Source organism: Hibiscus syriacus, unplaced genomic scaffold (genome assembly GCF_006381635.1).
Source record: "Hibiscus syriacus cultivar Baekdansim isolate YM2019G1 unplaced genomic scaffold, ASM638163v2 tig00110865_pilon, whole genome shotgun sequence".
In the NCBI taxonomy this organism is placed as follows: Eukaryota; Viridiplantae; Streptophyta; class Magnoliopsida; order Malvales; family Malvaceae; genus Hibiscus; species Hibiscus syriacus.
This window is the reverse complement of record NW_024062894.1, coordinates 1-72,089: the sequence shown is the minus strand read 5'-3', so window position 1 is coordinate 72,089 and position 72,089 is coordinate 1. Positions and strand designations below refer to the sequence as shown.

Genomic DNA, 72,089 nt, shown 5'->3' with positions numbered 1-72,089 from the left:
AATTTGGATTAATTAGGATTAATGTAATTTTAACTTGAATCCATAGATTTCATTCAAGACTTCATTAAACATGAAAAAGGAAAAAAGAAATTTCTTGAAAACTTAAAAATAGAATTGAATTCATAGAATGTAGATTAATAGTAGACTTTGGACAACGAAAACATTTATCTAAAGATCTTGTTTGATAAAAAACTGAGTTTCAACGAATCCAATCTAATGAAGATCTAGAGGTTCCTGAAGATCATTTCTGGAAATATAATAAGGTTAGTCATCTATAATTGCTTGTGCTTTAACATTTATGATGTGTACTCTTGACGTTCTATAAATAGAAAATAGCTTAACATGGAAATCTTTTAAAAACCATTAGATGGAGTTGAGTTCTGCTGAAATCATTTTTCTGGTTTAACATAAGAATGGCAGATAATGGAATGTTAGGAGAGACGGGTATAAGATTTTATATTAAGAGAATAAATTTGAATTTTTAAAATTTCAGGAGGTCAAATTTGATTTTATAAAATTTTAAAGAGCAAAAATAAATTTTTAATAAAAATATATAAAATAATTTAAAATATAAAATCATTTTAAATTTTCAAAAAAAGTCACCGGCCACTTACCCTGTATCCCTGCATCTTAGCACTTAGCAGCTCTCTTTGTGTGAATGTTCTCACTTCTCATCCCCTTACCTGAGCGTTCTTATATTTGGCTGATTTTGAATTTATTGACTAACAATTATTAATTTTGTTTTCCACTATTTTTCTTCTTCCCCAAATAATCTCCTTTGTTATTACATCTTCTAATTGTAACTCACTAACTCTATCACTTACAGTTGCATGGAACAGTTAACAAATTATGTCTCGTTGTGAATGATGACATATTTTTAAACATTTGTGTTTGATTATAATATAGATTTAGATTTTTAATATCTTTATTTTTTAAATATTAATAATTAGTTTATTATTATAATTTAATTTTAATGTGAGTCAAAGGGTTTTATTTTAGATTTGTAACGTCTCAAATTCCGAATTAATAGGTTTGGGTTAAATAGAGAGTGTTTTGGTTAACCATTAGTGTGATAGGAAAACTTGGTCCAACTGGGAATTGGATTGGTCTTGGATTGAATCCAATTAGAATTAAAAATGGCATTTTTAATGGTAACCAATGTTAGAAGGACCAAGGAGGTAATTAACCCATTAACTCTTTTAAAGGTTTAATTCCTTTAAAGAGCGATGATGTCAACAGAGAAAAGCTTCATAGTTTTTTCATCACCTTTGTCTTCTTCTCCCATTCAAACTCCCATTTGTTTCCCTTATACCTTGAGAAAGGTGGCAACTTTATGGTCTAGCAAGCTTTGTCTGGGATTCTAGGGGTAAGAATCTTAATCTTCTTACCTCAAGCTTTATTTCAAGTTCCCAAACTCAAGCTTTGGTCATGGTGGCCATAGGTGGAAGTTTAGTGGGGTTTAGAAACACTTGCTAAACCAGGTCATTTTTAATAAATTTAAGCCTTAAAAGTGTTCTTAACCTCTTTTTAAGCTCCTAAATAAGTTAGTGACTCATCTACCTTTGTTGTGATTAGTGAAAGAAATTGGAGAAAGCTCTAATACCAAAGTCAAGGAGAAGTTGGTTCTTAGTTGAGTTGAGGATATTTTCTAGCAATCTATAATTCGAGATAACATATTTCTAACTCATCTCCACCACTTGTAGATCACTAGATGTGTTTTGTTGGTTTGCATGAATTCATGAAGTATATGAGTGTATTCATGGTAGGTTTCAGTTTATGATGTTATTCAATATATAAATTGACCTACAATAATCCTTCTTAACTTACATAAAACTTAAGTAACAATTGAGTGCTTTAGTAGGACTTTTGGGAAAGTTGGATATCATTTCCGTGCTCAAAACATAACATTTATAGGCTTGGGTATCGATACTGGATAAATAGTATTGGTACTCAAGGGAGTAATGATACCATGTGAAGGTTACCGATACCCTAAGTGAGGGTATTTATATTGAGCTAATTTCTAAAACATTGAACCTAATTTTGGTGTCAATACTTAAGATGATATCGATGCCCCAATATACAAGTACTAATACTCCCAGCAGAAGCATCGATACTGTCAAGCCTTCCTAGATTCCAATAGCCAATTTTGGTATCGGCACTGTAGAACAAATATTTTGATATAACAAATAAGGGCAAAATATTTTTGGACTTAATTGAATTTGTTCAAACATTGTAATTCAAGATTTTTAATATTTTAAAAGGTGAAATTAGGTAATTTTGGGCTGATATCGAAACCTCTTTAGGTGGTTTCGTAACCCCTAAGAAAGTAGCCAAAATTGGCCTAAAGGTTTCAAAACCCCCTATAGGTTTCGAACCCCCATATTCCAACGGTTGAATTTTTAAAGGTAGTTTCAAAACCCCTTTGGTGGTTTTGAAACCTTGTGCAAAATAACATATTTTTTTAGCTTCCAATAGCCAAAATTTATCCCCAACAGCTAGTAGCTCATTCCAATTTATAAAAACAACCCAATGACACTTGAAGAAGGTTACTACACCCTATCCAAGCAATCCACATCTAGAGAAAATCTCTTTCAATCTTATTTTTCCTTTTCTCTTGTACATAGATTGTTTTCAGTGAGCTAAATAGTGTAAACATCTTCATTTGAGAGGTTTTTTGTTTACACTCTTTTATCCTTGTTGAAAAGGGGTTTTGGTTCTATCTTAGCCATTGTAAAAAATAGAGAATTTGTAAATGTTAGTCTTGAGCATAGAAAAAAAACAAATTAGTGAATTCGTTAGAAATCCATAGAGATGAGCTAAGGTAGTGGATGTAGACTTCAATAAGAAAGTTGAATCACTATAAATCATTGAGCCAATTTTTTCTATCATTTCTCTTTAGTTCCCAAAATTTTAAAAAGGCCATTTCACCTATTCTTGGCTATTTCGATTGATCGATCGAGCCTAACAATTAGTATCAGAGTAGGTCTCAATCAACAGTTTAACAACCTTGTGAAGATCCTAAAAGAGCTCTATCTATTTTCGACTCAACTGAGAAGATAAGTTTTTCCTCCGGTGCTTACTATATTGAAGATTCTCAACCGATCAACAAGTCACCCTATTTCAATTGAGCAAATTATGCATATCGGAAGAATAAGATGATGTTATTCATTCAAGCCACCAATCTAGATGCTTGAAACTCTATCTTAATGGGTCACTCAACTCTAACCAATATGATGGAAGATTGGATTGAAGAAGAAAAGAAGAAGTTCCAACAAAATGCCAAGGTCATGCACATTATATTTTGTGCATTAGGCCCGAATGAATATGGAAGAGTCTCCTCTTGTTCAAATGCTAAGGAAATTTGAGACAAGCTCTAAGTCACTCATGAAGGAACATATGAAGTAAGGGAAACTAAAATCGGTCTTTTCAACCATAGCTATGAGAACTTCAAGATAAAACCAGGTAAAGACATTAAAGCTATGACGGATAGATTTTCCATGATTGTCAATGGTCTTAAGGGATATGGAGAGATTATCCCTAACGAGAAGCTTGTTAGGAAGATGATATATTCTCTTTCAAAGTCTTCACAATCGAAGAAGACGACAATCATCGAAGTAAAAAACTTAAAGTATCTCTCGCTTGATGAGCTTATTAGCTCCCTTCTCACTCATGAGATGATGGAAAACGAGGAAGAACAAGAACAAGAGAAGAAGAAAAAATGAAATAAAAAATGTTACCTTGAAATCCTCTACCCAAATTGAAAGCACCTCAAGTGAAGAGGAGGATGAAGAAAAAGAGGGGGCCAAGTTATTCAAAAGATTCAACTGATTCATGACATTCAAAGTAAAAGATGTGAAACATGAATTGAGCATGAAGAAGAGTCTCCCGGTGTGCTTTGAATGTTAAATAACAAGACACGTCTATTGAGTTAATCGATCGACAAAATAGCCAGGAGGGGGTGAATTGGCAATTAAAAATTTGGTGGAAGCTTTTGTAGAAAATTAAAAATATTTGCACAGCGATTTAGAGTGGTTCGACTTTCTCAACCAAAGTCTACGTCCACTATCTTAGCTATCCACACTAAGGATTTTCCAACAAATTCACTAATTTGTTCGTTCTTTTGAGGACAAAGAGTAACCTTACAACTCCCTCAGGAATTATACCCCAAATTCTTGAGCACACTCTCTCCCAAAGAGAAATACACAAATTTTGCAAACTTACAAGAAAAACCCCACAAGGTAAATTGTTTGCACAATTCTAGAACAAAGAAAGAACACTCAAGAATGAATATAATTGAGTACAAATGGTGTTCTTGAAAGCAAAATGATTATTGAATGAAAAATAGACTTAAATAGCTCAACCTTGATGTTTTAAAGCTTTCTCTTTGATTCTCTCTCAATTGTCGTTTCTTATTATTGATCAATGGCTTCTAAGCTTGTTTAAATACACCTTGGATCACTTCTGAACGATGGGGATCATTGGTGAAGTCAATATAGTCATTATAGTATAATTATCAATTAATAAAATAGTTGGGAGCTTGTGTGCATCGATGCATACACAAGGTGCATCGGTACACTATGTGTAAAATTCAAATATTTCGACCGTTGGAAGACTTAGTGCATCGATATACTAGGTGTGCATCGATTCATAAAATACATTCGATCTTTTAAATGAGCCTGGAGTGCATCGATGCATGGTCTGTGCATCGGTACACAAAATGCATTCGATGTTCAAAATATTCAGGAGTGCATCGATGCATGCCTTGTGCATCGGTACACAATGCATTCAAAATTCAATTTATTCAAGGGTGCATCGATGCATTAGATAGTGCATTGGTACACTACTTTGAAAAATTAATATTTGGCTCGTTTTTTGTTCGAAATACTTTGTGAAAATTGTTTCAAAAATATTTTAAGTTTAAAACAAAATTTTAAACTTTAGTAAGGATTGAAATCAAACTTTAAAAGGCTTGGAGTAATATTTTGATATTCGAATAATTAAATCGAATATACTTAGAAAATGATTTGTAAAATCTTAAAATTCATTTATACTTAATTTGTTATATTGAAACATCAAAATGTTTTCAACAATCTCCCCCTTTTTGATATAACAAAACACTTGAGTGATTTTAAGATTTTTTTTTGAAAAATAATTTTTGAAATCAATTTTGAATAATTACCCCCTTACTATAACACATTTTTTAACACATCTTTCTCCTCCTTTTTGTTAAATCAAAAAGACTCTATAAAACGTTTAATTCAAAGCAAGACTTTGAAAAACATTTAGCCAATTGATTTTAAATAAATATAGTTTAAGCTGCTAAGATCACAATCAAGAGAAAAGTTAGTCATTAGTTTCATAAATCAATATTCATAAACAATGTGATATGGTAAATTGGTCATATTGCAACTAATATATAAATGATGCAAAAAGAAATAAACATTAAGATTAAAAATTTAAACAATCCAAATATATATATTAAGTTCAAACATCCAATATCCATAATATCCAAACATTCAAACATCCAATCCAAAAATATCAAAAGTTTTAACAATCCAAAATATTAATATGAAGTTCTATTCAAGCAAACTAAAGCAGAGAAATGCAAGATCTAATCCATAGGAGGATCAGGAGGAGGAGGGTATCGAGCTCGCATCTCAAGTGTGAGCGAATCTAAACGATCATTCATCTCCTGTTGTCTAGCCTCTATAGCAGTGAGATGAGACTCCACGGATGCAAATCTCATATCAAATGACTCTAAGAATGATCGAAAATATGGAGGCATTTGATCCTCTTGTTGTACCGGTACATCCTCGGGTGCTTCATCATCGATATCGTCAATATCTTGCATTAGTTACTGAAGCTCCGGATCATCGTCTGCTGCCCATGCCGGTGGAGGTAGAGCTCGTGAAGATCTAGCTCCCAGAGTTTGCTCAGTAGGTCGATGAACCCATTGACCCATTTCCTTATCCTTCTTTCATCCTGATTTCTTTAAGGAAGTGAGATTAATTTGGTTCTGAAGAGGGATGTGAATATCAACCGAGACCTTAAGCCCTTGTTTGATAAATAGATTAGAAAGAAGACAACCGTAAACTAAAGTTTCAACATTTTTAGAAGGAATGACGTTTACGGTATCGACAAGCTCACCAAAAATAATTTATGGCAAATTAATTTTCTTATTATGTTGGATACAATGTATCCACCATAAATCTATGACCCTAAGGGAGGAGTACCTACCTCCGGATGGTCTAAACCACCAAGAGATCATTAAATGAAGGAATCGCTCGTGGTGAGTTCGTAAAGTACTAACACTACCCTTAGATTTATATGGAGTTGCCACAATATCTCTCTCATTATCTATTCTGTTATTGTCTAAACCAAAGACATTAGCGATTGTGTCTGAGTCAATATAAATGGTTTGTCCTAAAAGGTAGGATCTAATGGCTATAGTTTCGGATTTACGTGCATTTTGGACACAGATCGCATTGGAGTAGAAAATGCGGACTAATTGTTGATAGACAATGGGCTTAATTTGGCACAATTTATCAAACTTCCAAGATCGAAGGATAGGGAGATACTCGAAGTTAATATCCTTCATTGCTTGAATGGAAGGGATACGTTTTTCTCGGATTTTGTACGATGGGAAATGACTAACGAACCTATCATATAGTTCATCTTGACGACGATCGGGTTAGTTGAAGCAAGAATTAAGGATGGTTAATTCAGGTTCGTTTGGGTTTGGATTTTGTGGTGGAGGAGGAATGAGAGGTCGGTTTTGACTAGAGCGACTCGAAGACGATGTCTTAGGTTGTTTAGGATTAGATATGGTTTAAGAATCAGAATTGGATAGGTAACCTGCAAATTTAAAAACATGTATGCAATATAATCAATCCCAAAACTCAATTGAGTCCGCAATAGTCAAGGTTCTCTAAACCGAATCCTAATGGGCAATGTTTTGAAAAATAATGTTTGAAGATCATAATATGTATAGTTTTCATGAAAACAACATAACTGAATCAAAAACTTTAATTAAAACAATAAATTTCAATTTTTTTATTTTGAAATTCAAAGAAAAGTTTGAAAAATTATGTGTTTTTGACAAAATTGGTTGTAAAATCTAGTTTAGAATCATCATATAATCAGAGTCCGATAATTTGTTCAACCTAGATCTAATTAAAACTAATCCTAAGTTCAAAAATCAATAAAACAGGGGTTTTAGAAAATATTACCTTGAAATTTGGATTTGAGTGAGAATGTGATGATGTTTTGCACGATTTAATGATAGAAGCAGGATTAGGAGTTGAAGATTAGTTTAATTCCAACCTTAAAACGTTGATTTTGAAGGAAGTTTGAGATTAGGGTGTAAGAGAGACGAATGGCGTACGATTAAGAGTGTTTGGGGTTTTGAAGGAATGAAGAAAATAAGCATTATAAACCCAAAACCCGACTGGTGCATCGATACACAACAGAGTGCATTGATGCACATTCAAGGAGTGCATCAGTGCACCTTCATGGTGAATCGATGCACATTCAAGGGATGTATCGATGCACTAACTAGTATATCGATGCATTATGCACAAAAATGTCAAAAAAAAATCGTTTTAAACACTCAAAATGCTAAATTATTTAGCTCTAGTGGTATTGGAAACTCATATATTGAAAATTAACTATGTTCAATCAATCAAATCAAAATCTTAAACTTCATTTGAACATATAATTAATTTTCACTAAGAATCGTAAACCCCCCCTAACTAATAGCAAAGAATGCAATCAAAAGAGTTATTTTTATAAGCATTTTTCAATCAAAATTAAAAGTGCTAAACACTAAGTCAAGATAGGTTGGTTAAACCTAATTCTCTCCTAAATGTCCAAAATCTTTCTTTATCTAAAGGTTTTGTAAAAATGTCCACTAATTGATGCAAAGTATCAACATATTCTAGAACTATATCTTCTTAGCGACATAATCTCTAATGAAATGATGTCTAATTTCAATATGCTTAGTTCTAGAGTGTTGGATGGGATTTTTAGTGAGACAAATAACACTAGTATTGTCACACTTGATAGGTATGGAACCTACTTCAATTCCATAATAAAAAAGTTGTTGTTTCATCCATAAAACTTGTGCACAAAAACTACCGACTGAAATGTATTCCGCTTCAGTGGCAGATAATGCAACACAATTTTGTTTCTTTGAAAACCAAGAAATCAACATATTTCCTAGGAATTGACAAGTACCGGAGGTGCTTTTCCTATCTATTTTGCATCCTCCATAATCCGCATCAGAGAAGACATGTAGGCTAAAGCTAGAGTCCCTAGGATACCAAAGTCCTAAACTAGGAGTGTCCTTAAGGTATCTAAAGATTCTTTTAATAGCTAGTAAATGTGATTCCTTAGGGCATGATTAAAATCTAGCACATAAGCAAACACTAAATGTAATGTCTGGTCTACATGCGGTTAGATAAAGCAAAGAGCCAATCATTGACCTATATAATTTAACATCCACACATTTACCTCCTTCATCTTTGTCAAGCTTTGTTGATGAGCTCATTGGAGTGGCATGAGGTTTCCTATTTTCCAGTCCAAACTTCTTGAGCATATCCTTGACGTACTTAGCTTGTTTGATGAAGATGCCATCTTTTCTTTGCTTGATTTGGAGTCCCAAGAAAAATGAGAGCTCCCCATCATGCTTATCTCGAATTCACTCTGCATTAGCTTAGAAAATTCTTGGCAAAGAACATCATTAGTAGAACAAAAAATTATATAATCAACATAAATTTGAACTACTAATAAATCTTTACTTTTATATTTTAAAAAAAATGTAGTGTCAACATTCCCTTTTGAAAAACCTTTTTCAATTAAAAAGTTTGACAATCTTTCATACCAAGCTCTAGGAGCTTGTTTTAAATCATAAAGTGCTTTTGTCAATTTAAAAATATAATCTAGAAATTTTGAATCTTCAAAATCAGTAGGTTGTTCCACATACACTTCTTCTTTTATAAAACCATTTAAAAATGCACTTTTAACATCCATTTGATATAATTTAAATTCATGAAAACATGCAAACACTAATAACATTCTAATTGCTTCCATCCTAGCTATGGGAGCATATGTTTCATCATAGTCTATGCTTTCTTCTTGAGTATAACCTTGAGCAACAAGTCTAGCCTTGTTTCTCACTATATTACCACTTTCATCAAGCTTATTCCTAAATACCCATCTAGTACCTACAGTAGATTTATTACTAGGCCTTTCAACTAATGTTCATACTTTACTTCTCTCAAATTGATTTAACTCTTCTTACATAGCCATAATCCAATGTTCATTATTTAATGATTCTTTAATATTCTTAGGCTCTATGCATGAGATAAATGCTACATAATTACAAATATTTCTAAGAGAAGATCGAGTTGTTACCCCTTTGGATGGATCACCTATTATCTCACCTCCTTGACATAGTTGTACTCTCTTGGGTAAGAGACTTCCCTTTCTTCAATGGTTGGATTCTCGAGAACATCATGAGTTTCATCATCTTTCGTTTCTTCCTTTGATGATGGTTCTCCAACGTTATGTCTAACGTCATTTATGTTTACAATACCTACATCAATATTTACACAAGAATCCTTCCTTGGAAAGAGATTATCATCGAAAACAACATGTATAAACTCTTTTACAACTAGAGTTCTTTTATTAAATACCCGATAAGCCTCAGAATTTAAGGAATAACCCATAAAAATTCATTCATCACTTTTAGCATCATATTTGCCAAGATTTTCTTTACCATTGTTTAAAACAAAACATTTACATCCGAAAGGATGAAAATAGCTAATGTTAGGCTTTTTATTTTTGAAAAGTTCATATGAAGTTTTCTTTAAAATCGGCCAAATCATTACTCGATTAATTACATAACAAGCGGTATTTATGGCTTCCGCCCAAAAATATTTTGGCAAATTATTTTCACAAAGCATGGTTCTAGCAATTTCTTCTAAAGTTCTATTTTTCCTTTCAACAACTCTATTTTGTTAAGGAGTTTTAGGTGCTGAAAATTATGGCTAATACCATTAGAATTACAAAACTCAATAAATCCAAGATTTTTAAATTTAGTTCCATGATCACTCCTAACACTAGTTATGGAGTAACCTTTTTCATTTTGGATTACTTTTGAAAATGTGATGAATTTTTCTAATGCTTAATCTTTAGTACTTAAGAATAGAACCCAATTATATCTAGAATAGTCATCTACCAAGACAAATGCATATTGTTTTCCACCCAAGCTAGTGGTCCTAGATGACCCAAAAAGATCTAAATAAATCAATTGTAAAACTCTACTAGTTGATACATCATTAATGGATTTAAAAGAAATTCACTTTTGTTTTCCTTTAGCACAAACATGACAAATTTTATCATTATCAAATTTTAGTTTAGGCAACCCTCGAACTAAATCTCCTTAAATTAGTCATTGTAAAACACTCATACTAGCATGTCCTAGTCTCCTATGCCATAACCAGCTGTCATGTTCATCCTTAGCAATTAGGCATAAATTAGTCATATCTATAGAATCTAAATGCACCATGTATATGTTTCCTATTCTATGACCAACAAGCATAATCCGATTGGATGCAATGTCAACAACTTTACAACCACTAGTCTCAAACATGACATTAAAACCCTTATCGCATAATTGACTAATACTCAATAGATTATGCTTTAATCCATTCACATATAATACATTTTTAATTTGTATGGAAGAAGTATTACTTATAGTACCTATACATTCAATGTAACTTTTTGAATTATCACCAAAAGTCACATCTCCTCCATTTTTGGCGTTAAGCTCTGTGAACCGGCTTTTGTCTCCGGTCATATGTCTTGAGCATCCACTATCAAGGTACCATGAGTTTGAATTTGTTTCCCGTGCCTTGTAGCAATGCTCATTTTCCTACAAACATGGATTAATTTTTTATTTTTGGTACCAAAATTCTTTTGGCTCCATATTAATTAGTTTTCAAAATCCTAGTCCCTTTAGGTATCCATTTGTGTAGGATATCTTTATCTTTAGTAGTAATGAGTTCTTTAGGAACCCATATACTTTTAATGATTTTACCATTTGAGGTTCTTTGGGGACCTCTATGATTGTAGCTTTTAAAACTTTTTCTAACAAAGTTGATTTTTGAACTTTCTCCATTTCAAAACGTTTTGGATCAACCTTATTAAAAGAAGCTTTAAGATCATCAATTTTCTTTTGATGATCATCATTTACTCTTTAAAGTAAGTTATGCCAATCAGTGTTTTTCTTTTCAAATTCATCTAATTTGATTTGCAATTCTTTGATCTTACTTTCAAGATCATTGTTGGTTTTGGACATAAGACTATTTTCATTTTTCAATTTTGAAATATCATTTTTGTATTTTGAAAATAAAGTCTTATAATCGGAAGCTAACCCGTTATAATCCTCTAATAACTCATCATAAGATAAATCATCTGAATCAAATGAGTTAGAGGTTACCTGAGAATCCTCCCCAAATACCATCAAGCACAAGTTTGCTACTTCTTGTTCCTCTTCATCGGAACCTTCTTCATCGCTCCATATAGCCACGTGAGCTTTGTGCTTATTCTTTGATTGACCCTTCTTCTTCAATTGTGAGCAATCATATTTGACATGCCCCGACTTTTTGTATTCATAGCAAATGATCGGGTACTTCTCCTTTGGTTCGTTTTTTGAAGCCTTTGTTTCGTTTGAATTTTCTTCCTTGGTTGGGCCTCATTAATTTTCTGAGTCGTTTAGCAAATAATGACATCTCCTCGTCATCGTCATCGTCATCTTCATCCGAATCACTCTCATCTCTTGTGGATTTAAGAGCAACTCCCACGTTCTTCTTCTTCTCCGTTTCTTTCTTTATCTCATCTATTTTTTTGAGGTCTACCTCATCTTGAAGCATCATTTCATGAGTGAGGAGAGAACCAATTAGCTCATCGAGAGTTAAGGATTTTAAGTTCTTAGCCTCGATGATCGTTATCTTCTTTGATTGTCAAGATTTTGGAAGAGAGTAAACTAACTTCCTCACAAGCTTCTCATTTGCAATGATCTCTCCAAATGATTTGAGACCATTGACAATCGTAGAAAATCTATCTGTCATAGCTTTGATATCTTCATCTGGTTTCATCCTGAAATTTTCATAGCTATGAGTTAGAAGACTAATTTTAGATTTTTTACCTCGTTTGTACCTTCTTGAGTGACTTATAGTTTATCCCATATCTCTTTGGCGGATGTACAAGATGAAACTCTCCCGTATTCATCCGGTCCAAGAGCACAAAAAATAATATGGATAGCTTTAGAGTTGAGCTGGAACATTCTTGTCTCTCCTTCACTACATATCTTGGATGAGTGGAAGGTTTGATATATCTATCTTCTATGATATTCCATGCTCCTATGTCACTTGCGTGAATGAAGTACATCATTCTATTCTTCCAATAAACATAATTAGCTCCATTGAAGAAAGGAGGCTTGTTGACGGGCAATGAATCAAGACCGAAGTCGTGGTTTAAAGTGGAGGCCATTGATGACTTGATTATCGATATAACTCTTCCCGAATCGAATCAAGAGGCGATTAAACCTTTAGATGAGTGAGGCTTTGATATTAATTGCTGATTTAATCGATCGACGAAATAACCAAGAGGGGGTGAATTGGTAATTAAAAATTTGGTAGAACCTTTTGCAGAAAATTGAAAATATTTGCACAACGATTTAGAGTGGTTCGACTTTCTCAACTAAAGTCTACGTCCACTACCTTAGCTATCTACACTAAGGATTTTCCAACAAATTCACTAATTTGTTCTTTCTTTTGAGGACAAAGAGTAATCTTACAACTCTCTCAAGAATTATACCCTAAATTCTTGAGCACACTCTCTCCCAAAGAGAAATACACAAATTTTGCAAACTTGCAAGAAAAACCCCACAAGTTAAATTATTTGCACAATTCTAGAACAAAGAAAGAACACTCAATAATGAATATAATTGAGTACAAATGGTGTTCTTGAAAGCAAAATGAATATTGAATGAAAAATAGGCTTGAATAGCTCAACCTTGATGTTTTAAAGTTTTCTCTTTGATTCTCTCTCAATTGTCGTTTCTTATTATTGATCAATGACTTCTAAGCTTGTTTAAATACACCTTTGATCACTTCTGAACGTTGAGATCATTGGTGAAGTCAATAGAGCCGTTATAGTATAATTATCAATTAATAAAATAGTTGGGAGCTTGTGTGCATCGATGCATACACAAGGTGCATCGGTACACTATGTGTAAAATTCAAATATTTCGACCATTGGAAGACTTAGTGCATCGGTACACTAGGTGTGGATCGATGCATAAAATACATTCGATATTTCAAATGAGCCTGGAGTGCATCGATGCATGGTCTGTGCATTGGTACACAAAATGCATTCGATGTTCAAAATATTCAGGAGTGCATCGATGCATGCCTTGTGCATCAGTACACAAAATGCATTTAAAATTCAATTTATTCAAGGGTGCATTGATGCATTAGATGGAGCACCGGTACACTACTTTGAAAAATTAATATTTGGCTCGTTTTTTGTTCGAAATACTTTGTGAAAATTGTTTCAAAAATATTTTTAAGTTTAAAACAAAATTTTAAACTTTAGTAAGGATTGAAATCGAGCTTTGAAAGACTTGGAGTAATATTTTTATATTCGAATAATTAAATCGAATATACTTAGAAAATGATTTGTAAAATCTTAAAATTCATTTATACTTAATTTGTTATATCGAAACATCAAAATATTTTCAACAACGTCAAATACGATTGTCCCCTCCTATGGAAGAAGGGACCAAGCAAGAAAAAGGCATTTTTTGGCGGCTTGGAGTGATGAAAAAACTCTGATGATGAAGATGAAGTTGTCAACCTATGTCCCATGGCTATCGAAGAAGATTCAAGGGTAACTTCTAACTCTAATGATTAAAATTCTTATTCATTTAAAGAGCTATAAGATGCCTATGATGAATTATATTTGGAATTTGAGATCATGAATTCAAATTATAATAAATAAATTTCTAAATTTAAAGTTGAAAATGATTTGATTTTGTAAGCAAAATTAGATTTTCAAAAACAAAATGAAATTTTCAAAAATGATTTTGAGCTTTCAAAAGTCAAGATTGAAGATTTAGAAAAAGAAAATCTTGATTTGAAAGTTAAGCTTGAATACTTAACAAAAGAAAATGAAATAATATCTCAAAATAATTCATCATGTTAAAAATTGTCAAAATGATCACATTTCCATTTTCATGGTCACATGGAACATACTTTTCCTTTAAAACTTAGAAAACATTTTACAATTAGATAAATATGGGTTCCTAAGGGAACAATGTACATTAGCACTAACAATCAAGGATCCAAAGGAATTTGGATGCAAAAATCACATAAATGTCTCTTGTAGGTATGTGGGAGCAATGGTGACAAAAGTGAAGAAATTTCAAATGCTTTAGCCACACAAGAAAAGAAATGGATAACCTCTAAGCTTAATGTTTTTGTTTTGAATAATTGGTTGCCTATTTGATTTTAAGCATGCATGAGTTTTTGAGCATAAATAATCATGTGTTGTTTTTCTATCTCATGTATGTTAAAATGTGTTATGGTGAACATGTTTTTAAAAATTTTAATGATTTCTCATAAATATTTGTTCATCATAATGATGTTTGGTCAATTTTGTTTTTCATGTTGTTTTAAAGTGTCAAAGTTTTTTAAACAAAAATATTATATGTAGTGATTTTATTAAGGGGTGCTTTTGTTTTTCAAACAAGTTTTGACCTTGAATTCTATTTTGTTTTAACTTACTCTTCAATGTTATTGTGAAACTTATGTTGAAAACATTTTGATATTTCGATATAACAAATTAAGTTAAATGAATTTTAAGATTTTCTAAAAAGATTTTCTAAGTATATTCAATATAATTATTCGAATATCAAAATAATACTCCAAATCTTTCAAATGTCATTTTTAATCCTTACTCAAGTGTAAAATTAAGTTTTAATCTTAAAATAATTTCAAAACGATTTTACAAAATATTTCGAACAATCTCAAAGCCAAAAATTCCAGACTGCTCATAGGGAACCGATTCCCCCCCAAGGGGGTACCGATTCCCCCTGAATGGTTTGGCTCCGAGAATTCCAGTATGCTCGGAGGGAACCGATTCCCCCCCAGGGGGTACCGATTCCCCCTGTTTAACGGTCGAAATATTTGAATTTTACACTTAGGGAACCGATTCCCCTTAAGGGGTATCGATTCCCCCCACGCTCTAAATTGTTTTATTAATTGATTTCACACTAAAACGGCTATATTATCTTCATTAATGATCCCCAACGTTCAGAAGTGATTCAAGGTAGATTTAAGCAAGCTTAGAAGCCATTGATCAAGAACAAGAAACATCAAGCAACTATAATCAAGAGAGAATCAAAGAGAAACATCAAACCTCAAGTTTGAGCATTTCAAGCCTATTTTTCATTCAATATTCATTTTGCTTTCAAGAACACTTATTGTGCTCAATTGTATTCATTCTTGAGTGTTCTTTTCTTTGTTCTAGAATTGTGCAAACAATCTACCTTGTGAGGATTTCCTTGTAAGTTTGCAAATTTGTATTGTTCTATTTGGGAGAGAGTGTTCTCAAGAATTTGGGGTATAATTCTTAAGGGTTTGTAAGGTTACTCTTTGTCCTCAAAAGAAAGACAAATTAGTGAATTTGTGGAAAATCCTTAGTGTGGATAGCTAAGGTAGTGGACGTAGACTTTGGTTGAGAAAGTCGAACCACTCTAAATCGCTGTGCAATTTCTTTCAATTTTCTGCAAAAGCTTCCACCAAAATTTTTATTGCCAATTCACCCCCCCTCTTGGCCGATTCCGTCAATCGATTAACTCAACACCTTAACGTTTTTGAATTATTTTTGATATAACAAAAAGGGGGTGAAGTATAGATTTTAAAATTTAATTTCAAGAATGAAAAAGGGGGAGTTAAAATATTTTCCAAAATATTTATCTTTTTCATGAATTGTTTTATTAAGGGGGAGTTTTGGCAAAAACTAGTTTTTCAAAGATTTTATCATATAAAAAAGGGGATATTGTATAACCAATATTTTGATATAACAAATAAGGGCATAATATTTTTGGACTTAATTGAATTTGTTCAAACATCACAATTTAAGATTTTATGATTTTAAAAGGTAAAATTAGGCAATTTTGGGTCTGGTTTGAAACCCCCTTAAGGCAATAGCCAAAATTGGCCTAAAGGTTTCGAAACCCCCTCATAGGTTTTGAATCCCCTTATGTTCCAACAGTCAAATTTTAAAGGGAATTTCGATACCCCTGTACAAAATTATAGATTTTTAGCTTTCAACGGCCAAAATTCATCCCCAACGGCTACTAACTCATTCCAACTTATAAAAACAACCCAGTGACACTTGAAGAAGGTTACTACACCTACCTAAGAAATCCACATCAAGAGAAAAGCTCTTTCAATCTTATTTTTCCTTTTCTCTTGTACATAGAGTGTTTTAGTGAGCTAAATTGTGTAAACATCTTTTGAGAGGTTACTTGTTTACAATCTTTTATCCTTGTTAAAAAGGGGTTTTGGTTCTATCTTAGCCATTGTAAAAGATAGGGAATTTGTAAAGGTTACTCTTGAGCCTAGAAAAAAAAACAAATTAGTGAATTTATTAGAAATCCTTAGTGAGAAGCTAAGGTAGTGGATGTAGACTTCACTAAGGAAGTTGAAACACTATAAATCATTGAACCAATATTTTCCATCTTTTCTCTTTAATTCCCAAAATTATATAAAAAGGCCAATTCACCCCCTTTATGGCTATTTCGGTTGATTGATCGAGCCTAACAGGTACCACTGATGAGTATCGATGCTCAATGGCCAGTATCAATACTAAAGGGCATAGTATTGATATCAAGGATGAGTACCAATACTTAATGGTCAATATCGATACAAAAGGGCTTAGTATCAGTACCATTGTCCTGAAATGGATAAGAAACCCAATTTGATCGAGGGGCTTCGGAATGGGGTTTAATAGCAATAAAACTCCACAAAATAAAACTACAAGTGAGAATAATTAATGAATACAACTACCGTTGGAAACGGTATGAAGTAAGATGACATAATTTTGCCTCTGTGTGATACTCGAAAAATAACCAGGACACCCGAGTTACTCTAGCACTATGGCAATCGTCTCGTTTGTTTAGAATATCTTGATATATCTCAGTCAATGCCAAGGCACTTCAATTGTTGGTTGGGCATACATGCCCCAATACACTATGAAGTGAGTTGGTCCAGTATACATTTCTGATGTAGTTTTGGATCTTACCCCAAATACCCATGGGTGTTATATGTAAGCTAGAAGGGTGTGTATCCAGAGATGTAAAACCCTTCAACCTCACCATGATGACTACCTCAGTTTTTGACGTTAGTGTTCTTGTATGTTCATACCCCTGCCTACTAGCATGCCCATGTAGTGAATTCACATAGTATATTACAGTTATTAGTATGACACTGAGCTTGTGAGCTCAGTGTTCGAAATGTGTTTATGTGCGTAGGTTTTTAGGAGATCACTTGAGAAGTTTATCACTGGATAATGTTTTAGATTGTCGAGGTACCATAATACGTCTTGAGTCTTATAGAGAGCATGCATTTCTTCATAGACCCCATTTGGATTATATCACAACTATATTTTAAAGTATTTTTGTAACACCCTCAACCCGTACCCGACCCGGATTCGAATATGAGGTGTCACATTGACTTTTCAAAACTTTGATTCTTACAAAATCATGAAAATTTTAAGTTACATAAGTTTGACCAAAATAACAAAAAATAGATCAGAGCATATGCAATTCACAACTTTGTATACATGTCAATACACTTGATACAACAAAATACATACTTTGCGAATTACTTCTGATCTGATCTGCTTGTAGAGATATTCTGTCTCTGCAACTCCTAATTATGATCCTCCTACTTTTTGGTACCTACGTATGAAACACTCACACGCTAAGTCACAGACTTAGTGAGGCATAATGTAAACATGCAATAACGAATTCATGAAACATGCAATTCTATAATTCCAACATAAAACTACAGTCTCCATATATTTACTCAACCATAAGAAACATAATCATGGAATGCAAAAATAATACATATCATCTTATAAGGTGTTTAATTATGTTTATATCTTTTGGTGTGCCTATGTACATTACTGAGAACCTGAGGTACATGAGTAAATTGAGGTTGTGCACATATGATGTCACCACATCTCGTATAAATTCCCATTATGGTCACATAGAATTTGTCCCGAATGACCACATATATGTCCCGAATGACCACATAAATATCCCGAAGGACTACATATATGTCCTAAAGGATCACATATATATTCCAAATGACCAAATATGTGTCTCGAAGAACCACATATATATTCCAAAGGATTACATATATATCCTGAAAAACCACATAGAACCCTCGACTCTTGGCATGCCAATTATACCTACAGCTCTCATACCACATAACATAGGCTTAACTATTGATGTGTTCCATATATTCATATATTTTCTACCATTTCTCATGTAACCACATCTCATAATCCACATGTACACATACAATCACTTATCTCATAACATATAGCTTAGATTTGTTCTCTTATATTCAAATACATCATATATCATGTCGTATTAAAACATGTGTAAGTTATGCATCTACTCATTATAATCATATCATATGCATGTACATGAATACGGAATCATGAAATCAAATATATGAAATATACTTATCAGAAGTCTTATTTCCATAAAACAACATCTATACTAACTATGGTATACACCCACATTAGCCTCACTTACTCCAGTTAACTTCTATGACTTTATCCGTTTCTCGATTGGTCCTAACTCTTTGATCGTTCCGGCACTTGCTTATGTTCTATATCTACACAATCATACATTGAATATGCTTGTCAGAATTCTAAACCTTATTAATCAATCATCAACATTTGAACTAAAAGAAGTACAAATTTCACATTTTCATTTTGAGTAGTATCGGTACCCAAGGTATGGTACCGATACTTCCCTAGCTTTGGTATCGATACCGAGCCTTGGTATCGATACCCTTTCTTGATTATGGAATCCTTATTTCCAAAATGGTATCGATACTTGCCTTATGGTATTGATACCCTCGGTATCGATACTACTCTTTAGGTATCAATACCCTACGAATGACTCATCCAAATTTGGCTTATCGTATCGATACTGTTTAACCAGTATCGATACCCACGCCCCAAATATCACTTGTTTTCCTTAGAAGTATCAGTACTGGATGAAGCAGTACTGATACTTCTAGCTTATAAATCACTTCTGAAACACGAAAATTCACTAATACCAACTCAAACCTTTCATTTTGAGTCCCTATCATGCCATTAAACTAAATTACACCTACTCAAATCAAATTATATCCATATAACCCATCATTATCTTCAAAATTTCATCCTATACCTTGAACCCAAGATTCTTACTAAATTTACAACATGTTCAAATTTCAATTCCAACACTTCATACTTCTTAATTTAACTGATGTCAAGTCAAATTTAGTCTCAAACTTTACTTACTAACTCTCTTCCAATATTTCACTTATAAACCTCTTATCTTTAATCATTTATAACTCATTCATCTTTTGGTTTTAAGACAACTTAAGCTTTTCTTAAGCTTAAGTATCATCTAAAGAACATAACCCAATCTTAAATTCAATTAATGATCATCTAATAAGATCTCACCTTAACCACTTTAGGGTTCACGATTAGAAGAAGAAAGAAGGATGAAGAGAACTCTGGATTTTCTTTCATTTTTTTCAAGTCTCCATGTGTATATATCATAACCCATACACATTTTTAATTCATATATAGGTCAAATGACCATTTTGCCCTTCAAATCATCCTTCTTTACTATTTAATCCTACACAAAAGTTTCTATATAAGTCCCTAAACTTTTTAATTTATCTACTTCATTCACTAAATTCTAAAATTTTACAAATTTGGTCACTAACCCGGTGTTTGAGATGTTACAAATCTCCCTCTTTAGAAAATTCAACTCGAATTTTCATTGCACAAAGAGATTGGGGTACTGATTCCTCATGTCCTCTTTATGCTCCCACGTTGCTTCATCTACTTTGTGATTCCTCCATAACACCTTGACCAATGGAATAGTTTTTTTTGTAAATGTTTTACCTCATAAGACAATATTTGTACCGGTTCTTCTTAATAGGTCAGGTCAGGCTAAACTTCTATCTCTTCGGGTGTAACAATACGAGAAGGATTGGACTTATATCTCTGAAGCATGGAAATGTGGAAAACATCATGAATATTCTCTATTTCCGATGAAAAAACCAACTGGTATTCCACTGGTCCCACTTTCTTAATGATCTCTTAAGGTCCAATAAATCTAGGACTAAGTTTTCCTTTTCGTCAAAATCTTAACACTTTCTTCCAAAGAGACACTTATAGAAACACTTTATCTTCAATTTGAAATTCAATCTCATTCCTATTCAGATCAGCATATGATTTTTGTCTATCAGCTACCGCTTTAAGATTGTTCTGAATTTGTTGAACTTTCTCTTCTACTTCCTGAATCAACTCAGGACCAAGAACTTCTCGATCCTTAAGCTCGTACCAATTCAAGGGCATACGACACTTTCTCCCATATAAAGCCTCATAGGGAGCCATCTTGATGCTTAACTGGTAGCTATTGTTGTAAGCGAATTCAGCAAGTGTCAAATATTTTTCACAAGATCCTTTAAACTCGATCACACAGGCTCTTAACATATCTTCCAGAATTTGGATAGTCCTCTCAGATTGTCCATTCGTCTGGGGATGAAATGGTGTGCTAAAGTTCAATCGAGTTCCTAATGCTCCATGTAAGGTCTTCCAAAATCTCGATGTAAATCTAGGATCCTGATCATAAATAATTGAAACATCTACCCCATGCATCATATAATCTCCCTCATGTATAATTCATCATACTTATCCATTGAGAAATCAGTTCTTACAGGAATAAAATAGGCTGACTTAGTTAATCTATCCACAATCACCCAAATTGAATCTCTTTTGTTCGGAGTCAAAGGTAACCCCGTCAAAAAATCCATCGTCACATTCTCTCATTACCATTGAGTAATAGACATTGGTTGCAATAGTCCTAAAGCAACTTGATGCTCAGCTTTGACTTGCTGGCAAGTTAAACACTTGGACACAAATTTCGTTTCTCTTCATTCCCGACCACTAATATCGACTCTTGAGGTCTATATACATCTTATTTCCTCCCGGGTACATCGTCAATGGGCTACAGTGAGCTTCTGTTAACAGATTATTCCTCAATTCCTCATCATATGGAATTATCAATCTCCCTCGATAGTACAAATTCCCATCAGACTTAATCTCGTAATCTTTAGTTTCTTCATTCGGTACTTGTTGCAACCTCTTCAAATATTTTTCATCTTTGGTTTGTAGTTCCTTAATTCGATCTAACCATGTTGGCTTAAGCTTCAATTATGCACATATAACACCATCTCCATCCAATCACAACTTGGCATCTAGAGCTCGTAAGGCTACAAACATCTTTCTACTTAAGGCATCTGCTACCACATTTACTTTTCCCGTATGGAAATCAATTACCACATCATAACCCTTTAGAAATTCCACCCATCTTATTTGCCTCAAGTTCATTTCTTTTTGAGTCATTAGGTACTTCAAACTCTTATGATCGGTATATAAGTAACAACGTTCACCATATAAGTAGTGACGCCAAATCTTAAGAGCGAACACTACTGCAACCAATTCTAAATCATGTATTGGATAGTTCTTCTCGTGTGGTTTCAATTGTCTAGACGCGTATACTACCACTTTCCCTTCTTGTATCAATACACATCCCAAGACATTATGGGACACGTCACTATAAACCACATAATTCTTGTTAGACTCAGGTTGAACCAATACCGGAGCTTCTGTCAAATTTTCTTTAATGCCTCAAAACTTTTCTTGACGCTCAGGAGTCCAATCAAATGTTACACATTTCCTCATCAACTTAGTTAAAGGAAAAGCTATCATTGAAAAGTTTTTAACGAACCTTCGATAATAACCTGCAAGCCCCAGAAAACTTTGAACTTCAGATACATTCTTTGTAACTTCCTATTGTAAAATGGCTTTTATCTTTTGAGGATCAACCCGAATTCTGTATGCAGAAATTACATGCCTGAGGAATGTCACTTCATTCAACCATAACTCACATTTAGATAATTTGGCATATAGCTTCTTATCTTTTAAAATTTGCAAAACTATCTTGAGATGTATACTATGCTCTTCTTTCGACTTCGAATACACCAATATATTGTCAATGAATACCACTATGAACTGGTTCATATAGGGTTGAAATATTCTATTCATCAAGTCCATAAAAGCAACCGATGCATTCGTAACTCCAAACAGCATAACAATAAACTCGTAGTAACCATATCTCGTTCTAAAAGCCGTTTTTGAAATATATTTCTCTTAAATCTTTAACTGATGATATCTAGACCACAAATCAATCTTAGAGAAAACTGAAACTCCCTTCAACTGATCAAATAGATCATCTATCATTGGGAGGGAATATTTATTCTTGATAGTCACCTTATTGAGTTGTCGATAGTCACCTTATTAAGTTATTGATAATCAATGCAAAGATGCATTAAACCATCCTTCTTTTTAACGAACAACACTGGAGCTCCCCAAGGTGACACACTTGGTCTTATAAATTTTTTATCTAGTAATTCTTGTAACTGAATCTTTAACTCCTGCAACTCTTTTGGAGTCATTCTGTAAGGTGTCATTGCAGTAGGCGTTGTTCCAGGCATAACTTTAAATTGGAATTCCACATCTCTATCTGGAGTTAAACCTGACAACTCTACGGGAAAAACATCTGGAAATTCTCTAACTATTGGAATTTCTTCTAACCCTTTCTCATTAGTTCCAATATCCAGCACATTAGAAATGAAACCCTGACATCCTTATTGCAATAACTTCTTTGCTAACATCACTGATATTACGTTTACCAATGGATTCCATCTTTCACTTAACAATATAACTTCCAATCCTTCTGAACTAACCAACGTCACCCTTTTCAGTCTACAGTCCACGTTAGCACGATAATGATATAACCAGTCCATTCCCAGTATCACTTCGAATTCATCAAAGGGTAACTCTATCAGATTAGCAGGGAATTCAATTCCCTGAATCCATATGGACACCCCTGATACACTCTATTTACCCGAGCACTGTGCCCTAATGGATTTGTCACTATTACATCACTACTAGTGGCTTTTAACTGAATTTTCAATTCCCTCACCAATTTACTACTAATGTATGAATATTTAGAACATGGATCAATCAATATTAAAACACGCTTATCATACAATTGAAAAATATTTGCAATAATCTCCTGGTCATCTCGATAGTCATTAGTCTTCAGATTATAAACTCGAAAAGTCGAGCGTATCTCCTATTGAGTAAAGAATTCAGGCTGACTTCTTCTTCTACCTCTTCCCATTCCTCTCTGAGTTATCAAAGCATGTCGCTCTAACGGTGCAAACTCTCCACCCATCATTGGAAAATCCCGGATAAAATATCAAGTGTCCGCACATTTAAAACAAGTTCCAGAAATCATTCTACATACCCCAGGATGATTCTTTCCACAATGTTGACATTGTATAGCTTGACCCTGGTTAGATCTCCCAATTTCAGATCCTATAGATTGAGTTTGTCTGGCTCTTATCAGATTTGATCCTCTAGCAGAGGATGCAACTGACTCAGATCTCGCCTAGGGTCGAGAACCAACATCTCTGCCCCTTTTTGATGGTGCAAAACTCGAAGAAGTACCCACTCTTTTTTGACGTCTGGGCTATTTGATCTTCAAACCTTTCATTCTGAGTTCTTTCTAGAGCTTTAGCACGATTAACTACTTCTTGGAATGAGGAAAGATTCAACATAATCAACATCTCTTTCAATTGTGGACGTAAGCCCTCCATAAACCACTCACAAGCATCATTCTCCGTCGGAATAAGTTTAGTAGCAAAATGACTTAATTTGTTGAACTCACACTCATACACTGAGTGATTCCATTACTTTAGATTCATAAACTCTTGCTTCATTTTCCGGATAAACTGATCTCCTATATACTTGTGCTTGAATTCCTCTAAAAATAATAGCCAAGTCACTTGATCACTTGTCATCCTCAAGGTGACATTCGCCCATCATATTCTCGCTTGTCCACAGAGCAAAGAGACCACTCCATCTAGCTTCTCTACATCAGAACAGTGGAGCCCATTAAGCATTATCTTCACATAATTGAGATAAAGGTCAGCAGCAGTAGAATCTTCTTATGCTTCACCATTGAACTCAGGAGCTCCTAATCCCTTTAACTCATTCACAATATTCATTTTCTGAGTTGAGGGAACATGAGGTTGGAAACGTGTTAGGATAGCGTCCAACGTCCTAAAGAAAACATCTTGATCTTGTACAGACACTCCCGAAGGTGCATGTTTTTAACCTTGCCAGGCTAGGGCAGGTGAATTGCTACTCTCAGCGGGCCTATCATCTCACGCTTCACTTCGGGTGCTATCGTGTCCAGACATCTAATAAGACATAACCGTATAGTTCTATTAGCAAGACATCATACTCATTGCTTTATCAGATCATAAGTTTTTATTATTTTGTTGGCATGTATACCTTTAAAGAATCTAGGGACTTCAGTTTATGCCTAGAATCGGCTAAACCTTGGCTCTGATACCATTAAATGATACACCCCCAACTCGTACCAGACCCGGATACGAATTTGAGGTGTCACATTGACTTTTTAAAATTTTGATTCTTACAAAATCATGAAAATTTAAGCTTTCATTAAAATAAAATTTGTTAAGTTACATACGTTTAACCAAAATAATACAAAATAGATCAGAGTATATGTAATTCACAACTTTGTGTACATGCCAATATACTTGATACAACAAAATACATACTTTGCGAATTACTTCTAATCTGATATGCTTGTAGAGGTATTTTGTCTCTGCAACTCCTAATTATGATCTTCCTACTTTTTGGTACCTAGGTGTGAAACACTCACACGCTAAGTCACAAACTTAGTGAGGCATAATGTAAACATGCATTAACGAATTCATGAAACATGCAATCCTATAATTCCAACATGAAACTACAATCTCCATATATTTACTCAACCATAACATGCATAATCATGGAATGTACAAATAATACATATCATCTTATAAGGTGTTTAATTCTATTTATATATTTTGGTGTGCCCATGTATATTATTGAGAACCTGAGGTACGTGAGTACATTGAGGTTGTGCACATATGTTGTCACCACAGCTCGTATAAATTCCCACTAGGGGCACATAGAATTTGTTCCGAAGGACAACATAGATGTACCGAATGACCACATATATGTCCCGAATGACCACTCTTTAAGGATCACATATATATTCCAAATGACCAAATATGTGTCCCGAAGAACCGCATATGTTCCAAAGGATTACATATATATCCTAAAGACCACATAGAACCCTTGACTTTTGGCATGCCAATTATACCTACAGCTCTCATATCACATAACATGAGCTTAACTATTGATGTGTTCCATATATTCATATCTCTTCTACAGTTTCTCATGTAACCACATCTCATAATCCACATGTACACATACAATCACTTATCTCATAACATATAGCTTAGATTTATTCTCTTATATTTGCATACATCATATATCATATCGTATTAAAGTATGTGTAAGTTATGCATGTACTCATTATAATCATATCATATGCATATACATGAATACGAAATCATGAAATCAAATATAGGAAATAGACTTATCACAAGTCTTATTTCCATAAAACAATATCTATACTAAATATGATATGCACTCACCTTAGCCTCACTTAGTCCAGTCAACATCTATGACTTTATCCATTTCTCGATCGTTCCTAACTCTTTGATCGTTCCAGAATTTGCTTATGTTCTATATCTACACAATCATACATTCAATATGCATGTAAGAATTCTAAATCTTATTAATCAATCATCAACATCTGAACTAAAAGAAGTACAAATTTCACATTTTCATTCGGAGTAGTATCGGTACCCAAGGTATGATACCGATACTTCCTTAGCTATGGTATCGATACCGATCCTTGGTATCGATACCTTTTCTCGATTATGGAATCCTTATTTCCAAAATGGTACCGATACTTGCCTTATGGTATTGATACCCTTGGTATCGATACTACTCTTTAGGTATCGATACCCTATGAATGACTCATCCAAATTTGGCTTATGGTATCGATATTGTTCAACCATTATCAATACCCACACCCCAAATATCACTTGTTTACCTTGGAAGTATCGGTACTAATGAAGCAGTACCGATACTCCTAGCCCAGAAATCACTTCTAAAACCAAAAAATTCACCAATACCAACTTAAACCTTTCATTTTGAGTCCCTATCATGCTATTAAACTCAACTACACCTACTCAAATCAAATTATATCCATATAACCCATCATTATTTTCAAAATTTCATCATATACCTTGAACCCAATATTCTTACTAAATTTACAACATGTTCAAATTTCAATTCCAACACTTCATACTTCTTAATATAACTAATGCCAAGTCAAATTTAGTATCAAACTTTACTTACTAATTCTCTTCCAAGATTTCACTTATAAACCTCTTATCTTTAATCATTCCTAACTCCTTTATCTTTTGGTTTTAAGACAACTTAAGCTTTCCTTAAGCTTAAGTATCATCTAAAGAACATAACCCAATCTTAAATTCAATGAATGATAAGCTAACAAGAATTCACTTTGACCACTTTAAGGTTCACGACTGGAAGAAGAAAGAATGATGAAGAGAACTCTTGATTTTCTTTCCTTTTTTTTAAGTCTCCACGTGTATATATCATAACCCATACACATTTTTAATTCATATACTGGTCAAATAACCATTTTTTCCTTCAAATCATAATTCTTTGCTATTAAATCCTTCACAAAACTTTTTATATAAGTCCCTAAACTTTTCAATTTATCTACTTCATTCACTAAATTCTAAAATTTTACAATTTGGTCACCAACCCGGTGTTTGGGATGTTACAATTTTACTTATGTTATTCTGGATGTATTATGGGAGCTCCCCACTTTGCAACTTAACTATTTACAATTTTTATGTATGTTTTTCATGTGTTGACACCTTTTTTAAACAAAATAAAAAAATTCTATCAAACTTAAGAAAATGATGGGTTTTTAAAATCGAATTAATTTGAAGTCGCCATCGACATTTGAGTTAAGTAGGTCGAATATCTAAAAAGTCCTTTTTAAGGAAAAACAATTTTAATAAAAAACCATTTTTAAAAGATAAAATGAGTCTAAGTTAACCAAATATTTGTTTTTAAAGGCTCGGGAGTCGGTTACACGTGGAGAAGGATAAGCACCCCCATAACGTCCAAAATTGGTACCTAGTCGCTGATACGTTGTCGTAGTGATGGAGTTTGTAGATTCAAGTCAAAATTTAAAATGTGATCCTTTTATCGAACATTGATTAATTCTATTCTTTTATCAAAACATACTCAATTATTTTCAAGTTCGTTTTCGTTTAAATATCTTATTGAATCATACTACCTCGATAGGGTGCACTTTTCACTCCTATCCTACGATAAATGTTCAAAAAATATACGAGTGCGAAATAAGCTTAGCGATGATTATTATCGAATCTTAATGATATTCTACCATTTTAAATGACCATAGATAGTGTTATACTACACATATAATAGTACGAGGGCCAAAATAAAATAAAATAAGAAAATAAGGGTCAAATTAATGAAAGTCAAAAAATCTAGATTAAAGGTCGGATCTACATCGATAAGAAGTTATGGAAGTTGTCATGCATTAAAACCATAATAATATAGGAGACAAAAAATGAAAATTAATAAATAACAGAAACTAAAATTAACATAAAATAATAAAAAGTAAACGAACTAATCATACAAGTAAAGTAAGGCAAATGCAATGGAAATGACATAAAACTCATAAATAATAAAATAAAGTAGAATATGAAGCTCAAATTAAAGAACAAGCAGAAAAGTAAATGCTAGATTTTAAAAGGATTGAAATGTAAATATTGAAAAATTAAAGTGCAGAATAAAAAATTAAAATTAAAATGCAAATAATAAGAACATAAAGTTTGAGATCAATATTTTAATTTTTAACCCGAACCGTAATAAGGCGGGTCGTACCCCAAGGCAGGTCACCGCTAGGTCGTACAATTATTCGAATGTGAAAAATAAAAGTTAGCAGTTAGTGACATTAAAAATAAAATAAATGTTAGTGGTTAGTAGCATTAGAAATAAAAATAAAATAAAAGTCAGGCATTAGCGATTAGTAATATTATTATTTTAACCCGAACCATAATAATACAGATCGTACTCCAGAGCAGGTCACCGCGAGCTCTATGATTAATTTGAATGCATAAAAAATTAAAATTAGTGGTTAATAGTAAAAAATTAGAAAAGTAGTAGTTAAAAGGTAGAAAACGTCAGTAGGCAAAACAATAAATGAGTCTGAATAATAATAATAATAATAATAATAATAATAATGCGGGTCATACCTCATATCATGTCACTACAAGACCGAATCGAACATTAATGAATATAAAACCATCAGCAAGTGACCAAAATAAAAAAATAAGAAAATAAGAGCATCGGGTTCGAAATATATGAAAATCAGAAAATGGTGACAAATCAGAAAATAAAGACCATTTTGTAAAAATACGCAAGTGATTTAACGTGATTTTTCCTGAAACTAATCACTCTAAACACTATTGAAAATAAAAGTGATAAATATCAAGATTAGGACCTCAATTTTACAAATAATAAAAAATGCGCAGAATGAGTGAGCAAAATGAAAATAAATTTCTAAAGTTAAATGACCTAAACGTTATTAGCCCAAAAACAAGGCTATATTTATTATGTTTTTTCCCAATTTTGAGTTATAATTTTACCCTAAAACCTATGTACTACAGCCTCCCTCTTTCTCTATTTTCCATTTTTGTTTCACCTTTCCACTGAAACTCATGACCAACGCTCGGCCCTTGCTCCGGCTACCAAACCCTGTGATTAAGGTAAACGAATCGAAACCTAACCTCTATCTCTGTCTTTAATTATTTTCTATGGTTCGAAAACCCCCAAAGAAATTATTGTGGTTGTTATGAAAATAATAAAAAATGAGATCCCGGCCCCTCTATTTTTGCTTCGAATTCAATATAAAAAAAGGTTAATAGAAACGCTAAAAGCTAATCTCAACTACCTTTAAATCTTGATATTGCTCTGCTTGGTTGTTTCGAATTTCTTTTTGGTTTCAAAATAAAAGAAACGAACTTAAAAATGATTTTTTCTTTGTTTCGAATGATGGAGAAAAGGTGAAAAAAAATGGGTCCTTTTACACTGGCCCATTCATGGTTTTGTATTAACTCGATTTTTCTCAAAAAAGAAAAGAAAAAGATACAATTTTTTCATTCTTTTTGTCTTGTGTTTTTGCATTTGAATGCTGATGAGAGATTCCTCAAAGAAAAAAAAAGAGAAAAAAGAATGCTGATGAGAGAGTGCTACATACGTGGAAGCTCGCTGGAACCTTGATGGCTGCCTCGTGAAAGAGCTTGGGATTGTTGGGGCCACGCTGAGCTATTTGTTGCTGCTGTGGCGAGTAGGAAAGACCACGTTTGGAGGCCTTCAGGCGTAGCAGCAGGGGCATTGGATATTAAGGGATTAGATGCCCCCTTTTTACTCGTGCTCTTTTTTTTTTTATCTAAAATATTAATATATGTGAAAAATTGGTGATTACAGTTTTATCTCTTTGCTCATTATGTGAAATGAGAATAGATAAAAGATATAAAACACGAATTTTTATCAAATGTAATTGTTTGAAAGTTTTTCAGCTATAAATTTCTCATTATGAATTTTTACCGAAAATGTTGAACTCCCTTCTTTTGAGATGAAATCAAGATGTTGATCAAGTTATTTTCATTATGAATTCCTTTTTTTGAAAATGTTGATCTAACTCATTATGTGATGGAATTGAGGAATGGTTGAAAAAGTTCTTCTCATTATGAACTTTTTATCTTGGAAATATTGATCAATCTCTTTTTATGATGGAATCGAGCAAAGACTAAACAAGTTCTTCTCATTATGAATTTCTTTTCTTAAAAATGTTGATTTAACTTCTTCTGTGATGGAATTGAGCAAAGGCTGAACAAGTTTTTATCATTATGAACTTCTTCTATTGGAACTGCTAATTTATATCATTCTGTGATTGAATCGAGCAAAGGCTGAACAAGTTCTTCTCATTATGAACTTCTTTTTTTGAAAATGTTGATCAATCTCCTTCTGTGATGGAATCGAGCAAAGACTGAAAAGTTCTTCCCATTATGAATTTATTCTCTCTCAGCAGACAAGTACTTCTTATTATGAACCATTCAATTAAAAATGTTTGGTTTATCTTCTATTTGAAGAAATTAATTCTTTGCTGAGATCTACTTCTTTCAAAGGTGAAAATTTGGATTAATTCTTTGCTGAAATTATCTTCTTTCTTACAACATTGTGAAATGAAATCTTAGTTGACCTTTACAATTCTTGTCAAGCTTTCAAAACATGATAAAAAATTGAACATGTATATTTGTTCCTTTTTTTTTACAAATGCCTAAATATGCATGCATGATGTCATTTTAATATTGTGAGCTCCATTGTCTTTTGAATCTTTGCTTTATTCTCTTTGCTGAGCCTTTGTCTTTGTCGAGTCTTCATCTTGTGACAAGTTTTTACTCATTCCCCCAACAATATTGGTCTTTAACATTCAATTTATTTGCCCCCCATTTCTAGTTCTGAGCTTATAAGTCTCAGTAACCTTTGTCAGGTTTCTACGATACCATTCTAGGGAAGTTATTTTGTTTGAAAAATATTTTCCTTCCTTTGAAAAATTTGTTGAAGAAACAAAATAATGTACCTTCTTAGGCTCACAATTGAAGCAAATAACAAAACATTAGTTCACTAATATTAAAAGAATCAACTACTCTTTAAATTTTTCAAAATTATAATCCTTTGACAAGTGTTAAGATTGATGAGTTGATTTCAGGTTAGCTTACTATTTTTCTAAGGTCTCAGTCATCGAGTTATTCTTCTTTTCCCTGTCCTTGGGAATGTTGTGCATGCCCCTTATTTCTGGCTTGACATTTAATCGGATGCGGAAAAAATTCTGCAACTAGTATATTTAATTGCTAGACCTTTTAGAACACTTCTATTTCAATTTTCTAAAATCTTTCATTTGTTTAAACTTCATAGACTCCTTCAGCAGAGGTAATGCGCAAATACTGATCTAAAAACAAAATTCATAGGTGTTTGTGAAATTGACTATAACAAATGTTTCGTAACTCCCTTAGTCCACCTTTCATTGAAACTCTTTTCAGTTCACATTTACTTTAGGCCTTATTGCTTTTCTTTAAATTATACTTCGTTAAGTTTTGTGTTCTTGTATTCACTTTCATTTTGTTGAGAGATTCATCTCGGCACATAAAGACTAGTGTCATGATTTGAATATAATCCTATTCATAAAGTTAGGGCTCTTGATGTAACCCATTACTTTAGCGGAATACCCTAATTAGAGGATTCAAGTGTCAAAAAGTTTTCAACTTGACAACTCGAACGAAACTCACTTCATAAAACTTGGGTATTACCTCCATAGTTGCTTCAAACATTACCTTCGAAGATTAACAACTTAATACTTTCAACGAAGTGCCCGTAGAAAAGTTAAAATTGACTTTCATTATTTACTTGAGTTTTTTTATTTTAAGATTTCTTCCATCGGTTCACCTCAATACTTTGTCCTCAAAATTACTTCTTTAAAAAAATAGCAATGTAAATATATTATATAATTATAGATGATTTTAAATATATTTAATAATAACATTATAAATATTGTTTAGACGTATGAAAAAGAATATGAAGAAATATATAATGTATATTGTATAAGGGTAGAGAGAATTATTTATACTAGAACCAATTAATACTACAATATTAAAAATAATTATATTTAAACTTGAATTGAAACTCGAACAAACATTTTCGTTTCAAATAAAATTTTCATAAACTCCATTTGAAAAAAATCAGTGGTCGGCACTTGGCACAACATTTAACAGAACAAATCTCCAAGTTTAAATCTTTAACTGGGTCGTGGGGCAAAGATGTCTCCTTTTGTTTCGTTAAAAATCCTTTGATTCTTTCAAAGTGGAAGGTCAGTTCATCTCTATCTAAGATAAGATTAGGCAAAGCTTGGAGAAAGTAAAAAAGTGGAATAATAGCACAAGAAAACAGAAGTTGAGTGATGTATTTGGATAGAGCACATGATGAAAAAGTCAAAAGCAAACTTAGTGTTGTGCAGAACAAGATGGTTGCACGCACCTTCTTTTTCTTCCTATTCAACGGGAACGCAAGTGGTGTTTTAACCCAAAAAGAAAGGGGAGAGAATGCCTAAACCTCTCTTTATTTTATGAGTCGAATCTATGTCTACTCTACTCCAATCAAATATATATGCTTCTTCTCCTCATTGTTGAAGTATGCAGTTATTTCACAATTACATCACACCATCATCAATTGCTCAAATACTATAATCTTTCACAAAGATGGTTGATCAGAAAATAGTAAAGAAAAGCATTTATAAACTATTTTTATTTCAATGCAAGCTTGTATGAAATATATAAACCCACTCGAATCAAACAAACCTCATGCCAACTATCAAGTGAAGACAGGAGAGCCACATTTAATTCAGATATTTGATGTATAAATTAATAACATTTCTAAGCATTTTGAGGCACCTCATTGGATTAAAAATTCAATAACATAGTACCAGTGGCCAACATAACAAAATAACTTCCACCCCTTAACAAATACATAAACACACGTCAACCCGTTTTCATCAACCTAGCCCATTTCCATTATACTTGAACACAACCCCCAGTAATACAATAAAACAGGGTTTTATCAACTCATCAGACACCAAGGGTACCGACCGAGTAAACAACAGGCTATACTTTAGCTTCCTCATTCAAAAAAATTCGTGTTTCTTCCCTTTCAATTTCTGCTTCATACTCGTAAGCTTGATGTTAAAATCGTATGTCTCCAACATGATGTACCAACAAAGCAGAGCATAATTTCCATGTGTTGGAGTCGAACCAGATTCCTAAAAACGTAGTACGAGTTACCTCTTAAGGTTTTGATTCGGATAGGCTCAGATGGTCCGAGGATAATTTCTCAATCGGGGGTTCTCGGTTCATAGACTTGATAGGGGTTATTGGTGTTGTTGCCCCTGTTTTGACTCGCTTAGGATCCACAACTCTATATACTCGATAATACTATCTAAGAGGCGGCAGTGGAAGTAAGCAATGATCTCCCCACCTGAAATTTATTACATAAGAATGAACAAGAGGTTCGCCTTAATCTCCAGATCATAAATAGAAAGGAAAAATCATGACATAGTGGAAGAACGAGTAGGCCAGAAATGAACACATTACTATTTGATAACTGTTTCTAGTAACGCTTATGAAGAACCCTTGTAAGTGGTCAGGAGAGAGAGTTTGCTCAAGAATGATCAGCAGGAGAATTCTAGATCACTTTCTCCCACATTTGAGCAGAAAGATTGAATAATGGCCAGTTTGAAAGTAAGACTCTCCACTGGATTGTTGTCAGTGTTGAAAAATATCACTGCACCCCTCTCCAACATGCCCTAGTTTTACAAAGACGAGTATTACATGCTAAAAGTGCTCAAAGGATTCAGCATCAGAAAACTAATATGATCAACGTGCGCATGCGGCATCCAATAGAAATCTAAACAAATTCAATCATTGTCAAAAATCCCATGACATTAACAATCAACACTCGATCTTTGATGAACACAACTAACCTTTTGGATGCAAGGAAGACATCGAGAAACAGCATTATCGATATGATCACTTAGCTGAGGATGCTGAGCCCTTCGTCTATCATTTTGATCTAGCTCCTCCTTTCACAATCACCTTAATCAATGCACACAAGTAACACCATCAAATTTACAAAAATTCTACCCATACAAAAATAAGTACAGACTTGTAACAAGTTACAACATAAAGATCAACAAATATTTGATAACTACTAAGAATCCAGGTTGCTTCAACTTTCACTAAATTACCAATCAATAACTACTCATTAACTTCAATATTTTAAGACAAATATTTCCTAAAATATCTTCTTCTTCTTCTTCTTTTAAACAATAACACAATTTTATCAGTCAAATCTTTTATTTTTAATTTTTAAATCAAGTAAAAGCAAGGAAGTATGTACCTTTAGCAGATTGGTCATCTTTCTTCTCCATTCAACCACCTGGAAAAACAAAACAAAAATGAACTCATCCTGCTGCTCGTCGCAGTTTAATTTCCGACACCATTTTGAAGGTTATATAAGAAGAGAAAGGATGCTGAAATTACCTTAAACTTTGAACGCTTCTTCAAATTTAGTTAACAAATATTGTAGTTCTACTTCAGAAACTAGGAAATGGAGTTAAAAATGTACAATATTATGATCAGATGTAGGAGAAATACAAGAGGACACGCGTTTGAAGGTTATTGCATGCATAAAGTCAAAGATACAAAAACTAAAAGTCCTAACAACATGAACATCAAGAGCAGCAAAAGGTAAAAAGGGACAAAGAAGTTTAATATTTACAGAAAACTTTAGGACTGAACAGCATTGCAATCAAGCAACTTAAAGTTAGTAGGGGCGTTAGGTCCGCGCAGCTTCAACGCCGCTTGATCATAAGCAACGGCCGCTTCTTCCGCCGTATCGAAAGTGCCCAACCAATGCCTCATCCTCCGACCATCCCTAATCTCCGCCGCCCATCTTCCCCACGGCCTTTGTCTCACCCCTATGTACCTCTTCACCTTTCCCTGGCTCGACCCCTCAATTACGTCGTTCTCTTTCTCCGAAACTCCGATGGTGATTTCGTTGATAAGCTTTTTCTTAGGTAGCTTCTGGGTCTTCTTCGGAGAAACCGCTTCGTCGTCGCTGGAAGAATCGGTAGCGTCGGCGTCCGCAACGATTATTCGAACAATTCGCCGGGAAGTCGGGTATTGGGGTTTTCCGTTGGGCTGCGGCGGCGACGACATAATTTTTAGGGCTCTTTTTTAATTTAATTTATTTAATGAGAGAGAAGGTGGAATTATATGGTTTTTCTGTTGGAATATTCTTCTGAATTTTTAAACCGCCGGCATAAAAATCATTTTATATTGCATTTCATCCTATATCTTATATTATATATTTAACTGTTAAATAAAATAATATTATTTTTTATTAATTTTAAGTTCAATTAATTATATCTATAAGATAGGAATCTATTAATAATTAAAAAAAATTCTATTACAATCACATTTAATTATTAAATAAATGCATTTTAGTTAACGGTAGCAAATTCCACAATCAAATTCTATGAATCGAGCTAGCAATTCCTACATTTCCAAAATCGGAACAATTCAAGAAATTGAGACCACACACAATAAATCCAAGGAAATATTCAAACATTAAGGAACTGGAAGTTGAAATAAACAAGCATTAGCCATTTATTTGCTTAATTATATTTCTGTCATGAGCTCGAACGCTATTATTACCGAATCATTAATATTTTTTATTTTTTGGTTAGTATAATCATCGGTATATTATCTATTCGGATCGGGTATTGCAGAGGCAAGAGCAATCATTTCAATTCAATTTGCTTCATTTGAAATCAACAGGATTCGAATCACTAACATTACTTAAGGAATCCAATGTCTCATCGGGTCTAATTGTTGGTATAATATTTTTACTTTTAAATTAATGTATTTAACATAAATAATAAAAAAATTAACACAATAAAAAATTAATGTATTTAACATCTGAATGGCCTTAATTATTGGAGATCACATCAGCATAAATATGATTTTTTTTTTATGCTAGCGCGACAATTTGGCTGACATTAAGTATGTCCATCTATACAATTACTTATCTTATTAAAATAAAACGTACGAGATTATACCTAAATAAAACACCTAACCATCTTTGGTCGAAAACAGGAAAGCGTCCTTAATTAGGAATATAACTCATTCATTGCTTTCATTTTTGCTCATATTATCAAACCACAACTTTTTATGGGAAAATTGTCATTTATGCATCCATACAAGAAGATCTTTACGCCATTAATTTTTCTCCAAAAACGCATCTTACAAAATGAATCAAGATTCCTTCTTCGCCAGAAAAAAACAAAATCAACTTCGGATCTCTCAGCAATAATTGAACTCAGGGATCGGGAAATATCTGGCCACATCGCTGGAAGTTGCTCAAAGAGAGGACTAATGTACGCCGGATAATGTTCTTTCACTACAGTACCAACCTAAAATACAAGATTATACACCAAGGTTTCACGCAGCAGGGCTGCAGAGCATGGGCAAGAATGGAAGTTGTTAGCCAAGTTTTTCGCTTCAATAATAACCTGAAATTTGGAATAACTGAATACTGCATTACCAGCTATGCCGGTCAAGGATTTGTTTTGTTTGGCTAAAAGATTGGAGATGCTTAATTAACTCCTCCTTCAGTGACTTAATGCTTTAATGAAAAAAAATAAAATGAAACGCTCCAGGAACCTATGTTACTCAAAATCGGGTGTTGACTGCGAATACTACCAATTTTTCTGAGTTTTTCCATTTATTTGGAAAATCCTAAGTATTCTATATCTCCATGTCCATGTATAGGACATCACTATCAGATGCGGATAAGGATAAAGAAAATGCCAAAGCAACATAGCTTGGGGAAGAGTACTTAAAATGGGTTCATGACACCTTTTGACTTCTCTACTTCGACTGCCAATTTCAGAAAACTGGGTCGCACACCTACATGAAACTTTTAATCTGAAGAAGGTTCGGTTAGGCATTGTGATGAAAAAAAGAAATATTGTGGTTTGTAAAAAAGTGGTAGAAACAAATTTCTTTACTCGAAAGCTATTTGGTGCCAAATCCAATCAGCATGGGTTGGGAAAAAAGAGAGGAACTCTATCCTTTCTAACTGCAAAAGTTGTACAACTTACTGTCTAGACAAGTTTAGGTGGGAAATCCAAAGCAACTCAAATGCATCAAAAACTAGCCATATCAAAGCGCATAAATTCCTAAAGAAAACCAAGCATACTTGAAGTGAACATAGAATTAAATTGTGCTCATACAGGTATGTTACTTAACAGTATAAGGCTTACTCCAAATCATTGTCACTCTGGGTGCTTCCAGTCTCCTGTGCATACGAATGCTTCCTCGAATACATGAAATTGAAAACATCAACATACCAGCCACATGATCGCAAAACTGAAGAAGCTTTGTTTTTCAAGGTAAATTTTGTACCGGATTCAAACATGTGAAAATAATAAACTTCATTAAAAGGAATAAAAAACCAACTTCTGACAAGTTAAACACAACCCAGGCATAGGTGAATAGTAAAGAAATCCTACATAACTTTGACAAGTTAAACCTGGATTACTAGGGCCAAATGCCGTAAAGCAAAATACCCTAGTTCTAACCAAATGACCTCACACTTCAAAGAAATTTCAGGCATGAAAAACCACAAAAAAAAAACAATATTAAAATACAGTGAACCTCTCAAGTCACAAAAGTACATGCAACATCTAGATAAAAGGCACCCCTAAAGCAATTGAGATAAGTAGCTTACATTTCCTTCATATTTTCAACTTCTGCTCGAGATTGAGCATCCCGGGAAAACAAAATACAGGATTTTCCCATTGGCATGGAGAAATCACCAGTGTCTTCTGTTTTCTTTAACCTTGAGTGATCACAGGAGTCTTTAAATTTTCTGTTTCCCTCTAAGTTAGAGGAGCAGTCTTTTGGCTTTGTCATTGGAACAGAGTATTCAGAAGAGTCATATGATTTTCTTTTTGGCCCTGAGAAATTACATCATAAGAATCCTCTGATTTTCTCTTTGGCACTGAAATAGCACAAGAGTTCTCTGAACTTTTCTTTTTCCCTGGGTTATTAGAGATATCAGAAAGAGCAGTATCAATCTGCCCTACAACTGCCACGCTCCTGGTTCTATTAACTACAAAAGAATCTGATTTAGTTCCATTTGTCAATGCAACTTGGGGGCTATTTCCTACAGAAACAGCATCAACTTTTCCATTTTTTTAAGTACCATTCCTGTTCAACGATGACAGTTTTTTTTTTTTGTCTTTCCTCTCTGTCGTAACGTTTCTGCGGTGAATTCGTTAGACTTAAAAAAAATTAAGTTTTAGGGGAAAGGCGATGAAATATGATTTTGAAAAACGATTTGATGTTGGAGTCGTCACCAACTATTAAGTTAGGTATGTTGGAAACCTTAAAAAAACGGTCTTCAAAGATTTGTTTTTAAGGATTCGGGAGTCGATTACGTGTGGGGAAGGGTGAATACCCCACAACGGCCAAATTTTGGTACCTAAACGATTACACGTTGTTTAAATATTGGGAATTACAAACTTAAAAATGTATTTAAATTATTATCCTTTTATCCATTCGAATTTATTTTATTCAAAAAGTGTGAACAATCTTCGGGAAAACATTTCCTTTATAGTTATGAGACTTTCCCATAGATTCTCCTCACAAAAACGTTATTTCAATTTTTTTGCAAAGATAAAATAAAATAAAACAAAATAAAAATGAAAAAAGGTAAAAAATAATCAAAATAAATTACGTAAAGGTAAAATGAAGAAAAACATTTGTGAGGAAAATCATCGAAAAGATACATTCCCTTATAGTTTGGAGATGTCTTCGTAGATTTCTCTCACAATGAAAGTTTACCCTTTTTGTATATTAGAAAAAAATGATGGTTCATTAAAATGCTAATAAATATTTAAATGTTCACATAATAAAACAAAGAAAAATAAAAATTTCCATACAAATAATACTTATAACAAATACGTAATTTATATACAAACATATATGAAATTATAATGATCGATAAAACAGAAACTTTACAAAATAAAGGACTAAATCATTTACAAATTTGGACTAAAATGCACATTTACAAACATGACAGACTAAACTACAAAAAAAAATATAGACATGCTTAGTAAAATAAAGGACTAAATCATCAAAACAAAAACTTTAAGGTCGTAATAATAACTAAACATAAAATCATAGCTAATACACAAATATTATTTAATATGAGTACTAAACCCGAAATAAAACCCAAAGTTACATTCAGGACCAAAATGAAACAAAATAGAAATTCGTAAGGTAAATAAAAATTATACCTAAAAGCCACAATATACAAAGCCGAGACTAAAATGAATGAACTACAAATACTATGACTAGAGTCCAAAATCAACATAAATAGCATAATATATAGGATAATGGCTTAAATGGAAACATTGAAAGATAAATGATCAAAGTAGAATATCACAAAAGGTTCATTAGTGGCTAAAATAAAATGCTACAGATAAAGAGGGATCTGAAAAGAAATTAACCCACAAAAATTACAAAGACACGGGTGAGATTACAAAAGGTGAAGGACCGAAACTGCCAATAACCACAAACTCAAAACACGCTAATCTTCTTTGGCAAAACGACGTCACTTCGTGCGTGGATTATATAACCCAATTAAGCCCGAAAATCCCAGCAGCTCTCATTTTCCCTTAACCCTAAATAACATCTCCCTCTCCCTCTTTTCTTTCTCTCTTCGCATCACCACCGCAAGAGACATAAACGTAGTTCCCCAGCCACCGTAAATCGGTGGCCATGGGGAACAAAATATCCTTAGAAGCCCTCATTATCACCTCTCATTCGAATCGAAAACCAAACCTAAACCCAGAGTACACAACCCCTCACCCTAGTTCTAAAAGGTCTAGTGGTTACCTTCGAATCTCGGTGAACTTGACTCGGTGAAAATCCCGATGGTGACTACTCGAATGTTTCTCCGTATTCTATATTTTTCTGCCCCCCGAGTGCTTTCCTCTTCATTTTTCCCAATGGTTGATTTTCCTTGATTTATGGCTGCTTTGGTAGATCGGTTGTAGGGTAATTATTTTCCCTAACTTGAACAAGTGAGATACCTGATTTTCAGGATTTAACTCGGTATTTTAATGGGTTTAGGTTCACTGTTGATGACGTTTTTGTTGATTTTGATATTTGGATTGATTTTCTTGATGTGGTTTACTTTAGATGACGGTGGGACGGTTGAAATGGTGGTCGGATCGTCGGGAACAGGTTAAAACATTTGCGGCGGCGCGTCTCTTCACTTACTAGTTTAGGGTGGTTGGAATATTTAGGGTTAGGGTTTTGAAACCTTAATTTAATATTGGGTCGGGTCAGATCTTGGACTCCAGGTTTCAGGTTGTAGTGGACTGCTGGGTTTTTATTTGGGTCTTCGGGTCTTGGGCCAAAACAGAAATTTGAAATTGGGTGGTCTATTTGTACCATAGGCCTGCAAAAACAAAATGTAATATGTGTAAAAAATACTAATAATAATAATAATAATAACAATAATAATAATAATAAATATAATGTTTTTGTATACTTGGACAAAAACAGGTGTCTACAACTGCCCCTATTCGCACATTCTTGTGTTAACAAGAATAGAGCAAAGAAGAAAAAGACAACAAGTTTTTGTCCGGTTCTCTTTTTGTTTTTAAAATTTGATGTGTTTGGTATTAGGGGGAGGACACGACTCATACGTGATGAAGTGGTCTGGACGTTTAAAGGTGACACGGCTCCTACGTGATGAGGAGATCTGGTTGGGGGATGACATTGCTCATACGCGATGAAGAGTTCTTGGCTATCTTTAAGGAGAGTGATAACTTGGTTCCTACGCGATGATGACGGTTGGTTATCTAGGGGTGACACGGCTCCTACATGATGAGGAGATCTGGTCGAGGGATGACACGATTTCTACACGATGAGGATGATATACCATCTTTAGGGATGATAACACGGTTCTTACGTGATGAGGACGACTGATTATCTGGGGTGACATGGCTCCTACGTGATGAGGAGGTCTGGTCGGGGGTGAAACAACTCATACATGAGAAAGAGTTCTGGCCATCTTTAGGAAGGGCGATAGCATGGTTCATACGAGATGAGGACGGGTGGTTATCTAGGGTGATACAACTCCTACATGATGAGGAGGTTTGGTCAAGGGATGACACGGTTCCTACGCGATGAGGATGACATGCTATCTTTAGGGATGATGGTTTCAAGGGACACCGACTCAGAGATTACGCTTCAAGAGAAGCTGTCTCAAAAGAGATAAAATTCGTTTCAGGGGAAATGATCTCAAAGATAAATGTTTTGTTTCAAAGGAAATAAACCCAAAGATGGTTTTGTTTTAGAAGAAACATACTCAAAGATTTGTTTCTCGAAAGAAATTGTCTCAAGAGAGACAACAATTTGTTTTCAGAGAAACATACTCAAAGATTATGTATTTCAAAAGCAACTGTCTCAAAATAGACAAAATTTGTTTCAAGGGAAACGACTCAAAGATGATTTCGCTAGAAGAATTGTCTCAAGAGAGACAAAACTTATTTCAAGAGAAAAAGACTCAAAGATTATCAATTTTGTTTTTAGTGAAACAATTTCAAGATTTGTGTTTAAAGAGGAAACTGTCTCAAGCGAGACGAATCGTTTTGAAAATCTTCAGTGGTTTTAATTTTGTTTCAAGTGAAACAAATTTAAATTTGTATCTTAGAGAAAAATGTCTCAAGCGAGATGAAATTTGTTTTAAGAGAAATTGTTTCAAGCAATACAAAATTTGTTTTTAGAGAAAGTTGTCTCCAGCGAGACAAAATTTGTTTTTAAGAAAACTGTCTCTAGCGAGACGACACTTTGTTTTTTAAGAAGATAATCTCAAGAGCTCATAATCTGTCTATCGATTCCTGTATGTTGAGGAAACGTCTTCAAAAGATCTGATTGTTGACTTCAGGAAGTCAAATATGTGTATGAAATTGTTCTTTCAGGTTGAAGACATCTGGTTATTTCCTAGCTCTTATTTCCTGAAAAATTGAAATGATGTATTTATGACCACCTATATGGGATGTTTATGGGTGTCATGATGAAGTTTGTATTTTATTTGATGAATTATTGAATTTTTTCATCAAGAAAGGGAAAATCTAAGTCTTTATTGCACATGATAATGAATGCAAAGATGCAAATTTCATGCGTCATGTATGTATGTATGTATGTATGTATGTATGTATGTGTATGTATGTATATATGAGTTGATGTATGTTTTCTCGATCTGGAAGGAGAATTGTTGCGAGAACAATCTTCACTCTATCATTGATTCAGTTTTGCTTCATTTCCACCAGGGTGTACTCTTGTAAACCTCGATCTAAGATAATTTGTTTTCCTTAATCCATCAAACTTTGCCCCAAAATTTAGCTTCCCTCGCCCCAACTTCGATATTGAGCTTTAGAGAGATATTCGTTGAATTCCAAGATATGCCTCTAGAGAGATTATCTTGTTTGAAAATGTTATTCTCCTTTTTGAAAACAACTTGACGAAGAAAGAATATGTGAATTTTCATTGTCAAATGAACTAAAATAATGCCCCTTTTTCGACCTCACAATTGGATCAAATCACAAAAATATGAATTCATTGAATATAAAAAATCAACTGCTCTTTTAATCTTTTATAGCTGCAAATCTTTGACAAATATAAAGATAGAAAGGATGGTTTTGAGGTTGGCTACCTAAATTCTAAGGTTTATTTCATCGATTGGACCTTGTGAAGATCATGGCATGCCCCTCTTTCCTGGTTTAGCCTTTTAATCAGAGGCGAACAAAATGATACAACTAGAATAGTCAATAGCTAGACTTTTCAGAACACTTCTATTTAAGTTCTCTGAAATCTTCTCTTTTTTCAACCTTCGTAGACTCCTCTAGTCAAGGCAATGCAGAAATATCGGTCTAAAAATGAGATTTCTGAGTGCTTGTATGAAGTTGACTATAACAGATGTTCCTCAACTCCCTTAGTCCATATTCACAAAACTTCTTATTTAGTAAATTTGATTTAATTTGCCATTGTTTGACTAACTGAATTCAACTTTATTATATATATATATATATTATAATTGCCTTTGTTTCGCTAGCTAAAGGATTCATGTCGTCACAAAATCTTCGACTTGACAACCACAGTGGAGCATACACCAGATTGCCTAATACTCGATCAATGTCATAGTTTGATTGTAATATATTCATAAAGCCAGGGCTTTCAAGTTTACTGTATAACCAATTGCTTTAGTGGAATAGCTCAGCTTTATTATATACATATATATTTTCCTGGCTATATGTATTCCATTTCTTAAGGTTGCTGAGGAAAACCTGTTATAGTTCCGATGTTTGTTTAAGGTCAGAAAATCTCATGGTTAGAGTTCAAGTCCCAAGCAACTAACCTAAACTAGATTCATCTACTTGACCATTCCATCTAAGAAGATTATGGTCATCATTGAACATCATCAACAGAAATAGAAACCAATTAGTTTTGCAAACTCATTTGCTAGTTGCCCCATTTTGCTACTCCTAACACATACCTGAATGCCAAGATGATTGACTAAACATGCGAGGAGAGAGCTAGCTTGGTTCCTTCAAGTGAAGGGTATACATTCTGATGTACTTTTAGATCCAGATAAAAGGGTCCTTGTTTTGCTGGGTTCAATCTTGTCATTTGTCAAAGATTTACAACCTCAATTATTAAAGAGCATTTAATTAAGATGATATTTAAAGAATTCAAGATTAAAACTTTCTCATTATTCATTTCCTAAGAATGAAGCATTTCATTGAAAATGTTTGAACTTCACGTAACTTACAAATATTTAAACATAAGAAGAAAAAAAATTCAAACAAGCTGTCATGCATGAGAATGCAACAAAATCTTCTGATAGATACCCAGCCAACTCCCGATTAGAATCCCCCATCACACATTGAATGTCAATGCCCTAGAATCAACCAGATCTTGGACCTTGCGCTTCAATGTCCTACAATTCTTAGTGGTATGCGCCGAGCTCCCAATTTGATAGTTGTATATGGCGTTAATATCATAGCCTTCAGGATATGGGGCTTCTCTTGGTTTGGATGGAACTGGAGTCACAAGGTTCCTCTCAACTAGCGTTGGGAGCAATTCCTCATACGTCATTAGGATTGGATCAATGAGAGTCTTTTCACGAAATGCCTTATGAGGTTTGATCCCCATACTAGCTAGATAAAATCCCACGATGTTAATCTTAGCTCTTTCCTCAATGTCGGTATGGATAATGCCACCTATCTGACCATTCTTGACAGTTCTTTTGATCATTTCTCAACCCATGACGACGTCAAAGAAATTATTAGTGGCAACTCTTTTCATGTGGTTGATATATGGAGACTTCAATGTATCGATGAATAAAGTGATGAACTCTCTTTCAGTCATCGGTGGATACACTTGAGATGCGACATCCCTCCATCATTGTGCGTACTGTCGAAAGCTCTAATCATTCCTCATCTCTATATTTTGAAGTGTTGTTCAATCGGGGGCCATATCAGTTATGTTCTTGTATTGGCTCAGAAAGGCATTAGAAAATCCTTCCAAGTGCGAATTTGGGCACGACTTAATTGGTTATACTATGTAGAAGCGGGTCCAGTCAAACTGTCTTGGAATTAGTGGATTAATATCTGATCATTGCTGGTGTACCCAGTCATCCTTCGAATAAACATTTTGAGATGGACACTAGGACAACTGGTTCCATCGTACTTCTCAAAGTCAAGTGGAAGCACCAAGTCGGGAACTAAAACTAATTCATTTATATCCATTTCACTATGAGATCTTTGTTCTCTCATTCCCTTGAATGTCTCTCTGCACCACTTTTTCAAGTTCACAAGGATCTCATTGTTGGCTTTTTTCATCTTATCAGGAGTGGACATGTTGTGGTCAGTATAATGATCCTAAGCACCTAGCACAGTTGCATGAGTTTTATAAGTGGAGACGCGTGCTTGGTGGCTTGGGAGCTTGTGGGGAAAAATGAGTGGTTGTGAGCTAGCTTGTGCCTTCACATATTCAGAGGTTTCCATAGTCGATGGAATCTTTTATTTACCTATTTCTTGGTTGAGTACAATCATTTTGGCTATGATTTGATTCATCAAGTTGTTTTGGTTTTGCAAGATACGATCCATGGTGGTCTTTTGCTCTTGCTCCATTTTGGCTTCCCACTATTCTTGCATCTTTTGCAAACTGTCTTCTAGTTCTTTCTTCAGGTTCTCAAATTTGGCTTCCATTCTCAGTACTGTGTGAACGAATTTGCACAGTCAAAAGCATTTCTTCAAAGTCCTCCATGAGATAAACCCATTATTTCATGATTAATGCATGTAAAAAATGCTTCAATGAATGCCATGCAGAATGCGAATATGCAAATGCAGATGTAAGAAATGTGAAAATGTTTAAATATATATAGTTCAGAATGAAAATGCAAAAGGTATCGATTTCCAAAAGTAATCATTTTTAGAAATCCATTCACCCAAAATAATTTTCATCTTTACAAGAGAGATCCATAGTCGAATGCGGTTTGTGATATATAACCTTCAGAAAAAATGCCAAGCTCTGACCACCAAATTACAATCTTCCTTGTTATGAAAACTCTTTTCCTTTTTAATGGTCGCTCTTCTACTATGATGATTACTTGGTTAATCATCACCTTTCTTTTATTTATGATGATCATTTAATTCCAAATAATAATAATAATAAAAAATCAAACATAGAAAATGTGTCAGTATAAAAGAATTCAAATATCAAGCCAATATCAAGAAAATAAAATAATGCAGGTAAAAGAGTTTATAGTCGTTTCTCCTTTGTGTACACTTATTCGGGAACCTACCGACGGATAGAGGTTCGACATGAATTTTATCGGGGTGACCATTCTACAGTTCACTATATGCATGGTTTTGGTTCTATAAGTAAAAGGGTACCCGAATTATCCATGTTGGTGCCTCCTTAGGCTGCCAAACCCTCAATCTTGGCCCATTACAAGCTCGTGCGGATCGAGTTCAATTCGAGAGGATACATTCCCTTATGTCCATGCGGAGAAACAATTTATCTCAAGTAGACATAAGGTATATGAACCCCAAATTTTACTTGTTAAAACCCGTGTGGAGAAACAATTTATATCACGTAGGCTAAGCTTTCACCTCAACTTAAAAGGGACAAAGCTCATAAGTGAGCTTATGGTATGCAAATGTATATGTTGCGTATGAGGAGAAACTCACAAACCTTTAAAAACACAACAAAAATAACACTATCTCAATTTCCAAAATCGGAATAATGGGTTTGAAACTCGAATCTGAAAACCACTTAAATAAAAAAATCAATTAGTTTAAAAAATAACAGGTTGAAACTCAAAATAAATAAAATGATCGTAAATTAAATACAATTTAAATTTGTAATTCCTAAAAATAAAAACATGTAATCGTTCATGGCCCGACTCTCGAAGTCCCTAGCAGAGTCGTCAAGCTGTCATAACGTTTTCGCGGGGGAATCCGTTAGACTTAAAAAATTTAATTTTTAGGGGAAAGACGATGAAATATGATTTTTCAAAACGATTTGATTTTGGAGTTGCCACCAACCATTAAGTTAGGTAGGGTGAACACTCCCACAACGCCCAAATTTTGGTACCTAAACGATTATATGTTGTTTAAATATTGGGAATTACAAACTTAAAAATGTATTTAAATTATGATCCTTTTATCCATTTGAAATTTATTTTATTCAAAAATTGTGAACAATCTTCGGGAAAACATTTCATTTATAGTTAGGAGACTTTCCCATAGATTCCCCTCACAAAAACGTTATTTCAATTTTTTGTAAAGATAAAATAAAATAAAATAAAATAAAACAAAATAAAAAAAAGAGGTAAAAAATAATTAAAATAAATAATGTAAAGGTAAAATGAAGAAAAACTTTTGTGAGAAAAATCCTCGAAAAGATACCTTCCCATATAGTTGGGAGATGTCTTCGTAGATTTCCCTTACAATGAAAGTTTACCCTTTTGTATATTAGAAAAAATGATTGTTCATAAAAAAATTTAATAAAATTTAAACATTCACATAATAAAACAAAGAAAATAAAAATTTCCATAAAAATAATACTTATAACAAATACGTAATTTATATACAAACATATATGAAATTATAATGAGCGATAAGACAATAACTTTACAAAATAAAAGACTACATCATTTACAAATTTGGACTAAAATGCACCTTTACAAACATGACAGGCTAAAATACAAATAAAAAAATAGACATGTTTAGTAAAATAAAGGACTAAATCATCAAAACAAAAACTTTAAGGTCATAATAATAACCAAACATAAAATCATAGCTAATATACAAATATTATTTAATATGAGTACTAAACCCGAAGTAAAACCCAAAGTTACATTCAGGACCAAAATGAAACAAAATAGAAATTCGTAAAGTAAATAAAAATTATACCTAAAAGCCACAATATATAAAGCCAGGACTGAAATGAATGAACTACAAATACTATGACCAGAGTCCAAGATCAACATAAATAGCATAATATATAGGATAATGGCTTAAATGGAAACCTTGAAAGATAAATGATCAAAGTATAATATCACAAAAGTTTCATTAGTTTTTAAAATAAAATGCTACAGACGAAGAGGGACCTGAAAAGAAATTAACCCACAAAAATTACAAAGACACGAGTGAGATTACAAAAGGTGAAGGACCGAAACTACCAATAACCCCAAGCCCAAAACACGCTGATCCTTTTTGGCAAAACGACGTCACTTCGTGCGTGGATTATATAACCCAATTAAGCACGAAAATCACATCAACTCTCATTTTTACCTTAACCCTAAATAACATCTCATTCTCCCTTTTTTCTTCCTCTCTTCGCATCCCCACTACAGGAGACATAAACGCAGCTCCAAGGCCTCCGTAAAGTAGTGTCCATGGGGAACAAAATATCCTTAGAAGACCTCATTACGACCTCTCCTTCAAATCAAAAACCAAACCTAAACCCATAGAAGACAACCCCCACCCTAGATCTAAAAGGTCTAGTGGTTACCTTTGAATCTCGGTGAACTTGGCTCGGTGAAAATCTCGATGGTGACTACTCGAACGGTAATTTCTCGATTCCCCCTCTTTTCCTTTTTGTTTTATTTTTTCTTCTGGTTTTTCGAATGTTTCCCCATATTTTATTTTTTTCTACCCCATGTGCTCTCCTCTTCTTTTTTCCCAGTGGTTGATTTTTCCTTGATATATGGTTGCTTTGGTAGATAGGTTGTAGGGTAATTATTTTCCCTAGCTTGAACAGGTGAGATCCCTAATTTTTTAGGATTTAACTCGATATTTTAATGGGTTTAGGTTCACTGTTGATGATGGTTTTGTTGATTTTGATCTTTGGATTAATTTGCTTGATGTAGTTTACTGTAGATGACGGTAGGGCGGATGAAATGGCAGTCAGATCTTCAGAAACGGGCCGGAACAGTGGTGACGACGCGTCTCTTCACATACTAGTTTTGGGTGGCTGGAATATTTAGGGTTTGGGTTTTAAAACCCGAAATTAATATTAGATCGGGTTGGATCTTAGACTCCAGGTTTCGGGTTGTGGTGGACTGTTGGGTTTTTGTTTGGGTCTTCGGGTCTTGGGCCAAAATAGAAATTTGGGTCTGGATGGTCTATTTGTACCTTAGGCCTACAAAAACAAAATGTAATATATGCAAATAATAATAATAATAAATAATAATAATATAATGTTTTTGTAGACCAGACAAAAACGAGTGTCTACAGCTGCATCTCTTTGCACATTCTTGTGTTAACAAGAATAGGGCAAAGATGAAAAAAGATAACAAGTTTTTGTCCGGTTCTCTTTTTGTTTTTAAAATTTGATGTGTTTGGTATTAAGGGGACGACACGACTTATACGTGATGAAGAGGTATGGTCGTCTAAGGGTGACATGGCTCCTACGTGATGAGAAAATCTGGTCGGGGAATGACACTGCTCATATGCGATAAAGAGTTCTTGGCCATCTTTGGGGAGAGTGATAACTCTGTTCCTACATAATGATGATGGCTGGTTATCTAGGGGTGATACGACTCCTACGTGATAAGGAGGTATGATCGGGGGATGACACGGTTCTTACACGATGAGGATGGTAGGCCATCTTTAGGGATGATAACATGGTTCCTATGTGATGAGGTCGACTGGTTATCAAGGGTGACACGGCTCCTACGTGATGAGGAGGTTTGGTCGAGGGTGACATGGCTCATACATGACGAAGAGTTCTGGCAATCTTTAGGAAGGGCAATAACATGGTTCCTACGCGATGAGGACGGGTGGTTATCTAGGGTGATACGTCTCCTATGTGATGAGGAGTTCTGGTCAGGAGATGACACGGTTCCTACGTGATGCGGAAGATATGCCATCTTTAGGGATGATGGTTTTAAGGGAAACTGACTCAGAGATGATGCTTCAAGAGAAACTGTCTCAAAAGAGACAAAATTTATTTCATGGAAACGATCTCAAAGATATGTGTTTTATTTCAAATAAAACATACGCAAATATGGTTTTGTTTCAGAAGAAACATACTCAAAGATTTTGTTTCTTGAAAGAAATCATCTTAAGAGAGACAAAAATTTGTTTTCAAAGAAACAGACTCAAAGATTATGTGTTTCAAAAGCAACTGTCTAAAAAGAGACAAAATTCGTTTCAAGGAAAATTACTCATAGATGATTTTGCAAGAAGAATTTTCTCAAGAGAGACAACTTATTTCAAGAGAAAAATACTCAAAGATTATCAATTTTGTTTTTAGTGAAACAATTTCAGGATTTGTTTTTAAAGAGGAAACTGTCTCAAGTAAGACGAATTGGTTTTGAAAATCTCCAGTGGTTTTAATTTTGTTTCAAGTGAAACAAATTTAAATTTGTATCTCAGAAAAAATGTCTCAAGCGAGACGAAATTTGTTTCGAGAGAAATTGTTTTAAGCGATACAAAATTTGTTTTTAGAGAAAGTTGTCTCAAGCGAGACAAAATTTGTTTTTAAGAAAACTGTCTCTAGCGAGACGACACTTTGTTTTTTAAGAAGATAATCTCAAGAGCTCATAGTCCGTCTATCGATTCCAGCATGTTGAGGAAATGTCTTCAAATGATCTGATTATTGACTTCATGAAGTCAAATATGTGTATGGCATTGTTCTTTCAGGTTGAAGACATCTGGTTATTTCCGAGCTCTTATTTCCTGAAAAATTTAAATGATGTATTTATGACTGCCTTTTTGGGATGTTTATAGGTGCCATGATGAAGTTTGTATTTTATTTGATGAATTATTGAATTTTTCCTCAAGAGAGGGAAAATGAAAGTCTTTATTGCAGATGATAATGAATGTAAAGATGCAAATTTCATGCGTCATGTATGCATGTGTATGTATGTATATATGTGTTGATGTATGCTTTCTCGATCTGGACGGAGAATTATTGCGAGAGCATTGTTCACTATATCAGTTTGTCTTCATTTCCACCAAGGTGTACTCTTTTAAACCTCGACCTGAAACAATTTTTTTTCCTTGCTCTATCAAACTTTGCCCCAAAATTTAGCTTCCCTTGCCCTAGCTTCAATCTTGAGCTTCAGAGAGATATTCGTTGAATTCCAAGATATGTCTCTAGAGAGATTATCTTGTTTTAAGATATTTTTCTCCTTTTGAAAACAACTTGACGAAGAAAGAATATGTGAATTTTTATATGAACTAAAATAATGCCCCTTCTTCGGCCTCACAATTGGAGCAAATCACAAAAATATGAATTCATTGAATATAAAAAATCAACTGCTCTTTTAATCTTTGATAGCTGCAAATCTTTGACAAATATAAAGATAGAAAGGATGGTTTTGAGGTTGGCTACCTAAATTCTAAGGTTTATTTCATCGATTTGACCTTGTGAAGATCATGGCATGCCCCTCTTTCCTGGTTTAGCCTTTTAATCAGAGGTGAACAAAATGCCACAACTAGAATAGTCAATAGCTAGACTTTTCAGAACACTTCTATTTAAGTTCTCTGAAATCTTCCCTTTGTTCAACCTTCGTAGACTCCTCTAGTCAAGGCAATGCAGAAATATCGGTCTAAAAATGAGATTTCTGAGTGCTTGTGTGAAGTTGACTATAACAGATGTTCCTCAACTCCCTTAGTCCATATTCACAAAACTCCTTATTTAGTAAATTTGATTTAATTTGCCATTGTTTGACTAACTGAATTCAACTTTATTGTATATATTTTATAATTGCCTTTGTTTCGCTAGCTAAAGGATTCATGTCGTCACAAAATCTTCGACTTGACAACCACAGTGGAGCATACACCAGATTTCCTAGTACTCGATCAATGTCATAGTTTGAATGTAATATATTCATAAAGCCATGGCTTTCAAGTTTACTGTATAACCAATAGCTTTAGTGGAATAGCTCAGCTTTATTATATACATATATATTTTCCTGGCTATATGTATTCCATTTCTTAAGTTTGCTGAGGAAAACCTGCTATAGTTCCGATGTTTGTTTATGGTCAGAAAATCTCATGGTTAGAGTTCAAGTCCCAAGCAACTAACCTAAACTAGATTCATCTACTTGACCATTCCATCTAAGAAGATTATGGTCATCATTGAACATCATCAACAGAAATAGAAACCAATTAGTTTTGCAAACTCATTTGCTAGTTGCCCCATTTTGTCTACTCCTAACACATACCTGAATGCCAAGATGATTGACTAAACATGCGAGGAGAGAGCTAGCTTGGTTCCTTCAAGTGAAGGGTATACATTCTGATGTACTTTTAGATCCAGATAAAAGGGTCCTTGTTTTGCTGGGTTCAATCTTGTCATTTGTCAAAGATTTACAACCTTAATTATTAAAGAGCTTTTAATTAAGATGACATTTAAAGAATTCAAGATTAAAACTTGCTCATTGTTCATTTCCTAAGAAAGAAGCATTTCATTGAAAATGTTTGAACTTCACGTAAATTACAAACATTTAAACATAAGAAGAAAAACAAATTCAAACAAGCTGTCATGCAACAAAATCTCCTGATGGATGCCCCAGCTGACTCCCGATTAGAATGCCCCATCACACATTGAATGTCAATGACCTAGAATCAATTAGATCTTGGACCTTGCGCTTCAATGTCTTACAATTCTCAGTGGTATTTCCCGAGCTCCCAATATGATAGCTGCATATGACGCTACTATCATAGCCTTCAGGATATGGGGCTTCTCTTGGTTTGGATTGAACTGGAGTCACAAGGTTCCTCTCAACTAGCATTGAGAGCAATTCCTCATACATCTTTGGGATTGGTTCAATGTGAGTCTTTTCACGGAATGCCTTATGAGGTTTGGTCCCCAGACTAGCTAGATAAGATCCCATGATGTTAATCTCAGCTCTTTCCTCATTATCGGTATAGATAGTGCCACCTATCTGGCCATTCTTGACAGCTCTTTCGATCATTTCTCCACACATGACGATGTTAGAGAAACTATTATTGGTAGCTCATATAATGTGGTTGATATATGGAGACTTCAATGTATCGGTGAATAAAGTGATGAACTCTCTTTCAGTCATCGGTGGATGTACTTGAGATGCGACATCCCTTCATCGTTGTGCGTACTGTGGAAAGCTCTCATCATTCCTTATCTTCATATTTTGAAGTGTTGTTCTATCGGGGGCCATATCAGTCATGTGTTTGTATTGGCTTAGAAATGCATTATCCAAATAATTTCAAGTGCAAATTTGGGCACGACTTAATTGGTTATACCATCTAGAAGATGTCCAGTCAAATTGTCTTGGAAGCAGTGGATTAACATCTGATCATTGCTGGTGTACTCAGTCATCCTTCGAATGAACATTGTGAGATGGACACTAGGACAATTGGTTCCATCATACTTCTCAAAGTCGGGCATCTTAAATTATGAGGAAACATCAAGTCGGGAACTAAAACTAATTCATTTGCATTCATTTCGTTGTGAGAGCTTTGTCCTCTCATTCCCTTGAATGTCTCTTTGTACCACTTTTTCAAGTTCTCAGGGATCTCGTTGTTGGATCTTTTCATCTTATCTGGAGTGGATATGTTGTGGTCAGTAGAATGATCCCGAGGACCTAGAACAGTTGCATGCGTTTTAGCGGTGGAGACACGTGCTTGGTGGCTTAGAAGCTTGTGGGGCGAAATGAGTGGTTGTGAACTAGCTTGTGCCTTCACGTATTCAGAGGTTTCTTTCTTGGTTGAGTACAATCATTTTGGCTACCATTTGATTCATCAGGTTGTTTTGGTTTTGCAAAATACGATCCATGGTGGCCTTTTACTCTTGCTCCATTTTGGCTTCCCACTCTTCTTGCATCTTTTACAAACTCTCTTCCAGTTATTTCTTTAGGTTCTCAAATTTGGCTTCCATTCTCAGTACTGTGTGAACGAATTTGCATAATCAGAAACACTTCTTTAAATTCCTCCACGAGTTAAACCCATTATTCCATGATTAATGCATTTAAAAAATACTTCAATGAATGCCATGCAGAATGCGAATATGCAAATGCAGATGTAAAAAAAGTGAAAATGTTTAAATAAATGCAGTGTATAATGCAAATACAAAAGGTATCGATTTCTAAAAGTAATCATTTTTAGAAAGAGTTTCATTCACCCAAAAGAATTTTCATCTTTACAAGAGAGATCCATACTCAAATATGGTTTGTGATATGTAACCTTCAGGAAAAATGCCAAGCTCGGACCACCGAATTGCAATCTTTCTTGTTATGAAAACTCTTTTCCATTTTAATGGTCGCTCTTCTACTATAATGATTACTTGGTTAATCAACACCTTTCTTTTATTTATGATGATCATGCAATGACAAAATAAAAAAAAATAAACATAGAAAATGTGTCAGTATAAAAGAAGTCAAATATCAAGCCAATATTAAGAAAATAAAATAATACAGGTAAAGAGAAGAGGTTTAGAGTTGTTTCTCTTTTGTGTACACTTATTCGGGCACCTATCTATGAACAGAGGTTCGACATGAATTTTATCGGGGTGACCGTTATATGGTTCACTATATGGATGGTTTCGACTCTATGAGTAAAAAGGTACTCGAATTATTCATGTTGGTGCCTCCTTAGGCTCCAAACCCTTAACCTAGCCTATTATAGGCTCATACGGATCGAGTTCAATTCGAGAGGATACATTCCCTTATGTCCATGTGGATAAACAATTTTTCTCACGTAGACATAATGTATATGAACCCCAACGCTTAATTTCTAAAAGTCATGCCGAGAAACAATTTATCTCATGTAGGCTAAGCTTTCACATTAACTTAAAAGGAACAAAGCTCGTAAGTGAGCTTATGGTATGAAAATGTATGTGCTGTGTGTGAGGAGAAACTCACAAACATTTAAAAACATAACAAAAATAACACTCACAATTTCCAAAATCGGCTCGAATATGAAAACCACTTAAATAAAAAATCAATTAGTTTAAAAATAATATGTTGAAACTCAAAATAAATAAAAGGATCATAAATTAAATAATATTTAAATATGTAATTCCCAAAAATAAAAATATGTAATCGTTCATGGCCTGACTCTCGAAGTCAACAGCAAAGTCGCTAAGCTGTCATAACGTTTCCGCGGGGGAATCCGTTAGACTTAAAAAATTTAACTTTCAGGGGAAAGACGATGAAATATGATTTTGAAAAACGATTTGATTTCGGAGTCGCCACAAACCATTAAGTTAGAAAGGTTGGAAACCTTAAAAAAACGTCTGCGTTTTACCAAAGATTTGTTTTTAAGGATTCATGAGTCGATTACGTGTGGGGAAGGGTAAACACCCCCACAACGCCTAAATTTTGGTACCTAAACAATTATATGTTGTTTAAATATTGAGAATTACAAACTTAAAAATGTATTAAAATTATGATCGTTTTATTCATTTGAATTTATTTTATTCAAAAAGTATGAACAATCTTCAGGAAAGCATTTCCTTTATAGTTAGGAGACTTTCCTATAGATTCCCCTAACAAAAACGTTATTTCAAATTTTTTGAAAAGATAAAATAAAATGAAAATACGTAAAAAATAGTCAAAATAAATAACGTAAAGGTAAAACAAAGAAAAACATTTGTGAGAAAAATCATCGAAAAGATATCTTCTCTTATAGTTGGGAAATGTCTTCGTAGATTTCTCTTACAATGAAATTTTACCCTTTTCGTATATTAGAAAACAATGATGGTTCATAAAAATGTTAATAAATATTTAAACATTCACATAATAAAACAAAGAAAAATAAAAATTTCTATACAAAGAATATTTATAACAAATACGTAATTTATATAAAAACATATATAAAATTATAATGATCGATAAAGCATAAACTTTACAAAATAAATGACTAAATCATTTACAAATTTGGACTAAAATGCTCCTTTACAAACATGACATGCTAAAATACAAATAAAAAATAGACATGCTTAGTAAAATAAAGGACTAAATCATCAAAACAAAAACTTTATGGTCATAATAATAACTAAACATAAAATCATAGCTAATATACAAATATTATTTAATATGAGTACTAATCCCGAAATAAAACCAAAAGTTACATTCAGGACCAAAATGAAACAAAATAGAAGTTCGTAAGGTAAATAAAAATTATACCTAAAAGCCACAATATATAAAGGCAGGACTGAAATGAATGAACTACAAATACTATGACCAGAGTCCAAAATCAACATAATTATCATAATATATAGGATAATAGCTTAAGGGAAAAAATTGAAAGATAAGTGATCAAAGTAGTATATCACAAAAGTTTCATTAGTGGCTAACTAAAATGTTACATACGAAGAGGGACCTGAAAAGAAATTAACCCACAACAATTAAAAAGACACGGGTGAGATTACAAAAGGTGAAGGATCGAAATTGCCAATAAACCCAAACCCAAAACACGCTAATCCTCTTTGGCAAAACAACGTCACTTCGTGCGTGGATTATATAACCAATTAAGCCCGAAAATCCCAGCAGCTCTCATTTTTCCCTTAATGCTAAATAACCTCTCACTCTCCCTCTTTTCTTCCTCTCTTCGTATCCCCACCACAGGAGACATAAACGCAGTTCCCCGACCACCGTAGATCAGTGGCCATGGGGAACAAAATATCCTTAGAAGCCCTCCTTATCACATCTCTCTTTTGAATTGAAAACCAAACCTAAACCCATAGAACACAACCCCTCACCCTAGATCTAAAAGATCAAGTGGTTATATTCGAATCTCGGTGAGCTTGACTCGGTGAAAATCCCGATGATGACTGCTCGAACGGTAATTTCTCGATTCACTCTCTTTTCTTTTTTGTTTAATTTTTTCTTCTATTTTTTCGAATGTTTCCCCGTATTTTATTTTTTTCTGCCCCCCGAGTGCTCTCATCTTCTTTTTTCCAAATGGTTGATTTTTCCTTGATTTATGGTTACTTTTGTAGATCGATTGTACGGTAATTATTTTCCCTAGCTTGAACAGGTGAGATCCCTGATTTTTTGGGATTTAACTCGGTATTTTAATGAATTTAGATTCACTGTTGACGTTTTTGTTGATTTTGATATTTGGATTGATTTGCTTGATGTGGTTTACTGTAGATGACGGTGGGGCGGTTGAAATGGCGGTCGGATCGTCAGGAATAGGTCGGTACAGTGGCGGTGACGCGTCTCTTCACCTACTGGTTTAAGGTGGCTGTAATATTTAGGGTTAGGGTTTTGATACCCTAATTTAAAACTAGGCCGAGTCGGATCTTGGACTCCTGGTTTCAGGTTGTAGTGGACTGTTGGGTTGCTGTTTAGGTCTTCGGGTCTTGGGCCAAAATAAAATTTTGGGTCTGGGTGGTCTATTTGTACCTTAGGCCTGCAAAAACAAAATGTAATATGTGTAAATAAAATAAAATAAAATAATAATAATAATAATAAATAATAATAATATAATGTTATTGTAGACCCGGACAAAAATGGGTGTCTACACTCTCCAAACAAAGTGACTCCACTGAGACTCCATTTCCAGCAATATTCTGAGTCTTATGGAAGCCAATCTTTCTGTTACTCATAACAGGAAGCTTTCTAGGACCAGGCTTTTCAAAAATATTGAATTTCACATGTAAGCTAGAAGACAATTTCCTCACATTCTGTGAAGATAGTTCAACACTAGGTTTTTTTGGACTGGTTTCAATTGAATTGCTTTCAGAATTTTGGATGCCTCACTTCTATTGGAATCAGTTGGTTTAACTCCATTGGAAGAAAATGCAGTACCTTGAGACCCTAGCCTTTGGTTAGCACGAGAGAAGAAAAGAATATAAATCTTCTCGGATAAGACCTCTTATAGGGTTAAAAGTGAGACAAAAGAGTCATTGCAGCAATAACACCTGCCCATTCCATCCTTTACAAATAGAGAACTAATGTCAGCAACTAATCAACATTTATGGCACTGAAGCATACATATAAAAAATTGATGAAATCGGAGAACAAAAGAACCTTAATATATGCATAATAATGCCAAGATTCTGGTGAGTATCCTGAGTGCACAATAATACCAAATAGGTTATACACTGGCTGTGGATCCTACATTGAAAATACCAAAAAAAAGGAATATAGGATAACTGAATATAACCAGTATATGAGATTACTTTGTACAGAATAACGAAATTCTATTGGTAGAACCATGTAAAAATTTTAAGGAACAAATCATGCAATCCTTGTAAATCACTAACATTCACTCTCCTTCCTCCAACATAATGGCACCAGACTTACTCAACATTGCTAACAAACTAACAACATGATTGAAGTAAATGTAATATTTGTTTCATTGACCCACAGAAAGTGCTAACCCAAAAACCACACCATGTTATCTTTTTTTGGATATGAAGTGGATGCCTCGTTAAAAACCCCCTTCATGATTACTAGAACACCATAAAGTGTTCCAGAAATCAGCGGAAAGAGAAAAAGAGTGCCTCAAAATTTATTAATAAAATAGTAGTACAATGCATATGATTACAACCAAACTTACCCCCCATACACTAGATAAAACAAAAAAAACGAGAAAAAAACAAAACCGAACCAAAACTCCCTAACTCAGCCAATTCCAGACTTTGCTAAAACGTCTGCCTCTAAGTTTGTTGGCCTAGCAATCCAATGAATAATGCCCTCCAAGTTCCTTATCTTTTCTGCAATTTCTTTAGAAATTGGGTAGATTCCATCATGGCTAGATTCCTATGGGGAGGAGGATCAGAGATGAACAAAATACATTGGGTAAACTGGACGACTGTATGCAAATCTAAAGATAATGGAGGTCTAAGAGTGCTAGATATCAATCTAATTAATAGATCCCTTTTGGGGAATTGGCCTTGTAAGTTTGCAAACGAAAAGGATTCCGAGTGGAGGAACTTGATTTGTAGCAAGTACAAGTTAAATCAAAGTTCGTTTCTACTTAATAATAGTTTACTAGCTCAGGCTTCCCGGATATGGAGATCAGTGGTGAATATTTTTTTAAAGATAACTCTCTTGGCTCTAGATGTCGTAACCAATTTTGAATTAGAGTAGGAAATGATTAGAATATTAGCTTCTGGTATGATGTTTGGCCTATAGAATCTTCCCTCAACTTTTTGCCCTCTCTACTAATCAAAACGGAAAGTTAAGTGAGTTTGGTGAATTTGAAACTTTAGGTTGGGTTTTGCTTGTAAAGATGAGAATGAATTTGAGTGATTGGGAGGTTGATAAATGGGTCAAATTTTTTGCAACAAGCAATATAAGCCTCTCAGAAATCTTGAGAGATGATCTATTTTGGCGAGGGAATGGGGATGGCATTTACATAGTTAGCTTTTGTTTGAAAACATGCTCCATTGATAAGATTGTCGATCATTTTTGGAAGGGTTACCTTTGGAAGGGGTTGGTGCCGCCAAGGGTGGAAACTTTCATGTGGCAAATTGTTTATAAAAAAACTAGCGGTAAAGATTGAATTATGAAAGAGAGGTGTACCGAGGATATTTGCCTTTGTGTCCTTTTTTGCAAGCTAGAACTAGAGTCCTCTCCAAATTTATTATTCTCTTGCACTGCTATTGTGGAATAGGTTTTTGAAATTGTGGAAGATTTCTGTTATCTTACATGAGAATGCTTACTATTTTCTTTCTACTTGGGAGGAATTGATGTCTAATTCAACTATTTGGACTTTTATTCCTGGTGTAGTGTTATGGACAATATGGAAATACAAGAATGCCATTGTCTTCGAGAATGAAGTGTTCGATCCGATTCAATTGTTCTTTACAACAAAGTTCAGATTAGCATCTTGGTTCTTATCCAAATTCTCCAACATGGCCTTTTTGTTGGATTTCCTTATTGGTGACCCATCTCTCGGTGATTCTTGTTCTGTTTTAGAAAGTCTTCAAGCTAAACAGATTTCCTGGTCCCCTCCCCCAGCGGGATTTCTAAAGCTGAACGTGGATGCTAATGTCAATAGTAATTGGGTCAATGGTAATTGGGAGGCTAGTGGTTTGGGTGGGATTTTAAGAGATGAGTTTGACTCAGTGTTGGGTTTAATTCAAGAAGATGATGGTCCGGGTCCCCCTTCCTTAATAGAACTGAAGGCCATTAAACATGGTTTATTGTTCTTCAAATCTTCTAAATGGTGCTCTAAGGGACGGTTGATTGTGGAGAGTGATAGTAAAATGTCTTTGGAGTGGATTAAGAATATGGATAATTGCCCTATATTGTATACCTCAATTTCGAAAGAAATTGTGGATAAGATTAGGAACTTGGAAGGCATTATCCGTTGGATAGCTAGGCCAACTAACTTAGAGATAGACATTTTAGCATAGTCTGAAATTGGCTAAGCTAGGAAGATGGGTTGGGGTTTGATTTTTCTCGTCTTGTGGTTGTTTGGGAAATTTTTTGTTGTCGTCTTCGGCTTTGTATCACTCTTTTATATATAAAATTTGAGACTCTTTTCCTCATTCCACTGATTTCTGGAACACCATATGGTGTCATAATATTCATGAAGGGATTTTTTAACGAGGTCTCCACTTCTTATAAAAAATGAGTAAAATACAATGCCCATTTCCTCTCCAAATTAGACTATCTCTCAAATTTTCCAAGAGACTTATATTACTAATTGTTTCCAACAAATCGGCCTATTGATCAAACTCCCAATCGCTCAAATTCCTTTTCAACTCAATATGACAAAACCATCCTAAAGTTCCAAATTCACCAAACTCCGTTAACTTTCCATTTTGATTAGTAGTGATGGCAAAAAGTATATGGAAAACTTCTTTGAGGGGGGATTCTAAAACCCAAATGTCATGCCAAAAGCGAATATTCTCACCATTACCCACTCTGATTTGAAACTGGTTGCGATATTTGGAACCAAAAGAATCATTTTTAAAATGATTATTCACCACCGATCTCCACATCCAGGAAGCCTGAGTTGGTACACTATTATTGAGTAGCAGCGAACTTTGATCTAAATTGTATTTACTAGAAATCAACTTCCTCCACTCAGAATCCATTTCATTTGCAAACTTCTAAGGGCATTTCCCTAAAAGTGCTTTATTCGTTAGGTTGATATCCAACACTCCTAAACCTCAATTATCTTTAGATTTGCATACAATCATCTAATTTACCCAATGTATCTTATTCCTTTATGATCCTCTTCCCCGTAAGAATCTAGCCATAATTGAATTAAGCTTCCTGTTCACACTTGATGGGAGCTTGAAAATTAACAAGAAATAAGTTAGGAGAGAACACAAAACAACTTTTAATAACCAATTTCCCAGCCAAAGAGAGAGTTGATGCCTTCAAACCAGCAAGTTTATTGTAAAATTTCTGAATGACAGGTTCCCACAAAGTTGCTGAATTCCTCTTAGCTCCAAGCAGAAGACCAAGGTGTTCAGACAGAAATATGCCAACTGCACATCCGATAGAAGGCACCCAATCATTCACCTCTTATTCACTTGTGTTAATGTCAAATAATTTGCTTTTGGAGAAATCCAGCAGAAGACCAGACATAATTTCAAAAACATAATACTCTCTTCACATTTCTAATTTAAGTCTTCGAAGCATTGCTGAAAACTATAAGGTCATCTACAAATTATAGATGCGACAATTTGAAAGATCTTTCATTCTTATCAATATTCAAACCATAAAACAACCTAGTAGAAACCGCCTTCAACAACAATAAATTAAGAAGTTCCCCAATCAAATTAAATAACAATGGAGAGAGAGAGCAACCCTGTCTAATTCCCTTAACCATTGGAAGGCTAATGAAAGGCTCATAAAATTTAATACTAGAATTCATATAATGCAGCCACTGGTATCAACCACACAAACTTATTCATAAAACCAACTTCTTAACAAACTTGACTTGCTTTGGACATGAAGCTTGAAAGAACCAAAACCTCATCAAATGTAACAAGCCTATCAATCTTCACACCAAGTATTCCCTCAAATCTTTGCCTTAACAATCTTAACAATTATTTTGTTACTCCAAAAATAATTATAATAAAAACTAACACAAGAAACTATAAAAACAGAATGAAAACTTTAAAGAGATTATGTAAATCACCTTCAGTTGAATAACAAGGATATTTGGCGCTTGACGTATAGACATTTGCTTCCTTGTTGCCACCAATTTCTTACAACTAAACAACCATAAGCTTCTAATTCAAAACAAATTAAAAGCAAAGTATTCAACTAGGCTCAATTTAGTTTGTTTATTTTTCTTGCATTTTGATATTTGTTTATAGATCCTAAAGAGACCAAATAAAGTAAAAAAAAAACTTCATATAAAAAAAGATCATAATAAATCTAAAATGAGAAGAAGATTAAAGGAAATGACCAATGAAATGGCCAATTCTAACATATACAAGGGTAAAACAAATAAATTTGTTCTCTAGAAGAACTATATTACTATTTTTAAGTTCTTTCAACACTATATTACTATTTTTAAGTTCTTCTTTCTTTCTTTCACATTTCACCAAAGTAGAAGCATGTATCGAAAGCAACCAAAAGACAACAATACATAAGCAAATAAGTCTCCATTTTATTGTTACTTTCAAAACTTCTTTTTAATTTTTTTTGCTTATTAAGTGGTTATTAAAGGGAAATATTCTTCAAAAATAAGTTTATTTCTATTCTAACTCAAAAGAGAAAAAAACAAGTCGGAAAAGCAACAATAAAGTAAACAAAATGGAATGTGATATTCTTCAACAATAATGTTTAATGTTATCCCAACTTAAAAGGAAAAAAAAAACAGGTCAGAAGAACAACAATGAAACCATACCTAAACAAAATAATAACTATATAATGCAATTAATTGAAATATTAACTTACTTGTCACATTTGTACTATTATTTCCATCCAAAACCTCAGGCTGAAAAAACTTATGCATAGCTTCTTTGAGAGAACCACTGTTCAATATATCAAGACTAATATCCATAATCTCATCGACTTTATTTGACTCCCCACCACAGCCCAAACACTTAACCTGACTTTGCAAAGCAACCCCAAAGATCTCCTTAACTACGGTATTGCCATTCATTGATTCTCCTGCACCTCCAACACCTTCATTTCCTTTTCGCCGCAATTTCTTTAAACAAAGACAAGTGTTATGGCAAGCATCGATAACATACCTCAAGAATTCATGGGCGTCCTCTTGTCGGTCGAATCGGAAGTGCTCAGTGAAGATTTTAATGCAACTTAAGATCTTGGAAGACGAGTCGAGGGTGAGATTGAGCGTTAAGGAGCATGTAATCCACGCTTCAAGTATACAGAAGGGACAATCGCGGGGGTTTTTGGAGGCGGAGGCGTCAGAGGAGGAGTGTTTGGAGCGGAGGCAGAAATTGGCGAGCGGTGGAGTGTAGGTGAGACACTGAAGAATGCTGTTGAGGTAACACGAGTTGCCGAGGTTTCTTAAGCCTAAAGGGGGTCCCTTCTTCCATTTTTCACCGAGTAGACTCAGCAGCCAAGTCAGTTGTAACTCGACAAATCCCATCAATGGCGATGATCCTCCTCCGTCGATCTCTCATTGGACGACCACCCACACCGCCAGAATCACATCTCCTTCAATTTTTCCGGGAAAATTTGCTCTCAAAATTAAAATTTCCCCTTTTCCCCGTTTACGAACTTTTCAAATGAATAAGAAAAATCTCTCGAGGTTTAGTTGCTTCGAAAATTAATTTAATTTATTTTTAGATTTTATTTCTTTTCCTTTCCTAAATTAGTTGATACTGTAAACTCTAACCTCTGAACCTCTTTTAGGAGAATTATAACAGTTTGACTTTTAAACTAAAAAAAAAATGGCTGTCCCTTTTTTCCCATATGTATGGGGTAAGGGGGAGGTAAGATAGTAGGCTGCCCCCAACACCAGGTTGAGAGCAGCTTCCGTAGGAGACCTCCAAATTATAAAATGCCCTCCGTGGGACTTGATCCCACGACCTCAAGGTTTAGAACCTTGTGCTCTACCAACTGAGCTGGATGGTCATTTCTTGACTTTTAAACTAAGATTTATGATATTTGTTGCTGTGTATAGAATTGTCATGTTAGAATGATAATTTTAATAAAAATATATTTTATTGAAATTTTTTATATTAAAGTGACGAATTTAAATAAAAAATTATTTAAGTAAACTCGTCATATTTAGATAAATTTATCACTTTAATGTGACGAGTTTGTTAAACACAATAATAAATACCGTAAACTCCCAATTAAAAGTCTGTGTCCGAACCCTCATTTTTTTTTCTAAGTGCGATATTAGACCTATTTCTCCTTTTCTCATGTGCTACTTAAATCTTAAGAGAAAAATGAAATTTAAAGGTAATATTATAAATAAAATAACTATATTTAAATATAAATTGAAAGCTACAAATACAAATTATATTTAGATAGATTTCAAAGCTTCCGATTATTATTATTTCATATATTAAAAATTACTGACAAGATTTTAGTGGTAGAGGTTAGGATAATATTTTGATGTATTTTTTAATTTAGTAAAAGTAATACATTCCATTTAGTATTTAAAATAATAAAACTATTAAAATTTGACAAAATATAGATCTTTTTCGTATTTAATATTATTTTAAACTATAAATCCGATCCAGTAAAGCAGACTACATTTAAGACAGCAAAAGCAAAAATTATGGTAACACTAGTTTAAAACAGTCCAAGTATTTCTTTACAGTTTACTTTTCCTCATCCCAGGAGGACACTTTCTCCAAATATAACGGGCGATAATGGCAGAAACAAGTGCCCCAAATAATCTGCTGCATAATCAATGGAAAAACAAGTTAAAACTACAGCAAATCTGTAATTGAAAAGTCCGGATGTAGTGTGTTTTGCCTGCGGTGTGTAATGAACATGCCGAAATAAGTTGGGGCAATGAGATTAACTGGTGGTTCTGGGTAGCTCTCATGCTTGCAATTATTTTTTACTTTCAACATCATCTTGGCAGATTTGTGTTGTATATTACTATCTGTTCATGTTGTAATGAACATGACGTGGTCGTCGGTATGGTCAGGGTATCTTGGGAGTTGTCAGATATATTCCGAGATGCTTCCCTCTTCAACTTGTGATTATTGTATGCCGCCACACCAGCAATGGCTACACAAAATAATGATAATAATAATTATATAAAAAAATTATAGGAGAAACAGGAAAGACCGATAGAGTTTATGTCTGAAGCAGATGGTTTCTTCAAAATGCCACAACAAAAGCTAGAAATTACTCTAAATATATAACAATACAAAAAACCATAATGAACCCTAGGACTGCATCAGGATAAGCCCAGCCAAGAACCTGTCTTTGACAGCAGAACTTCGGTACCATTTAAACTCCATGCAATTTTCAATAATGAAATGAATGCCTTATGGTACTTCATTGAAAGTCGAAGCAACCACACATTAACACAAGGAAATTTGGTGATTATGTATGTGAGAAATGCATCTAATTATAAAAGATTTTATCTTAAGCTGGTAACCTCCATGATCATAAATTACCTCAGGAAAAGAAAAAGAGATTCTTGTCCTTAAAAGTATATGGAGAAACCAGTTGGTAGTTACAACTAAGAGAAATAAAGTAAATAAAAAATGAACTAACTAAGCTTATCATATCAAATTTATTGAAGTTGTTGTCGGCCTTAATATCAAACTAGTTAGTTCAGTTGTGACTTATGTGCATCCTTACTGCAACAACACAACTTCACTTAGCTTTCTCTAGGGTCTAGGGTCTCATTCCAACTGAGAAAATAAATATAAAAAGTGAGTATAAATGCTCTCCCCCAATATATATATGCGCTCACAGACCCCATCAGAGTAAATCACTAATAGCACGTAGCATCAGATACCTCTACGAACAGTTTAAACCAGTGATGCAGATTGCATAGCTTTGTTAAATAAAGGGGTATAAATACTCCTAAACATTCCAGCAATACCATGGCATAAGCTTCTGAAGAACAAGAGAAGTGATGCAGTGTTTAGCTTATCTAAGGCATAAGTATTCAAGGCCAGTCCAGAAAAACCATGGATTAGCTCCACCATGCTTGAAAGATCCATTGTTTCTATCAACTAATTCAAATTTCTATAATTCGCTTATACTTAAAACCATCTGCTGTTGCTAAGGTACTGTTAAGAATAACCAGAAAGGCTGAACCACATCCTTGCCCTCCATATGAATGGATTGTTGGATTTAGACTATTCCCTCAAAATGGTGTAATAGATAATGCTCGTTACAAGAGATGAAGATATAAAAAGAATTCACTTTACGATACTTACCGATGCCATAACCAAGTAAATTTATGGCTGTCAACTTTGTATCTGCAAAGAGTAGGGCAGATACTAAAACAACCACCCAATCCTTGACAACTCCAGCGACACGAATGGTTAGAGCACTAGTGTGCGAGATCACTAGGAAAACTGACAAGTTGAGTGCAAATGTGCAGAGAGAGTTGAGTGTTAGCACAAGAGGCTTAAGGTTCCACATCCCATGGGCATCCATTTTTGGTTTCTCCAGAATGAGCCAAGGAATAAACAGGCAAAGAGCACTGCACAAGAGACACGATCCTTCAATCCCAACTGGAATTAAATTTATATACGGGAAGAAATGGAATGTTGCCAAGAGAATAAAGGTAAATAAGAAGAATGTTGTATTAAGTACCTGCAAGGACTAACATAATACATGAGAGATATAGGGTTTAATTTGAGACCCTTTCGCTTAACCAGAATCTCCATGAATATAAGCCTTAAAGATTCTCCGACAACACCACCCATTTGGTAAACAACTCCAATCCAGCTAATATTTATTTCTCCATAAGAAGCCACCAGAACACCAAAACTTATCACTGACATTATTAAAAGCATTCTGCAGCTCATTACCTCCAGTCCTGCTGCTACTCCAAGGATGAAAACAACCACTGGCACTGAAAGCTCATTCAAGAAAAGTACTGATATTACAATCTTCTTACCTGCCATCTAAATAACAGTAATATACAGAAATGTATTTATTGGCACATTCATGACCCTAATACATGGTATTAGTTACCCATCTGGCCAAGGATTTTAATCACCAGCCTAATATCTTTCACAAAATAAAAAAAATGTTGCAGCATTGAGACCAACTCAATTTATACAGGCATTAGTTACCCATCTGAAACTCAATATAGAGATAATAACAGTTAATCCTTGGTGGTTCGGGCAAAATTAACTTCATCTAAAAAGATATAAAACATTTCTCTTGACCTAGTACAATTCTCACTGTTTGACTTATCAACAAGTCACCACTCCCTACTTGAATAGAGTAGCAAAAATAACCTTATTAGTACTATCAAACAAAAAACCTTATCAATAGTCCGATATATGTACGTATACACCTACACATTATCTACAACAAGATTTTGCTTCACTTCAAAATCAAGAAAAGGGCCAAGAAACTGAAGCAGGTGATGCTCTTCTATTTCAGAAACTAATCAGATAACATCACAGTATATGCCATCTTTTGACAGCATAACCCCACTAGTCAAACAGCAACAACCACAGGGCTAAGTATAAATTTTTATGGCACGTGTGACCAAAAGGAATTCAACAAAAAGAACATGGGTATTAAGTGTAATTTGCTCAATGAATTTCGACAACTTACTAATTGCCTTCAGCATTTGTGCAAATGCGACAGATATACAGGTAGGCAGTGTTTCCCAGCCAAAGAGTCATTGCAAACATGGCACCAATCGGAACCACAGATGTCGTATATCTGTGCATGTTTAACTTCATCAAATTAAGGGTACATTATATAAAAGAAGAATAACAATATACACAGAATGATGAAGCGGTAAAAAAGATGAATTACTATTCTTAAGATAATATCAATTAAAGACTAGAAGCATGATAATGGAATTATATCAGAATGCTTAGAAAGATATGGTATGACCAAGGAGATGACATGTGCTGCATTGAAAGGGAACTTCAATTTATCATCAGAGAGTTTTTAACTTTCTCTACTTCACAAATATCCTCCTATCTTGCTAACTTTCAGATAAGGGTTGCTGTAAATCAATTGTAATTGGATTGGATTCTTGGCTTGCATTTGAACCTTAAGTTTCTGATTAATTCTTTACTAGAAACCCTGCTAACATTTTGGTTCTTCATTTACCAGCATTAACATCTCGTCTGAAACAGGGGATGCCGTAGTTAAGCAGAGGGAGAGATGTTGATTCCAGTACGAATATTCAGCTCTGTTTATCAGCAGAGAACATTGCTGAGGGGAGTCTTGATCCTTATCTTGACAAAGGATATGGGGGTGGGAGTGTAGGAAGGGAGATTGAAGGTTACTTTTCAGAAGGTGGTGGCCTAAAGTCCAAATCTGGTTTGCTGATTAGAAGGAAGAGAAGAACTAAAAGGATCCTGTATCGTGAAGCCCTTGACAAGGTGAGCATTGATACAGCATCCTCCTCAGCTTTTTCGATTCTGTTGAAAGAAGCGGTGGAAACTTGGGAGGTTAGCAAGCTTTTGGGTGTGTCTTTTAAGGAAGGGAAAGAAGCCTTTTTGGATAAAATCATAGCTTTAGAGAAAGGCGTAAATGGGGTTAATAAAGGATTGGTTGTTTGAGGAGTGTGTCTGCACCTATTTCCTTTTTGATGATGACAAAGCTAGTAATATGTTCATGGAATGTTAGGGGTTTGGGGAAAAACGAGAAAAGGAGGGCTGTTCAGAATTTTCTCCAACTTTAACCCTACTTTTCTTTGGCTGCAAGAAACTAAGACTGAGAAATTTAGGAAGTCTTTTTTAGGAGAAGTGGAATTAATAAACTTAAAGGAATTTTGGAATCTCCTTCAGTTGGATCAGCGGGGGGCCTGTTGTGTTGTTGGGATGATAATGTTTTTGAGCTGGAGAATCAGTTTGTTAGCAGGAGATTCATTGCTACTTTCGGTAAATTTCGGAGTATTGATTCCGGGTGTGGTTTCATCAATGTCTACGGTCCATCAGTGGAGGAGGAGAAATCTGGTTTTTTTGAAGAATTAAGCAGTTTCTTAGTGGACAGACTTATCCCATTTGTGTCGGAGGGGATTTCAATGTATATTTACAAGAAGATGAGAAATTGGGAAGGGGTCAAAGTAGGAGTTCAATGGAGATCTTTAATGAGTTCATTCTCCATACGGGTTTGATTGATCTTCCTTTGAACGGGGGTAGGTTCACTTGGTGTAATAACCAAGATAATCCCACTTTGTTAGATTGGACCGTTTTTTGGTTGATTGTCGCTTCCTAGAGCTGTTTCCGGGCGTTGTGCAGTCGCTTCTACCAAGATCCTTGTCAGATCATAATGCTATAGTTCTGGAGAATAAAGGGGTGGACTGGGGCAGAAAACCCTTTAGATTATTCAATTATTTGATGGATGAGGAGGGTTTTGAGGATCTGGTTGTTTCTTCTTTCAGAGTGGTAAGGGTAGTCAGAACGAGGCAGGCGTTTTTAGTCTGATGAGGAACACCAAACATGCAATTAAGAAGTGGTGGGAACAGAGTGAAATATCCAGGTGCTTTGATTTCTGAGTTAGAGAAGAAAATTTCGTTGATAGAGGATGATATTCAACAGAAGCAAGGAACGGTTGACAGTGAGGTATTAGTTGAATTGAAGAATCTAAGAGCAGAATTGTGGAAGCTTTACAGGATTCAGGAGCAGATCTGGTTTCAGTACTCGAGAACTAAATGGATTGTTGATGGGGATCGCAATACTAAATACTTCCACACTTGTGCTACGATTAGGAATAAAAGGAATGCTCTACTTGCTTTAAACTTCAAAGGGGAAACGTGGAAGACCCAAGGCAATTAAGGCCATAGTTAAAGAGTATTTTTTTAAGATCTATAATGAACGAACTACTCTAGAGCTTGATGATTTGAATCTGGATTTTCCCAGAATTTTTTTGGAGCAGAAGCAGTTCTTAGAACAGGAGTTTTCTGAGGAGGAAGTGTGGGAAGTGGTGAAATCTTGTGGCAGCAACAAAGCTCCGGGTCCTGATGGCTTTAATTTGGGATTTTTTAAGAGGTTTTGGCAGGTCCTGAAGGTAGATATTATGAAATTCTTTCATGATTTTTACTTGGGGAAGGAATGGGAACATGGTGTAAATCACACTTTCATCACTCTTATTCCTAAGATTTCTAACATTGGTGGACTGGACGATTTTAGACCTATAAGCCTTGTTGGTGGATTGTATAAGATACTATCGAAATGTCTGTCAAGAAGACTTAGGAGCTGCATTTCAGATTTGATCAGTCCAAGTCAATTCGCTTTTATCCGGTCGGCAAATCCTGGACTGTTCTCTTATAGCAATGAAGGGATTGACTTTTGGAGGAAGAATGGTTTGAAAGGGTGTGTTTTTAAGGCTGATTTCAAGAAGGCATATGATACTCTTGACTGGCCTATTTTGTTCAGAATAATGAAGGAAATGGGCTTTGGTTCTAGATGGATAGGTTGGATTTCGAAATGTGTCACTTCAGCGACTGTTTCAGTTTTGGTGAACGGAGTCCCAATGAGGAAATTCCTATGGCGAGGGGTCTTCGGCAGGGCTGTTCCTTGTCTCCATTGTTGTTCAATATAGTTGGGGAACTATTGAATCTTTTAATAGCGAAGGCTGTTTCACGAGGGCTCTTTTCGGGTCTGGTCATTAGAAAGGAGGAGAGGAATTTTAATTTAACCCATTTGCAATTTGCTGACGACCTTATTACGTTCTGTGGGGCGTCGAAAAAAACAGATCTTGAATGTAAAGAGGGTTCTTCGGGTGTTTGAAATTATTTCTGGTCTACAGCTGAATTTAAAGAAGTGTAAATTATTTGGAGTGAACTTAAAGGAAGAGGAATTAAGGGTTGGGCATCTATGATTGGATGTTCAGTGGGCTCTTTTTCCTCAGAATATTTGGGACTCCCTCTAGGTCCACATAGGAACTCCAACATCCTATGGGATCCAGTGGTTCAAAGCTTTAATAAGAGGCTGGCGGATGGAAAGGCTCCTCTCTGTCACTGGCAGGCAGGCTAATTAATCAGTGCTATGCTCACCCTATTTACTTTTTGTCAATGTTCAAGGTTCCAGCATCAGTTTACAAGACTCTAAATTCTCATGTCAAATTTTTTGTGGGGAGGTGGTGATGGGAGAAAGAGGATACATTGGGTAAGCTGGTCCGATGTTGTAAACCTAAAATTGAAGGAGGATTGGGGGTTCCTAATTTAAAGGTGGTGAATAGGGCACTCATGGAAAAATGGGCTTGGAGGTTTGCTATTGAGAGGGAGGCGGTTTGGAGGGAATTGCTCTGCATCAAATATAAATTGGATCCTTCCTTGATGCAGTTTGACAGTAAAGTCTCTCCTAACTATCCTGGATGTGGAGAGATATGGTGAGAAACCATTATAATGCTGATTCGTTGGGCTGTGTAGTATCAGAGGTAAATATAGCTTTAAATTGGCAATGGGAGGAGCATTCGGTTTTGGCAAGACAATTGGACTATGGATCATCCGTTGATGGTATTGTTCCCTAGAATATTTTCTATTGCAGTAAATAAAGAAGGAAGATTAACTCAGTTTGGGGAGTTCAGTTCAAGGGTTGGATTTGGAACGTTCAGTTGAGGAGAGAGTTGAATGACTGGAATTTGAGCAATGGGCAAATTTGATGGTTGTGATCTGATTTCTCTATTTCTGCTGATGCCACTGATGGATTGTTTTGGAAGGGAATGGGGAAGGGGTTTATACAGTGAAATCATGTGTCAACCTATCTTATTCGGGTTCTCCCGATTCAGAGGAAGCTAAATTTTGGAAGTCTAATGTTTGGAGGGGTCTGTTGCCTCCAAGAGTTGAGACTTTTCTTTGGCAAGTTATATTAAAGAAGTTGGCGGTCAAGACAGCTCTGGTTAAGAGAGGTGTTCAGGGCATAATGATATTTGTGTTCTTTCTGTAATCTTGAAGAGGAGTCTTCATCGCATTTATTTTTCATGTTCGTTTGTTTGGCCAATTTGGATGAAATTCTTGGGATATTGGAATTTTCAATCGGTTTTTCACAGAGGCTAAAAGATTCCTATTGGCTTGGAATGACTTGAAGTCCAACTCTCTATCTGGCCATTCATTCCTGGAGCTGTTCTATGGACAATTTGGAGACCAGGAATTTTATTGTGTTTGAAGGAGGGGAAGCTTGATCGAGCAGAGATTTTCTTTCTTGCAAGGTGCAGGCTTGCTTCATGGTTTCTAGCTAAGGAAACTCATGTTAGTATTTCCAAGGATGATATTATTGCTGACCCGTCCATAGTGGATTCCTACTCATCCCATTCTTATCGGGTTTTCAACCGTGTTTCCTTGGTCCCCACCTCCAAAAGGTTTTGTTAAA

At 34.4% G+C, this 72,089-nt stretch overlaps 1 protein-coding gene and 2 pseudogenes across 1 annotated transcript; all 3 read right to left on the bottom strand.

Annotated features, from left to right (window-relative positions):
• Positions 1 to 34,895: 34,895 nt before the first annotated feature.
• On the bottom strand, positions 34,896 to 35,327 carry LOC120143919 (ethylene-responsive transcription factor ERF070-like). The gene has a single exon (XM_039158119.1). It carries the CDS (start codon positions 35,325 to 35,327, stop codon positions 34,896 to 34,898), a length of 432 nt encoding a protein of 143 aa, XP_039014050.1.
• A 2,103-nt stretch (positions 35,328 to 37,430) lies between these two features.
• Positions 37,431 to 63,238, bottom strand: LOC120144007 (annotated as a pseudogene).
• Positions 63,239 to 64,443: 1,205 nt separating this feature from the next.
• Positions 64,444 to 67,885, bottom strand: LOC120144001 (annotated as a pseudogene).
• Positions 67,886 to 72,089: the final 4,204 nt, after the last annotated feature.

Bases quoted from the DNA above. Each gene is read 5' to 3' on its own strand.
- LOC120143919 (XM_039158119.1), bottom strand. From the start codon at position 35,327: ATGTCGTCGCCGCCGCAGCCCAACGGAAAACCCCAATACCCGACTTCC.